A 72,089-nucleotide genomic window follows, 5' to 3' on the forward strand; every position below is an offset into this window, starting at 1 on the left:
AAATTTAAGAACAAAATGTACCTATTAATCTACGATTCAAAGATTATTAACATGAATTAAAATAAATGGTTATATGGAATAGGCGATTAAGTTAAATGTATGTAAGCTGTAACATTTTTTCCATTAAGATTGTGGGTGATAATCGACAAAGGCTTATTATTTTTTAATATAATAATAGAACTTAAAAAAATTGGGAGGGGCTTAGTCATATTGATAGCTGATGTAAGCTTCAACTTATTCATGGATTTATTAACTATATATATTATAACAAAACTTTGAAAGGGATTAAGGGGGGCAAAGTATCTGGCAGCCCCCTATTGGCTCCGCCCTGCCTCTGTAGACACCAAGTTTAGATTACATATCGGGTCATGATTTTAGTGAATTAAATTCTTGGCCAATAACTTTTCACTTCACATACAGACATAGAGTTTTGTTGAGTTGTCAAAATCTTCATATTTCAAGGCTACATGACATGTTTAATGTGACACTATTTACGAATAAGAACTTCTGGTATAGATTGAGAGAGACTCTTCGATGGGATACAGTTACAGGTTTGTCTGGGTGCCATTTTGAGCTTTTCATATGTATTTTAATTTATTGTGCCTTGAAAATATTTTGTAATCGGTTTGGTTGAGCACCTGACGCGATGTTTGTTGTCTACATAAATGACACATGTGATCTGTCAACTGTAGGTATAATTATTGTATGATATAATTGTTAGAATTGTTATAATGTTTGATATTAGTTTACAATATTAGTTCATAAATGACTAGAATATTGATATCGATGCTTTAAAGTTTAAGGGACATGTTGTTCGTTTATGGAAGCGACATATGTATTTGATTTCGTATGAATGGAATAATATTGATATGATATTAATGGACGAGAATGTATGACTTTATCATGGATAAGTTGTCTCTATTTAAAGCGACATGTGTATTTGAATTTGTATGAATGGAATAATATTGATACTTGTTTTTTTTATGTGATAATTTAAGGGGAAGCGTATATCAACTACCATCAAGAAGGATTTAGTTTGCAAGTTTGAAGGATTGTTGAAGGAGGGGACTATGTTTTCTTTTTTTTTTTTTTTTTTTTTTTTTTTTTTTTTTTAAATTTTACGTTGCTAATAATCTTGTGCATTTGAAAATAATAGACCATAGATTTAAATTAAAATTAAAAAAAAACATGTTTCCTAAGGCAATTACATATGGCTTTTCCCATATTGTCATGATTTTTTGTTTTGCCAAGTTTTGAGGCATTATTTCAAGCAAGTTGGGGAGGAATGTGCAATTGATAAGGAGTCTTTTGTATCAAACATAAAGTTGGTCTTATACTTGTGTTGTATGTCTTAGCATTTCTGAATTACTTGGTGTTTTGTTTTGTAGATGTCATTGGTTTATTGACAGGATATACTGACTTGATGCCAAGCGTAAAGGATGGTTTGTCTACTAAGACGGTGTTGTTTCATTTACAAGATTTAGAGTAAGAAACAATTATGTAAATTTACTTAGATAGAACTTTACAGGTGTGAGAATACGAATTGGTTTTTGTTGCCCAGTTTGGACCGTATTTATTGTACTATGTGGGCTGAACATATAGATGATTTTGTATTTGTATTGGTAATGTTGCTTTTGGTGAATTTGTAGTGGTCATCATTCAACATGGTAGGATTTGAAAATTGCAAGGTAAGTACTTTATATGTAATGCTCATTGGTTTTGTTTAAATAATGAAGTCTGGAGTTATTTTGTTATATAACTTACTCATTATATGCGTGATCATGGTCCTTACAGGTCGCCTTGTGGTTACTAACTTCTTTTTTTGGGACAAGGTTAATTGTGAAGTCAATATTTAACGATGTTGTGGACTTCAAAAAGATGGTATATAACATGTTTAATTATAGGAATAATTTACGTCATTAATCACCCCAAGGTATTTGCAGTGATTGAAGGAATGGTTGTTAAACTGGTGAAATTTTAGATATCGAAGGTGTAGAGGCGGATCTCACACTAAATGGATTTGCTCCTTGTTGCCACAAAATTTTAGCCATTACTCTCTGGGACTTGGGGGAGGTATTAAATTTGTAATGTATGACATTACTTATTTATGATTTCTAGTATTCTATTGTTTTTGCTATTCCTAGGATACTTAGCTGGTGTTGGTTGGGAACATCATGGCTATTCGGAAAGAGGAACATTCGTTGTATGTTGCATGTAGGAATGTCATTGTAGTATGGCCTCAGATGTTGTTGATAGTTTCAATGTTGATGAGAACAAGCGTTGAGAGTGTCCAAAGTGCAACACGTCCAGAGTTGGATATGAGTACATGTTACACTTGTCTCATAATTTCTCCAATACGAATGATTTTGTAATAACAAACTAAGGTGAAATCTGTCTTGATTTCTGTGGATATAACATTCAGGTACGGTTTAAAGATAAAAAGGGTGCCGTGTATGTAGTGCACTTTGACCGAGATATAACACGCCTGTTAGCAAAAATTACAAATGACATGGTGAAGGGTTTAGCAGAAGATAGGGATGAATATGCATTTCTTGATGAGTTGAATGTACTTTTCGATTAGCGGTATGTAGTGCATATTGAAATTTGCTATTTTAACTTACGTAACAACTACTATATTGTCACACCCCAAAACCTGAACGACGGAAACGTTCCGGGGCGGAGGACGTCATGTGCAGTATCACAACAAAACACAATAGCAAACAAGCAACAACATCATCCACTGCATTAATAATATAATTTAATACAAGTGTGTTATGTATAGTTTATAAGACACCAAAATATGAATCAAAATAAGAGACAAGTCTTGAAAGCTCCGTCTTCTCAAAACCTGGCATCGGTACTTGTGTACCGATGACCTAAGAATACAAGTTATTTTGAAAGAGTTGATCAGCTTTAAAGCTGGTGAGTTCATAAGCATTTTAGTGTCATTGTTTGTATGAAAATGTTTGTAAGTGTTTGATGTATAAGTTGGTAAATGTTAGTAGTAAATATTTGTATCTCCTAGAGAATCCTATATTTTCTACTAAAAAGTAGCCTTCTACCAAGGCATCAAATGTTCTGTATGTTTGTTTCTTGTAAAAGTGTGTATTTTTCCCAAGTGTGACTATCATTAACAAAATGTAGTTTTTACATTACCGTTTATGTGAGAAGATCACAATATGAATGCAATGGGAAATAATAAAGTACTATAGTGTTGTATATAGTAACTACTGTTGTACTAACTACCTTAAACCGGTTGTTAATTAAGGTATAATGTGATATGATTGTAACAATACTTGATCGACTAGTAAAACACGACGCTCGAAGACATCGTAATGGTATGACATTCGTCACCCGTAGACCTGCAGGTCCCACTGTAGCTAGCAGCAAGGTGTAGGACGGTCAGTCCTGTATAGATCTATACACAAATTCACGCTCTCCCTCCAGGAGACTCTGGTTACAAAACGAGCCACAACAGTGATGTCGTGCCCTGATATAGTGACTCACATTTATGTTATAGTATTCTTGTATATGTATTGTATGTACTAGTGTAGTGTATGTTCTCTCTGTCTAGTATGTAGTATGTTCTCTTTGTTTCTCATCATAGTATGTTCTCTTGTATAGTGTATAGTAAGTATTGTTTCTTGTTATAGTATTCTCCATCTGTTTCTCTTTATAGTGAGTATTGTTTCTCGTTATAGTATGTATTGACTCATGTATGAACTGACTCTTTGTATGTTTCATTGTACTAGAAATAGTGAGTAGTGACTTCCAAAACTGTACCTATTATAGTTTACTAGTAGAGTTCTTCGTATAAATGAACATGTTTGTACACCTTTGCTACCCAAAGGTATTGAACTGAGATAGAAGCTTTTATGTCAATACATATGTACATAATATATAACTAAGGATCAAATGGCACTCGGACAAACAACAGGGTACTCTAAGTCCACAAGCAAACAAGGAACAAGAAATAAAGTGAGTTATCAGTCCTAAGTCCTTCCAACCTTACTTATATAACTATAAATGCATTAGACATGGTTTTGACAATATATAAGTTTAAAAGAGTTAAAAGAAAAGGTTTGGAATATAAGAACAAGTTTGATAAAGAGTTTAGTATGTAAAAGAGTTTGATGAACATTTTTAAGTATTTGAAATCCATATGTTTGATAACAGTTTGAAAGTAATAGAAAATTCTATCTGTTTGTTCTAGTTATTAATCACATGTGATTGATATAATAACAAGAATGTTTCAACTTGTATTCCCCCCGTAAAAGCATTTAAAATCATTTTAAAAGGTAGATTAAGGGGTATCAACTCACCTGTAGTGAGTAACTCGAATGAAAGATCGATATAGGATTGTTGGGTGTCAATTGGAGTCTTAAGCACAAGCAAATCCTATTTAGCATATAATTACACATATATGAATAAATTTAGTGTATATAACCATTAATAGTGATAGGGACACTCCTTAGGGACATAAAAACACTTAGAATTAAGTGTTACTAATGCATATGGTTGGATATAAGGAGTGTATGGCCCTATATTGGAGTGTAAGGCCACAAAAGCATGGGTTTTATGTGTGTGCGGCCAAGTGGGTGTGTGGCCACACACTTACTATGAAGTGTGCCAAAAACGTGTTTCCAAGCCTTAGGAAAGTTCTAGGTTAGGTGTTTTGACCATTTGTTAGCTTAAATCGGAGTTTAAAACCATTTTGGAGCCTAAAAAGAGTGTTTGCGGCCACACATGGTGTTTGCGGCCGTACACACTTGAAGATCATATGAAATGGCGTTTTTCATGCATAAATTCAAGGCTCCTTAGTTTATATCAAGCAATTGCAAGTGTACACCAGATTTAGAGGCTTAAAAGTGTAGTTAAAGTCCAAAAAGTAGTGTGTGTTTGTTGGTGTTTTTGAAGATCTAACACCAAATAGGTGTTTTTAAGGATCAAATCAAGGGGAAAGTCTAGTTAAAGGCTTGTATTCACAATTCAAGGAAGTAACACTTACTTGATTTGATGATTTGAAGAGAAAAGATGGTTGATACTTGAGAGAAAACGAGTTCTAGGCTTGAAGAAGTGGAAAAAGTGTTTAAGAATGACCAAGGACCATATATATATATATATATATATATATATATATATATATATATATATATATATATATATATATATATATATATATATATATATATATATATATATGTGGGAGTGTGCGGTTTCCTTGAGTGTGCGGCTGGGATGGGTGTGTGGCTGCACACTCGGGTGTGCGGCCGCACACACCTTGTGTTGGTGTGTTTGGCTCATTTGCAAGGTGTTACATTCACAAATACTCATCCCAAAACCCATACCTAGATTATACTAGGCCTAGAACACTCAAACAGACCATAAACCACGCTAAAAGATAGCAAAATGAGTCTAACTTTGATAGATTTGAATGTTTGTACAAGCTAGGAATTTCGGATTGTCACATATATTTACACAGTGTCAATATTTAGTAATGATTCCTAGTTTCTAGCTACATTACCAGAGAATGTTGAAGAATATGAGGTTTTAGAGGTAAAAGAACAGAATATTCTCTTAAATGGACATGGTTAGTTATCTTGACCTAATGATCTTGACATTGTTGCCATACATAGTGCTATTAATGTTGAAGCTACTGGTGGTGGGGACGAAGGTAAGACAACATTGAATTTGTTTCATAAAATGTGTATTCATGGCTTAATATTTTGTTGATTTATAATATTGTTGTATGTTATTTATAAAAATGTTCCATGGTTTGTCTTTCCAGGCTAGCTTAGGCAAACAACAAAATAGTGTTGTTTCATTAGAGGAACTAGATTGTCAAGTTCGCTAAAGAAGTTGGCGAATCCAAAGAAGGAGAAGTATTAGGTTGGTTCAAGATGTCACTAATGCATACTTTGGTTGTATCATTTTAAAATATTTGACAATGTATTATTATAAATTTCAATATAAATGATTATTCATTTATTTAAAACTACACCTTGTAATGAACATATGTTTGTTATCAACTTTTATAATGGTACTCTTACTTGACTAGAACAATAAAATGTTTGAAGTCTCTTAAAAATTTATTTTGAGCATTGTTAATAATATTGTTGGTTTGTTATAATCCATATAACATATCTATCTTGAGAGAATTGGTAATAGTATTTCTGACAACTAGTAAATTTGGGTCAAGAAAAGTCTAAATTGTAACCATGTACAAGTAAATTAATAATCCCACCCCGCTACAATTTATTCTTGTAAATCAAAAAGGACATTATTTATATGAGTACACATTTAAGCATATATTGAGAATCATGTTCGTAATAAACGTTTAAAAGTCAAGATAGGTCAAATAATTAAAGCATGAATCAAAAGTGGGACATTGCTTTAAGGATTTCGGCCAAGAAAACCTCATGACCGAAAAACCATTTGATGGAAAACCCCGAAAACCAAAACCTCCATGAATGAATATAGTAGGACTGAAATCAAGCCTAGAAACATCCCTAGGCCGAAATCATGTATGATTTCGGTCATACTAGGAGTACAATATGGGTATTCAATGGATATGAAAGAGAAACTGTAGGTGTTGACCTGGGTGATAAGATAATTCAGCTTTACGTCTAATTACCCAACACATACCCTTGCAACACCTCCCTTTATCCTTCAAATACCCATGAAATCACTTATCTACTTCTCCCATGAAAACCACGTCTAGAGAGCATTTCTTCATCACTTTCCTTCACTATGTCTACTTCCCTTCGTCTTCATATTCCATAAGATTTCTCTCAAGAACAAGAGCTAAAACTCTTCAAGATCCTTCAAGGGGTTGACTTTGCTTCAAGAGGTCTTTAGAAGTTGGTAAGTATTTTCGTAATACTTTGGTGTTTTTAAGCATTATTATCTTAGTTTCATAATGTTTACACACATTATCGTGTGTGAAACATTTAGAAAAATCACATTTCCAGAGAAGATTATCAACTTCACTTAAGAAGCTAGGCTTGAAACCTCATATCCTTCCTTCAAACCATCCACAAAATCAACTCAAGGTGAGTTTATACCCCACCTTTTTCGAGATTTTCATGTTTACATGTGTACATCTATATGTTGTGTATAAGGTTTTATGTGCATGCTAAGTGATTTTACTAGTCATTTCAAGATTTCATGCACCATATGGCTAAGTTATAGTATATAACTAATTAAAAACAAGTTTAAAATATATTACCTGAACAAATGGGAATATTATTACCTTTATGATAAAGGAATTTTTCTATCAAGGTTGAGTCTTCATAACTATTCTAAGACAATATTGTCTTGGGTTTTAACCAAATTATGGATATTATAAACCTATTATTTTGTATAAATGGTTTTACATTTAACTAACTTTACAACTTTTTCCGTTAAACTATAATGGGTATAGTTTGAGATTCATTGAAACTAGTTATTAGTTTTCGGGCCTATCATAAATAATTATTTCAAACTATAATTATGTCAATCTATAAAAATACTATGGAAGGGAAATGCTACTACATACAAAAAGGATTTTCACTACATTACAAGTAAACCATTAGTACAGTTTGTGAGACACACTCTCTTCATTTACTTTTCCTAAAGTACACCATAAGTCCTGCATTATAACTAGAGTCTACTAGAGGGAGAGCGAGACAATTATGTATAGATCTATATGAGATTGATAACCTCGCACCTAAGCTGTTTGCTACAGTTAGACCAGAAGTATGGGGTGACAAATGTGTGCCAGCTCCTATGCTTGAAGAACATCGTACATGCCACTATTCGTATTAAGGATGATTATAATAACTCACATAGGGTATTAACAATCATTTTGGTTTACGGGGCTAATGCATCTTCATTAGGTTTTATAAAATACATAAGGAAATATGATATTACTTTACAATATAATACTACTTACATTTTTGGTCTTAGGGTTTTAAGACTACATCTTACATTTAACAAAATATTGGATTTTCTGGAAAAACTTTACGCTATCATGTACTTGGAAACATTACAGATTTTATTCATACAAAAACGCTTATGAACTCACCAACTTTAATGTTGATGCTTTTCAATATTGCTTGTATTCTCAGGAAACCAGTGAGCAGGTATTACGAAAATATTTTTTAGGACAGGTGTCACTACATCATAATTTCTACTTTTAAATTTCTTGTACTTCACTTTTGAGCAAACTAAGTATGTAAATAATGTAAACTTTTATTCTCAATGTATGAATGTTTGTGATGCTATGATTCATTTATATCGAACTGTTATGATATTATTATACATGAAGTTACTCCATCCGCCCCCATACGTTTCCGACGTACTGGTTTGGGGGTGTCACAGATTGCTATCCGAGCATTATTTGTAGTGAACTAGTATATCAAACCATACAAGATATACAACTATAAATAAAATGGGACTAAAACACTCTGAATAAAAGTATATTTTAAAAATATAAGTAATTTATAAAAGTGTATATACATGCATGCATATTAGAAATAATGTTATAATAAGAAGTATTTAAAAGAGTTAGACATCGCGATTAAATTTAGACAATTATGTAATCATATCTAAGGTAAATATAGCCTAATAAACAATATTTATTCAAGATATGACCAACATGTGTTTAGGAGTGGTCGTGGTGGACATTAAATCTAAAACTTACGAACCCTAAACATATACCAAGAAGCTATACGATCAAACATATGTAATGAAAATACTATAGGACTATTTTAGAATACATACAGTTAGACTTTTTATGCATTTCTCACCATCTTGTACAGACATCATGGAAGGATTCCATGCACCAGGAGACCCCTATTTCCCTAACCAGAGAAATGGAGGTTGGATAGAAGAGGATCCTGAGGAGATCATGGAAGAGGAGCCCGATGAAGAAGAGTTGGAGGAAGAGGCAGAGGAAGAGGAAGATGAAGAGGGAGAGGAGGAATCAGATGTGGAGTCCGACGTCATAAACCTTCCTTACATCGCACGAGTCCCTGCACACCGTTTAGGCTACAATGGACCTACGCCCCGCTGGGTGGAAGACCTGGAGAAATGGAGCCAACACCAACACCTCCGCTCTACTTTCATCATGGAGCGAGGTTTTTATAACCTCAACCACAGGGGACCGGCCGCCAGATCCCTCCCAGTCATGATCCAGGGTATTACGGACCTTGGTGACCAGACTAGGGCAACGGTGAATCGTGCACTTGAGTTGGGAGCCGCTACAGAGATTACAGACGCGTAAAATCAAGATTTGGAGAGAGACTACTATCCTATGGATAGACTCATTGAGGACCTTACCACCACTTGAGCGGAGGTAAGGGAATATCAAGAGAGCCATACGGCTCTCGAGGAGAGAGTGATCGTAGTCGAGCTTCGATTGGATGAGCTACAGGTCGCCTCTACTTCATCCCAGGGAGCGCAGATGACTACCCGTCATGAGTAGGATCCATTTTACTCACAATATGTAGGAACGAACCTATTTCTAAGTGATTAACTATTCGGAGGGTCATTATGCTGCCAAAATTTTATCTTTTGATGTACTATAGACCTCCTTAGAGGTCAATTTTCCCCAAAACTTATGTACTAATACTTTGCCTTCAATGAAACGGATATATATTTCATTTTATTAGATGTTGTTATCTGCTATGTCTTTTCTTTTCATTTTTATTTGGCATAGTAAAATTTCAATTATAAAGTACAAGCAACTCTCAATAACAACTAGATTCGATACAAACAAGGTGTTCCATTAAAGTAGTGTCTGAACCATAACTCATATTAAAAACTAATCGTCATTCCACCTTGTGGCAGAAAATGCCGCCCCAAAGATACAACAGGCGCAAGAGCAATTCATCGACGCCACTACCACGGCCACCTTTCCCAGAAATGGATAATGTAGTGTTCCAAGGTGCAGTGACCGCTGTTGTATCCCAAATCAGCAGTAGTAGCAACAGATGTGGAAATGGAACAAACAGTTCCAATCAAAGTGAAAACCAAGGGCACCTAAGGGAATGTACCTATAAAGACTTTGTGAACTACAAGCCCAAGCCCTTAAATGGAATTGGTGGCGTCATTGCTCTGATGCGATGGTTCGAAAAGACGAAATCAATATTTGAAATTTGTTCCTACGCAGAAGAGAGCAAAGTAAAGTTTGCAGCCTGCACTTTTTCTGATAGGACCCTTTCATGGTGGAATTGCCATATCAAATCCTAACACTCTTGGTAGCAAACTCGATGGCCTGGGAGGATCTCAAAATCCTGATGCTCGAAGACTACTACCCAAGGGGTGAGGTATAGAAGCTAAAACAGGAGCTTTAAAATCTCACTATGAGCGGCTCTGACATCGAAGCCTACACCACCAGATTTAGCAACCTGGCAATCCTATACCCTGGAATGATCACTTTGGAGAGCAAGAAAGTAGAACGCTTCATTTGGGGACTATCCCCCCATATTAATGGGAATGTAATTGCTGCAAACCCAACAACATTCGACAACGCCAAGCACCTTGCTCAAAAGCTCATTGACCATGGAGTTCGACAAGGCAAAATGATACCCATACCCGAATAGAAGAAGGAGAGTGGCTATAAGAGGAAGTTTGGGAACAAGAAGAATAGCCAAATGACTCAGGAAACTTCCAAGAAGCAACAAATTGTGGCAGTTCAAGCCGCTACCGACCCTGTCGCACCAGCAGTTACCAAGAAATACGTCTGTAATCTTCTAAAGTGCGACAAGTGCCCTTTTCACCACCATGGAGCCTGAAGAGAGTTGCACTGCACAACTTGCAACAAGAAGGGGCAGACTACCCGATACAGCAAAACATCAACATAACAGGCCACCCATCCCACCAATACCGGGGTTAGCCATGCGTGCTATGGTTATGGGGAAACATGCCACTACAAGAGGAACTACCCAAAGGCCAACAGCCGAAATACTGGGGGAACGGGAAAATTCCTAGAAATCAGACATGAGGAGGTGATGAAAGATCCTGCAGTGGTCACCTGTAAGTTTCTCCTCAATAAAATTTATGCATGCATACTATTTGATAGTGGTGCGGCGAGAAGCTTTGTGAGTCATAAGTTTAAGCATCTCCTGAAACAAAACCCTCAAACACTAAACGAAACATTCACTATGGAAATGGGCAATGAAAAAACTGAAACAACAAATAATGTGTACATAGGATGGACGCTAACCTTGAACAGCCACTCCTTCCAAATCAACTTAATGTCACTTACCATAAGGAGTTTTGATGTTATCATTAGCATGGACTGGCTAAGTCCTCATTGTGCCCATATTATGTGTTACGAGAATGCCGTTCGCCTTCATCTACCAAGTAACGAAAACTTGGTCATCTATGGTGACAAACCTGGCACAAACCTCCGCATCATCTCATGTATCAAGGCACATAAGCGTTTACACAAAAAGAACCACACCTTTTTAGCCTACGTCGTCAACAAGAAGAAAGGAGATAAGAACATTAAGCACATCCCGGAGGTATGTAACTTCCCCGACGTATTTCCCCAAGACCCCCTGTGAGTGCCCCCCAAACGACAAGTTTAATTTAGAATCAACTTGATAGCCGGCGCCACTCCAATCTCCAATTTGCCATACATACTAGATTTGGCAGAGATGCAAGAACTATCCAGTCAACTGAGCGAATTACTGGACAAGGGGTTCATAAGGCCAAGCTTCTCGCCCCGGGGAGCTCCAGTCTTATTCTTAAAGAAGAAGGAAGGATCGTTTCGCATGTGCATCGAATACCGAGATCTAAACAACCTCACCGTAAAAGACCGATACCCCCTTCCCCGTATCGATGAGTGATTTGACCAGCTACAAGGATCAAGTTACTTTTCCAAGATAGATCTAAGATGTAGATACCACCAACTACGGGTCCGGGAGGAAGATGTTCCCAAAACCGCATTCTGAACTCGCTACGGTCACTATTAACTCGTAGTTATGCCCTTCGGTCTAACAAATGCGCCTACGGTGTTTATGGACTTAATGAATCGGGTATGCCGACTTTACCTTGAGAATTTTGTGATAGTATTCATCGATGATAAAGTATTCTATTCATGAAGTAAATATGAACACAGTCAACACCTACGGCAAGCTTTGGAAACATTAAGGGCGAAGAAGTTGTATGCGAAGTTCTCCAAATGCGAGTTATGGATCTGAAGGGTGGATTTCTTAGCTCATGTGGTCAGCGAAGAAGGAATATATGTGGACCCTTCCAAAATCAAAGCAATCGAAGGTTAGGCGGCACCAAGAACCCCAATCGAGATTAGGAAATTCTTGGGCCTCGCTGGTTACCACAAGAGGTTCATACATAATTTCTCCAAGATTGCTAAGTCGCTCACCGTCCTAACTCAGAAGGGTGTAACCTTCATCTGGGAGAGGAAACAAGAGGGTGCTTTCTAAGCCTTGAAACGAGCTCTATGCAGCTCCCTAGTCTTGTCTCTCCCAGAAGGGACGGAAGACTTCGTGGTCTATTGTGATGCATCCAATCAAGGATTAGGCTGCGTACTCATGCTACAAGGAAAGGTCATAGCCTACACGTCGTGACATCTAAACACCCACGAGGTGAACTACATCACACATGACCTTGAGTTTGGAGCAACAATGTTTGCTCTAAAGAATTGGAGGCACTACCTTTATGGTACAGAGTGCACCATTTTCACAGATTACTAGAGCCTCTAACATATTCTAAACCAGAAGGAGCTCTGTCACACCGTGAATTTCAAAATAATTTTTCACCTACAATAAAATCATTTTCATTTAATTTTTCTAAAAACATCAATGTTTTAAGACTCCAATCTATATCATACAAATATCCCAAGATCACATATCATAAAAATCCCATGCGCGTGTATAGATCAAGTCGGCGCCTGCCCACGGTCATCACTAGTACCTGAAACGAACAACACTCACACTGTAAGCACAAAGCTTAGTGAGTTCCCCAAAATACCACACATAACACATATTAGCCACTTGAGGCTATAACTCTGTGGGTCCGTAGACCCTACTCTGTGAACCCACTGGTTCTAACTCTGGGAACCTTCCGGTTCTAACTCTATAAACATGCACAGTATAAATCACATAGAAATAATGTAGTACAACACATAACATATATATAGCATACAAATACTCTATCACATGACTCTGATTACCTACTCAAGGTAAAGTATAGTGAGAAGACTCACCTCGCGTATCTCGATAACTCGCAAATCCCGGAAGTCACTCGCACTCGATCCTCCGAGCTATAATCCTCCTATAACACAATATATCTCTAATTAACACTTTCACAACTAAGGTTGACTACCCTTATCAAGTCAACACTGGTCAACTCTGGCCAACGGTCAACGGTCAACTTTGACCGGACTCGGCGAGTGCATTAGGGCGACTCGGCGAGTCTATACGTGTTCACTGACTCTCTAGGATCCTCTCCTGACACGTCGAGTACACCCCAAACTCGACGAGTCCCACCTGGCATGAATCGCCGAGTCTCAAGAACAACTCGGCGAGTTCCAGCTCGACTCAGTCCACCTGTCAATCCTCTCTAACTCTCCCCGACTCACTGAGTCAACCCTTAACTCGGCAAGACCACTCGCTGAGTGGTCAAGGACAATCTTCATGCTACTCGTTGAGTATGTTCTTCGGACTCGGCGAGTCCATGCCATGCATCAACTCAAACGCGCTTCTGAGGTCAGACCCGCTCCATCAACTCATAGATCTGGCCCTCCTAAGCACATTCATCACGTAAAGTCACAGTCTTGGCTACCATGCAACGCCTACAAGGCTTCTTTTGAAGAAATGACCTCTAAAACGGCAACCTAAGTCTTCAACCAAAAAGGAAGGACATAAAGCATGGCATTTGGGACTCTCTGGACCTACTAAGGTCCAGATCTAGGCACCATATCCCCATGGGACCTCTCACACTTCAAATACAAAGCAAACAAGGCATGAAGAAACCCTAGATTTGACCATATCAACAAAAACACGAGAATAAGCTCTGAATGATACCTCAAGAAGCTTCCTCTGACGAAATGGAAGTAGATCCCAGTTCCCCAACTCTTCTAGCTTGACTTTCCCCTTCCTTTCTTGCAAACACACACAAAATTGGTGAATAATGGCCTCTTATCTCACTCACAAGAACCCTCAGCTGATTTGGTGCTCTCAAGGTCAAGGTAGCCGCAATGAAGGGCCATAAGGTCCTTTAAATAGGGCTTAGGACCAAGAAATTAGGGTTTCATTAAACAGCGCGGACTCGCCAAGTCCATGCACGAACCCGCGTCCAGAACCGCGATCCTACTCAGTGAGTTTGAGCTCCAACTCGCCGAGTCCCCTCACAAAACACCAAACATATATGCATAAAAGATACATGGAAATCCGGGCTGTTACAATTCTCCCCCACCAACTTGTAACACCGTGAATTTCAAAATAATTTTTCGCATACAATAAAATCATTTTCATTTAATTTTCATAAAAACATCAATGTTTTAAGACTGCAATCTATATCATACAAAAATCCCAAGATCACATATCATAAAAATCCCATGCGCGTGTATAGATCAAGCCGACGCTTTCCCACGGTCATCACTAGTACCTGAAACAAACAACACTAACACTGTAAGCACAAAGCTTAGTGAGTTCTCCAAAATACCACACATAACACATATTAGCCACTCGAGGCTATAACTCTGTGGGTCTGTAGACCCTACTCTGTGAACCCACTGGTTCTAACTCTGGGAACCTTCCGGTTCCAACTCTATAAACATGCACAGCATAAATCACATAGAAATAATGCAGTACAACACATAACATGTATATAGCATACAAATACTCTGTTACATGACTCTAATTACCTACTCAAGGTAAAGTAAAGTGAGAAGACTCACCTCGCGTATCTCGATAACTCACAAATCCCGGAAATCACTCGCACTCGATCCTCCGAGCTATAATCCTCCTAAAACACAATATATCTCTAATTAACACTTTCACAACTAAGGTTGACTACCCCTATCAAGTCAACACTGGTCAACTCTGGCCAACGGTCAACGGTCAACTTTGACCGGACTCGGCGAGTGCATTAGGGCGACTCGGCGAGTCTATACGTGTTCACTGACTCTCTAGGATCCTCTCCTGACACGTCGAGTACACCCCCAACTCGACAAGTCCCACCTGGCATGAATCGCGGGGCCACCACGACTCAACTCGCCGAGTCTCAAGAACAACTCGGCGTGTTCCAGCTCGACGCAGTCCACCTGTCAATCCTCTCTAACTCGCCCCGACTCACTGAGTCAACCCTTAACTCGGCAAGACCACTCGCTGAGTGGTCAAGGACAATCTTCATGCTACTCGCCGAGTCTGTTCTTCGTACTCGGCGAGTCCATGCCATGCATCAACTCAAACGCGCTTCTGAGGTCAGGTCCGCTCCATCAACTCATAGATCTGGCCCTCCTAAGCACATTCATCACGTAAAGTCACAGTCTTGGCTACCATGAAACGCCTACAAGGCTTCTTTTGAAGAAATGACCTCTAAAATGGCAACCTAAGTCTTCAACCCAAAAGGAAGGACATAAAGCATGGCATTTGGGACTCTTTGGACCTACTAAGGTCCAGATCTAGGCACCATATCCCCATGGGACCTCTCACACTTCAAATACAAAGCAAACAAGGCATGAAGAAACCCTAGATTTGACCATATCAACAAAAACACGAGAATAAGCTCTGAATGATACCTCAAGAAGCTTCCTCTGACGAAATGGAAGTAGATCCAAGCTCCCCAACTCTTCTAGCTTGACTTTTCCCTTCCTTTCTTGCAAACACACAAAAAATTAGTGAATAATGGCCTTTTATCTCACTCACAAGAACCCTCAGCTGATTTGGTGCTCTCAAGTTCAAGGTAGCCACAATGAAGGGCCATAAGGTCCTTTAAATAGGGCTTAGGACCGGGAAATTAGGGTTTCATTAAACAGCGCGGACTCGCCAAGTCCAGGCGCGAACCCGCGTCCAGAACCGCGATCCTACTCGGCGAGTTTGAGCTCCAACTCGCCGAGTCCCCTCACAAAACGCCAAACATATATGCATAAAAGATACCTGGAAATCCGGGCTGTTACAATTCTCCCCCACCAACTTGTAACACCGTGAATTTCAAAATAATTTTTCGCATACAATAAAATCATTTTCATTTAATTTTCATAAAAACATCAATGTTTTAAGACTCCAATCTATATCATACAAAAATCCCAAGATCACATATCATAAAAATCCCATGCGCGTCTATAGATCAAGCCGGCGCCTTCCCACGGTCATCACTAGTACCTGAAACAAACAACACTAACACTGTAAGCACAAAGCTTAGTGAGTTCCCCAAAATACCACACATAACACATATTAGCCACTCGAGGCTATAACTCTGTGGGTCTGTAGACCCTACTCTGTGAACCCACTGGTTCTAACTCTGGGAACCTTCCGGTTCCAACTCTATAAACATGCACAACATAAATCACATAGAAATAATGCAGTACAACACATAACATATATATATATATATATATATATATATATATATATATATATATATCATACAAATACTCTGTTACATGACTCTGATTACCTACTCAAGGTAAAGTATAGTGAGAAAACTCACCTCGCGTATCTCGATAACTCGCAAATCCCGGAAATCACTCGCACTCGATCCTCCGAACTATAATCCTCCAATAACACAATATATCTCTAATTAACACTTTCACAACTAAGGTTGACTACCCCTATCAAGTCAACACTGGTCAACTCTGACCAACGGTCAACAGTCAACTTTGACCGGACTCGGCGAGTGCACTAGGGCGACTCGGCAAGTCTATACGTGTTCACTGACTCTCTAGGATCCTCTCCTGACACGTCGAGTACACCCCCAACTCGACGAGTCCCACCTGGCATGAATCGCGGGGCCACCACGACTCAACTCGCTGAGTCTCAAGAACAACTCGGCGAGTTCCAGCTCGACTCAGTCCACCTGTCAATCCTCTCTAACTCTCCCCGACTCACTGAGTCAACCCTTAACTCGGCAAGACCACTCGCTGAGTGGTCAAGGACAATCTTCATGCTACTCGCCGAGTCTGTTCTTCGGACTCGGCGAGTCCATGCCATGCATCAACTCAAACGCGCTTCTGAGGTCAGACCCGCTCCATCAACTCATAGATCTGGCCCTCCTAAGCACATTCATCACGTAAAGTCACAGTCTTGGCTACCATGCAATGCCTACAAGGCTTCTTTTGAAGAAATGACCTCTAAAATGGCAACCTAAGTCTTCAACCCAAAAGGAAGGACATAAAGCATGGCATTTGGGACTCTCTGGACCTACTAAGGTCCAGATCTAGGCACCATATCCCCATGGGACCTCTCACACTTCAAATACAAAGCAAACGAGGCATCAAGAAACCCTAGATTTGACCATATCCAAAAACACGACAATATAATCTGAATGATACCTCAAGAAGCTTCCTCTGACGAAATGGAAGTAGATCCAAGCTCCCCAACTCTTCTAGCTTGACTTTCCCCTTCCTTTCTTACAAACACACACAAAATTGGTGAATAATGGCCTCTTATCTCACTCACAAGAACCCTCAGCTGATTTGGTGCTCTCAAGGTCAAGGTAGCCGCAATGAAGGGCCATAAGGTCCTTTAAATAGGGCTTAGGACCGGGAAATTAGGGTTTCATTAAACAGCACGGACTCGCCGAGTCCAGGCGCGAAACTGTGTCCAGAACCGCGATCCTACTCGGCGAGTTTGAGCTCCAATTCGCCGAGTCCCCTCACAAAACACCAAACATATATGCATAAAAGATACCTGGAAATCCGGGCTGTTACAATTCTCCCCCACCAACTTGTAACACCGTGAATTTTAAAATAATTTTTCGCATACAATAAAATCATTTTCATTTAATTTTCATAATAACATCAATCTTTTAAGACTCCAATCTATATCACACAAGAATCCCAAGATCACATATCATAAAAATCCCATGCGCGTGTATAGATCAAGCCGGCGCCTTCCCACGGTCATCACTAGTACCTGAAACAAACAACACTAACACTGTAAGCACAAAGCTTAGTGAGTTCCCCAAAATACCACACATAACACATATTAGCCACTCGAGGCTATAACTCTGTGGGTCTGTAGACCCTACTCTGTGAACCCACTGGTTCTAACTCTGGGAACCTTCCGGTTCCAACTCTATAAACATGCACAACATAAATCACATAGAAATAATGCAGTACAACACATAACATATATATATATATATATATATATATATATATATATATATATATATATATATCATACAAATACTCTGTTACATGAATCTGATTACCTACTCAAGGTAAAGTATAGTGAGAAGACTCACCTCGCGTATCTCGATAACTCGCAAATCCCGAAAATCACTCGCACTCGATCCTCCGAGCTATAATCCTCCAATAACACAATATATCTCTAATTAACACTTTCACAACTAAGGTTGACTACCCCTATCAAGTCAACACTGGTCAACTCTGGCCAACGGTCAACAGTCAACTTTGACCGGACTCGGCGAGTGCACTAGGGCGACTCGGCGAGTCTATACGTGTTCACTGACTCTCTAGGATCCTCTCCTGACACGTCGAGTACACCCCCAACTCGACGAGTCCCACCTGGCATGAATCGCGGGGCCACCACGACTCAACTCGCTGAGTCTCAAGAACAACTCGGTGAGTTCCAGCTCGACTCAGTCCACCTGTCAATCCTCTCTAACTATCCCCGACTCACTGAGTCAACCCTTAACTCGGCAAGACCACTCGCTGAGTGGTCAAGGACAATCTTCATGCTACTCGCCGAGTCTATTCTTCGGACTCGGCGAGTCCATTCCATGCATCAACTCAAACTCGCTTCTGAGGTCAGATCCGCTCCATCAACTCATAGATCTGGCCCTCCTAAGCACATTCATCACGTAAAGTCACAGTCTTGGCTACCATGCAATGCCTACAAGGCTTCTTTTGAAGAAATGACCTCTAAAATGGCAACCTAAGTCTTCAACCCAAAAGGAAGGACATAAAGCATGGCATTTGGGACTCTCTGGACCTACTAAGGTCCAGATCTAGGCACCATATCCCTATGGGACCTCTCACACTTCAAATACAAAGCAAACAAGGCATGAAGAAACCCTAGATTTGACTATATCAACAAAAACACGAGAATAAGCTCTGAATGATACCTCAAGAAGCTTCCTCTGACGAAATGGAAGTAGATCCAAGCTCCCCAACTCTTCTAGCTTGACTTTCCCCTTCCTTTCTTGCAAACACACACAAAATTGGTGAATAATGGCCTCTTATCTCACTCACATGAAGCCTCAGCTGATTTGGTGCTCTCAAGGTCAAGGTAGCCGCAATGAAGGGCGATAAGGTCCTTTAAATAGGGCTTAGGACCGGGAAATTAAGGTTTTATAAACAGCATGGAATCGCCGAGTCTATTCCTTAGACTCGCTGAGTCCAGGCGCGAACCTACGTCCAGAACCGCGATCCTACTCGGCGAGTTTGAGCTCCAACTCACCGAGTCCCCTCATAAAACACCAAAAATATATGCATAAAAGATACCTGGAAATCCGGTTTGTTACAAGCTCAACATGAGGCATTGACGATGGGTAGAGCTACTGAACGACTACAAGTGCGAGATTTGATATCAACCGGGCATGGCCAACGTGGTAGCAGATGCCCTGAGTTGGAAAGAATACTCGGGTCACCGAGTAAAGACACTAACCATGACCATACATTCTCACCTATCTTCACAGATCAAGGAGGCCATGCTGGAAGCCTTATAACCTGAAAATATCATGAGTGAAGCCTTGTACAAAATAGAGAAGAATTTTACGGTTAAGGATGATGGAGCTTACTATCTCATGGATCGGATATGGACACCGAAGTTTGGTGAGTACAAATATGTTGTCATGAACAAGGCTCATAAGACAAATTACTCCGTTCATCCTGGTTCTAACAAGATGTATCAGGACCCGAAGAAACTTTATTGGTGGCTGAACATGAAAGAAAATGTAGCTACCTATGTGGGAAAATGTTTGACTTGCGCTAAAGTCAAGGTAGAATATTAAAAGCCCTCGGGTTTACTCCAGCAACCAGACATACCCGAGTGAAAGTGGGAGTGGATAACCATGGACTTCATAACCAAGATACCCAAGACAGCGGGTGGGCTTGACATTATATGGGTGATTGGTGATAGGTTAACAAAATCCTCACACTTCCTACCAATAAAGGAGACCTATAAGATGAAGAAGCTGACCAGGACATATATTAAGGAAATAGTGTGATTGCATGGTGTGCAAATATCTATCATCTCCGACAGAGATAGCAGATTCACGTCACGGTTCTAGCAGTACCTACAGATGTCCTTGGGAAGCCAACTAAATATGAGTACCGTCTATCATCCTCATACTGTCACAACTAGAAATTTTGGTGCCTTGTAACTGCAACACTTATATCAACTATGGATCAATAACATGAAAGCATGCATGATGCTTATTCTATAACAACAAAACTTCATCAAATACTTCATTCTAGCCTTACAAATGGTCAACAAAGAATTGGAAACCTTTGAAATCCCAATTTGAGTTCACTTTAGACTAGGATTTCCTTAATGGGCCTAATGGACTAATAAACTTCCAAATTATCCATCTTGAATCTAGAACTCTCTAATGGGCCCTAAATGGACCCATATACATGAAACATAATATTTTGGGCATTAATGGGTCACAACCAACTAATTTAGCCCTATTAGGTCATAAAAATTACACTTTGATTTATTTGGGCCCAAACATCATCTAAAGTGAGTCATAATATGGGCTAAGCACTCAAGACCCAATTCTTTCTCTTTTTTCCTCTCCATTGTCGGCCCAATCCCACAAAGAGGAAGAGTTGACTTTGTGTGTGTGCCACCTCATTTTTACATAATGGTTTTCCATGCATACTCTCATACTTCCATGCAACCATCCTTTCATTCTTCTCTCTTCTCTCCTCTCTTCTTCTCTCGGCCGAACACAACACACACACACCCACAAAAATTCATTCCATTCTCTCAAACTCCCTCAAGGAAACTCTCTCCATTCCTCTCCAAATTTTCGAGATTTAGGAAGCTTTCAAGGAGATTTTTCCCACAAAAACATCATCTAAGGTAAGCTGATGTTAAATCCATGATCTATCTACTTCATTTTATCAAAAATCTCTTCTAAATCTATTCCAACTTGTGATCTTGCACCTTAGAAGTCACTAAACTCGAGATCTATGAAGAGGACTTGCTAGGCTCGAAATTTTCTACTTTTCTCTCTTCAAAACCGAAACTACAACTCAAGGTGAGCTTCATACCCCTCTTTTTTCGGTTTTCATATGTTTTGTGGGGGAGAATACAAGAAAATGTGTAGATCTATGTGTACGTGTATGCTATGTGTGATTTTATGCATGTATGCGTGTGATTTTATGTGTTTTTGTGATAAATATGCAACCAAAAGGGGTATTAACTCGAGATCTATGACATGAGAAAGGAAACAAACATAATCTAAGCTATTTTACACTAATCAACTCAAGAAAAATAGCTTATAAGGTTATGAGGAACATATTCTAACATAAAACCCATTTTAGGGCTTAAATTATCAAAAATACAAAACTTGGGTTAAAAACTGTCAAGTCACGGTTTCTTGAGGGTTAAAAGAGTCAAAACAGTTTCTATAATCATTTTTTTGAATATTAGAATTTTCAAAGAACTTGAAATGCAAATTTTTAGCTTAATGGGCTAAATTTGGGCTTTTCGGCCCAATAAGCCCAAAATTGCAAAATTTGAAGTTTTAAGGGGCTGAATTGTAACATTTTGCAAAACAGGGGTTAAGAAGTAAAATAAAACTATTTCAAAGGTCAAAAATGCTTTTCAAATTCAATAAAAATAAAAAATGTAAACTTTTTATATTTTGGGCCAAAACTGTAAAATTTGCGAAATAAGGGGTTCTAACCGAGAAACTCCATTTTGGACGGGCTAAAGCTATTTAAAAAATAAATTTTGGGTTCAAAATGTCTTTTCAACAAGTTTATGATACAAAAGTGTCAAGAAAAATGTTTTAAGGACTAAAAATGAAATTCTTTTATATAAAGGACTAAAAGTGTTATTTTTATAGAAGAAAGGTAGTGAAAAGGTAAAAATCAAACTTTTAAACAAGTTAAATCAGTAAGACAAAATAAAAGATACCCGATTAGCGACAAAACGGAAAACGAATACACCTTCAATATCAAATATCGTTATAAACGAATTGATTCGGTCTTGAATCAATACAAAATTCCAATCATCAAATTAAAAAGAATTCAATAGATACGTGATGACTACAATGAGTAAATCTACAAACTTTGGGCTTATAAGTTTCAAATCATGCTTGTTGGGCCTTGCAAGCCCACCAACATGATCTTTGGGCCCAAATGGATAACGCTTATATGTTATTGGGCCTTCAATGACCCAATATTTTATAAACGGATTTTTCAATAGCTTTTATGTGCTAGTGGGCCAAAGTGTCCCGTTAGAAAAGCTAGTAAGGTCACAGTAATCAAATGCTAGTTGGCCCATTGTGTCTTTCGCATCTGCGACAGCCTAAGGTACTTACGATAGTAGTGGGACATAATACTCCCGTTCTCTTCGTTCGTTAAGGCTTATGAGAAATCAAAGTAGAAAAAATTAGGACGATATACAATGTGGATTAATCAATATTCATTCGTTAAGAGAATACAAAAATCAGTAATCACGAATACATTTCAATATCGGAAAACGTCGGTTTTTCTACGGAATTGAATACTACTCGTTCGAAATTTTATAACTATAATACAAAATACCCTTCATATATATATATATATATATATATATATATATATATATATATATATATATATATATATATATATATATATATGTTTTTAAAATTGTTCATGCATCAACTTATGGATCTCACACTTTGATAAACAAAAGTCTTTTCAGAAAATATCGGATTTCCTGGGTTTTACAAAGTACACAAACTATTTTATCACAACATTGTTTATGAACTCACCAACATTTCATATGCTGACGTTTTTCCAAAATAACTGGTGTTCTCAGGTAATAGGTAAGAGGAAGAGTAATATGAAGTAATGTTAGATGTTATGTTGTTAAAAGCACTCAAACTATTTAGGTTATGAATGTGTAATATTAAAACAATGTACATGATGTGAACAATTCCAGTTGTAATATATTGATGCATGGTGACGTTTATGTTATGATTCATGTATATTCATTGTGACGATATTCGATTAAAGTCACGCGAGCCCTCAGACGTTTCCGCCGTCTAGTTCGGGGGTGTGACAGGTTGGTATCAGAGCATTGTTTATAGTGAACTAGCATATCTAACCACACATTGATATGCAACATTAAACCAAAAAGGGACTAACCCAACTCTGAACAAAAAAAAAACAAATAAAAACACAACTATAAAACATCTTTGCCTGTGCGAATTAGGAAACATAATATAATACCAAACCAAACAAGATAATGCTATCATCTCGGGTAAGCTGAGGCTGTACATGGTTGTATCAAGGAGAGGATGTAGCCTGATCAACTACATTTCCTCCAAGGTGCAACTATCATGTAACATCCCAAAAATACGAGCCAAAAATTTCATTTTTAAAAACATATACTTAGCAAAACATTCAAAATAAAACGTTCCCCGATCATAACATTCCATAAAGATATCGCATGTCTGGAAAAACATTTTCATAAAACATAATAATGTCAGAGTACAAATCCCCAGGAAGATCTCATAGTGCGGAATACAGGGCATGTGTGTGATGGGCCGCTACCGTGCCAGCTCTTTCCCCTTCGAAGAAGAGGTACCTGAAACCAAAACTGAAAACTGTAAGCATGAAGCTTAGTGAGTTCCCCTAACATACCACATACAATACAATCACATAACATACATATATTGTCAGACATATCTGGGTGCCCGACCTACCCCTTCAGTCCTCTCAACCGGATACTGTCTAGTATATCTGGGAGCTGGCCTCCCCTTCGGTCCTCTCGACCGGATACTGACCAGTATATTTGGGAGCTTGCCTCCCCTTCGGTCCTCTCGACCGGATACTGACTAGCATATCTGGGTGCTGGTCTCCCCTTCAGTCCTCTCGACCGGATACTGGGGACTATTTCACCGCCTACTACTACCACATAACACATATATCTCATAATCTATCTAGCATGGCTGGGCATGACTGCCCCTTCGGCCCTATCGACCGGTATACTGGGGACTGTGTCCCCCTACTGTCACTAGCACATAGCATCATATCATACTAGCACAATAACATGTCACATCCCCAAACCTGAACGGCGGAAACGTTCGGGGGCGGATGACTTCATGTGGTAGCGTAACAAATGAATACATAGTAAAGAAAGCAATAAAACCATCATATATATAATTGAAAGTTTACATTTGTCAAAAGTTACATGTTCAAAACCAATTACAATATGATGTCAAAATACGAGATTAAACTGGCGCCGCAGCATCCCTTCATCAAAAGCATAATGATACCTGAAATTACTGATTCCCTGGGACATACAAGTAATTTTGAAAGAGTAGATCAGCATTTAAGCTGGTGAGTTTCATAAGTATTTAAGTGACAATGTTTTTATGAAATGAAATGTTTTGTCTTTGTTTGTTTGTGTTTAGAAAATATTATATTTTCTACTAGTATAAAAGTAGCCTTCACTCAAGACCAATGTTTGTTTCTAAAATGTATGTAAGTGTAAAATAACTAATGTGTTTGAAAACCTTGTAGATCAATGCATTTTTAATACCCCATGTGAGTTTTATAACCATACTATTGACTCGGAATGCCTATACACAACGTTCTTCAAGCGTTGGAATATTATGACGTTTGTCACCCCAATCGGTGGACTACAGCTAACAGTCAGGGCGCGGGTTGTCAAGCCCGTATAGATCTATACACAAACACCATGCTCCCCCTCCAAGGGATTCTGGTATATAATACAGGACTTGAAATGTGTACTCGAACGTACATGAAGTTAGTGTCTCACAAAACCGTGGTATAAAAACAGATCTACTTGTTAAAATGTTATGTTTGTTCTTGTATACGAAAGTGACTTCTTGAAATTCATGTTTCTAGTACATAAGTGTTAGAAATTTGTTCGTAAAACTATACCTATTATAGTTTTGTAAAAGTGTGTCTCGTTTGTTTAGAAATACCTAGAAAAGGAATCATTTGTTATGAAAGCATAGATTTTTGTGTAGAGTCTAAGATAGGCAAGTATACATATAATCTAAGAAAATGATTAGTTTATACATGCATTAACAACAATTTGTATTTCAAAAGATGGAATATAACATATTTTATATTTATATGAAAGTTTCCTATATAGTTTATAAATCGCATGTGATTTGGATATATATAAAAGCATATAACATAGTTCTTTATGTAACACACGATAATACTCGTGTGTTTTACTTGTAATCCCCCACTTGAAAGCATATAAAAGAATTTATAGAACATTTAAAAGGTAAATTAAGGGGTATGAACTCACTTGAAAGTTTGAAGATAGCGAGATGGAAAACCGGGCAGAGTTTCGTCTCGGGAAACGGATTTTTCTCGGGATTCTCGGGAATCTCGGGAGTAAAATCGACCCTCGGGACTTGAGCAAAAAGACCAAAGCTTCGGGTTTGAACGGGCACGGAAAACGAGGCAATATCGTGAGAGAAAGGAGAGAAATGAGCATTTTTCTCGGAAGCCTTCGCATGCTATTTATAGGGGGGTCTGAGAAGCCTCGTACGCGGGGCGTACGCTCGTACGCAGCACGTACGCGTACATCATGCATGACCGAAGCCTCGACTACCTCGGCTTGGGATGGGACGGATCAGACGGGCGGGTCGGATGGGACGGCGGGTCGGACGGGTCGGTCGGACAGGTGGGTCGGGCGGGTCGGCAGCCTCGCATAGGGCGATGTGGACGATCAGAGGCCAAGGCCCTCGGGTACGCAGCGCGTACCTCGGATGAGGACGCTGACTCCACTTCGGATAAGGCTTGATTTTTGAATTAAATAAATATATAATTTATTTAATAAACTTCAAAAATTCATATCTTTTTCATACGAACTCCGTTTTCGATGGTGTTTATATCCACGCGTAGGTGAGACTACACTCTACAACTTTCGTTTAGACTCTGTTGGCAAATTCCGAAATTATTTTTATTATTTATTTTATAACTCATCGTGTTTAAGGAATTTCTTAAAAAATTCATAACTTCTTTATCTGACGTCGGTTTTTGCCAGACTTTTTACCGCTGAAATACCATTGTCGAGACCTTCGATTCTCGTTTAGGTCATTCCGGCCAAAAGTCGCTCGATCTCCGATTCGAGTTTTTAGCTGTCTGTTGCTAAGCTGAACTTGGAAAAATCATAACTTCAATATATGAAGTCGGATTTGGGCGTTCTTTTTACGTACGATCATGGTTTAAAGACATTTAAACATAGAAGGAATTTAAATAGAACTATTTGGACATTTTATTATGAAAGTTAATTTTATTAACTCAATAGTGGTTACAATACTTGACCTTTTAGGTCTTTACAAAGAGTTGAAATATCGGGTTGTCACATCATCCCTCCGTTAGAGAGAATTTCGTCCCGAAATTTAAAGTAGTAAAGATACTAGTGAACATGAAAGAGATGAGGGTACTTTTGTTTCATGTGATCTTCGCGTTCCCATGTGAATTCAGGTCCCCGCTTGGCGTTCCAGCGAACCTTCACGATGGGTATGCGACTTTGTTTTGTTTGTTTGACCTCTCAGTCCATGATTTCTACTGGTTCTTCCACAAAGTTGAGGCTCTCGTTGATCTCGATCTCGTCGAGTGGAATAACAAGAGTGTCGTCGGACAGATACTTTTTCAAGTTTGAGACGTGGAAGGTTGGATGGATGTTACTAAGTTCGTGCGGTAGGTTAAGCTTGTAAGCCACAGGGCCGACTCTGGCAAGAATCTCGAAAGGCCCTATGTATCTTGGATTTAGTTTCCCATGCTTTCCAAAACGTATTAAACCCTTCCACGGTGAGACCTTTAATAAGACGTGGTCTCCTACCTGGAATTCCAAAGGTTTCCTCCTTTGGTCAGCGTAGCTTTTCTGTCGGTCTCTAGAGGCTTTCAATCGTTCACGAATCTGAACGATCTTCTCTGTCGTTTCTCGTATGATTTCCGGACCGGTGAGAGTGCTCTCAGGAACTCTTCCTCTAGCTAGTTGGGTATCGCCAACTTCAGTCTAGCACAGAGGGGATCTGCACTTTCGACCATAGAGGGCTTCAAACGGAGCACCCTTTATGCTTGTATGATAACTATTTTTGTATGAAAATTCGACAAGGGGTAAATGGATATCCCACGCCTTTCCAAAGTCAATCACACATGCTCTCAGCATATCTTCTAAAGTTTGTATTGTTATCTCACTTTGTCCGTCTTTTTGTGGGTGGTAGGCTGTACTCATGTCTAGCCTAGTCCCCAGGGAACTTTGTAGTGACTGCCAAATTCTTGAAGTGAATCTACTATCTCGATCGGAGATAATGGATATCGGAACACCATGCAGTCGTACTACTTCCCTTAAGTAAGTTCTTGTAAGCTTCTCTATTTTGTCAGTCTCCTTGATGGGTAGGAAATGCGCGGATTTGGTCAATCTGTCGACAATGACCCATATGGTATCGAGTCCACTTGTCGTCTTGGGTAACTTGGTTATGAAGTCCATAGTAATCCGCTCCCATTTCCATTCTGGTATCTCTGGTTGTTGTAGTAATCCTGACGGTTTCTGATACTCGACCTTAACCTTAGCGCAAGTAAGACATTTACTCACGAAGGTAGCAATTTCTGCTTTCATGTTAGGCCACCAGTACAGTTTCTTAAGATCCAGATACATTTTATCTGAACCCGGGTGAACGGAATATCTTGAGTTGTGAGCTTCGGTCATGACTACGTTTCTGAAACCACCATGTTTCGGGGTCCAGATTCGGTCCATGAGATAGTAGGCTCCGCCACCCTTGACTTCTAGATTCTTTTCCATTCCTCACAGGGATTCACCCGTCACATTTTCAGGTTGCAAAGCTTCCATTTGTGCCTGCTTAATTTGTGTGGATAAGTGGGAATGGACAGTCATAGTCAGAGATTTGACCCTCCGACCAGTGTATTCCTTTCGACTGAGGGCGTCAGCTACTACGTTGGCCTTGCCAGGATGATAACGAATTTCGCATTCATAGTCATTTAGTAAGTCAAACCATCGTCGTTGTCGCATGTTGAGTTCCTTCTGATCGAAAATGTGTTGAAGGCTCTTGTGATCGGTGAAAATAGTACTCTTTGTTCCGTATAAGTAGTGCCTCCAGATCTTCAGGGCAAATACCACTGCTCCTAACTCGAGATCGTGTGTTGTATAGTTCACTTCGTGTATCTTAAGATGTCGGGAGGCATAAGCAATAACCTTCCCTCTCTGCATAAGAACACAACCAAGTCCTTGATTTGACGCATCGCAATACACTACGAAGTCTTCTATCCCTTCGGGGAGGGATAGTATCGGTGCGATGCACAAGGCCTGTTTTAGTGTCTGGAATGCCTTTTCTTGTTTCGCTTCCCAGTCAAAGGCCACGCCTTTCTGGGTTAATGTAGTAAGAGGTTTCGCAATACTAGAGAAGTTCTTTATGAATCTGCGATAGTAGCCAGCGAGACCTAAAAATTGTCGAATTTCTGTAGGTGTCTTTGGTGCCGGCCAGTTCTCAATGGCCTTAATTTTGGAGGGGTCCACGTGTATACCTTTCTCGCTAACAACGTGGCCTAAAAATTTGACTCTTCGAATCCAAAATTCGCATTTAGAGAACTTCGCATAGAGTTTCTCCGTTCGCAGTGTTTCTAGGACTTTTCGTAGGTGCTGACTATGCTCTTCCTCACTTCGGGAGTAGACAAGTATATCATCGATAAAGACGATGACGAATTGATCCAAGTAAGGACGGCATAGCCTATTCATTAGGTCCATAAATACTGCTGGTGCATTGGTTAATCCGAACGGCATCACTACAAATTCGTAGTGTCCATAACGAGTTCGGAAAGCTGTCTTTGGAATATCCCCCTCCAAAACTCGTAATTGGTGATATCCGGATCGTAGATCTATCTTTGAGAAGTAGTTTGCTCCTAGAAATTGATCGAATAAGTCGTCAATACGGGGTAGAGGATAACGGTTCTTCACAGTAAGTTTGTTCAGCTCTCTGTAGTCGATGCACATACGGAACGATCCGTATTTCTTCTTTACAAACAAGACCGGTGCTCCCCAAGGTGAGAAACTTGGTCTTATGAATCCTTTTTGAAGGAGTTCATTAAGTTGATTGGAAAGTTCCTGCATCTCTGCTAGTGCGAGACGGTAAGGCGACTTCGCTACTGGGGTAGCTCCTGGAACTAAGTCGATTCTGAACTCGACTTGGCGTTGCGGTGGTAATCCTGGTAGTTCTTCTGGAAAGATATCGGGAAAGTCGTGTACTACCGAGATGCTCTTGATGTCCTTCAGTTCTTGACTTGTATCAATGATGTGCGCAAGGAATTCTCGACAATCCTTCCGCAAGCACTTTTGAGCTTGGATGCACGAAATGATGCGAAGGTTTGTACTAGATTTGTCGCCATAGATAACTAATGTTTCGTTGTTAGGGAGATTAAGACGGACTTCTTTCTCAAAGCACATGATGTCGGCGCAAAGAAGACTCAACCAATCCATGCCGACTATGACGTCGAAACTTTTAATTTGGACCGGCATGAGATTGATTGCAAAAGAATGGCTGTCTAAAGTTAACGTACAGCCCAAGTATATGCAGTTAGTGTTTTCGGTTTTTCCATTGGCCATCTCTACAGTGAATGATTTTTCTAACTTGCTAGGTTTAGGTTTAAGTAAATGAATAAAATTTTGACTCACCAAGCTTCTCTCCGCTCCACTATCGAATAATATGCATGCATATGAATTATCGAGAAGGAACGTACCAGCAACTATAGTTGGGTCAGCTACCGCTTCGTCGTGGCCTATAGCCAAAACTCGTCCCACATCGCCGGTGCCTGCTACCTTAGGACAGTTCCTCTTGTAGTGGCCCACTTCGCCACAACCGTAGCAAGTCTGCCCTACACCCGCACTGGGAACTTGAGAGATCGGCTTTGCGGGGTCTTTGCAGAAACGGGCTGTGTGACCCATTCTGTTGCAGTTGGCGCACTGCATTTCCCGACAAGGTCCATGGTGGTGGTAAGTGCATTTGGTGCACTTTGGGAGGTTACCTACATAAGGCTTTGTTGGGTAGGTATTTGTAGGAGCTGTAGTAGGTACAGTGGCAGCATTCACTGAAACCAGTTGTTTCTTTGCGGATTCTTGGGAAGACCCACCCTTCCCTTTATTCCACACTCTCTTCCTACTATTGTTGTTGTTGTTGTTGTAGTTGTTGTTGTTGTTGTTGTTTCCTTTCTGTGGTTCTGGTGCAGAAGTGGTTGAGTTCTGATCACCTCCGTAGTCAATCAGAGATTGTGCCAGTTCCTTAGCACTTTCAAAGGTGTCAGGTTTGGAAGCTAACACGCTTGATCGAATTTGGGGTGTCAGTCCCCTAATGTACCTTTCTAGTTTCTTGCTCTCTGGAGCAATCATATCAGGACAAAGGATTGCCAGCTCGCATAATCTGTTGGTATAAGTAGCGATGTCGGTACCAACCATTCCGAGAGTCCATAGTTCGTGTTCGAGCTTTTGAATCTCTCCCCGTGGGCAGTATTCTCTCATCATCATGGCTTTCAGGCTCTCCCAGCTTATGGAGTTTGCCACGATTAGGGTAAGTACTTTAACGTGGCCATTCCACCAAGTTAAAGCTTTATCAATAAGGGTGAAAGTTGCAAATTTGACTTTGTTGTGCTCGGGACAGGAGCAGATTTCAAAGACTGCCTCCGTCCTTTCAATCCACTGCCTCAGGGCCATCACACCACCAGTTCCATAAAACATCCGGGGCTTGGCATTAGTGAAGTCCTTATAGGTGCATTCTCGAGGAGGCATCCTTCAACTATAGGTTGAAAAGACAAGGATAAGAATTTCATAGAATAGAAAATGTATGTGTCTCATGAACTAAATCGTTATAGTTCAACAACAGATGATAGTATGAGTCTTAAAATAGAAGAATGAAAGTTATTTGTAAGACTGAAGGTATGAAACAAGTATTTGGTTTCTCAAAGACCTTTCATGGTTTGAACGAAATACTTAACATAGTAATAATAGTGTCACTTATATTAATATAAAAGTTGTTACAACGATCATGAAAATTTGACCCCTAAAAGGGTCTCCGATTACAAAGTTTGAGAAATTTAAAGACTTTTAGCCGATGTCCTAAGCTATAACAAAATTTGAGTCTTTGACAAGCACTACTTACGACGTAGGTTGCGCTTGGAGCTTGACTCCGCATCTGATTGCATCGACTCCATTAGACGCCTATCAAAAGCGGCTTGTTGTTCCCTCAGTTCAGCGAGGGCTGCAATCATTTGCGCTTGAAATGCTTCGGTTTGAAGTTGAGCATTGTCTTGTATCTTGTCCAGCCTACGGATGTCAGAAGTGTGAACCTACAGTTCCACGCTGACATCCCGGAGTCGACTAGCTTGAACTCCAGACTGATAGGATTGATTGGCTAACTTACCCACCATTACCGGGAGTGCTCGATCAGCCGAACCTCCGCCGCGGACATCATAGAAGTCCCGGAACATGCCATAGGGAGGGCGTAGGTTTTGCTGTTGGCTCCAAAGGTGGAGGTGACTTCCCCAGATGGGAGTCGGTCCTTGAAAGTTCCTTACGAAGACGGGAGGTTGAATGGGTGGTGGATCGATAACTTCCGGCTCTGAGTCGGTACCGGACTCATCACCCACTTCTATGGGTTCCTCGTCCTCTTCGGGATCATCTTCGATCCATCCTCCGTTGCCTTGGTTGGGAAAGTAGGGGTCACCAGGGTGGTGAAATCCAGCCATTTGACTGTACGAGAAATAGGGTTATAAGAATGGAATAAAGTTGAAACATGCAAAACATGTAAGTTAAACTAGTTTAGATAGCAAATACTCCTAAAGTATTTAAATTCTCGTGTTTGATTCTAGTAATGGTTTGGTAAGTTTTGACTTGTTGCTTACTATGATCATTCCTCGATATACGTTGGTCCAATCTCGGGCAACTATAGTTGATCACGCTATATTTGTCCAAAATCTGATTACATATATCGAGTCTCAATCGTAGTGTCAACTTGTCTAAATACTTGTATAGTTGGATAACATGAAAATAATTTGTGGTATGCATGTAATTGTACTTAAATGAACTATCAATTTAAGTTAAACGCAATGCTGCTTAAGCGTAAAAAGAAAATTTGTTTTGTCAGAGAGTATTAGTCCCTTAAGCATTTATAGTTTATATATCTTATGTGGTTCGATATACTTAGTTCACTATAAACATTGCTCTGATACCAATCTGTCACACCCCCAAACCTGAACGGCGGAAACGTTCGGGGGCGGATGACTTCATGTGGTAGCGTAACAAATGAATACATAGTAAAGAAAGCAATACAACCATCATATATATAATTGAAAGTTTACATTTGTCAAAAGTTACATGTTCAAAACCAATTACAATATGATGTCAAAATACGAGATTAAACTGGCGCCGCAGCATCCCTTCATCAAAAGCATAATGATACCTGAAATTACTGATTCCCTGGGACATACAAGTAATTTTGAAAGAGTAGATCAGCATTTAAGCTGGTGAGTTTTATAAGTATTTAAGTGACAATGTTTTTATGAAATGAAATGTTTTGTCTTTGTTTGTTTGTGTTTAGAAAAGATTATATTTTCTACTAGTATAAAAGTAGCCTTCACTCAAGACCAATGTTTGTTTCTAAAATGTATGTAAGTGTAAAATAACTAATGTGTTTGAAAACCTTGTAAATCAATGCATTTTTAATACCCCATGTGAGTTTTATAACCATACTATTGACTCAGAATGCCTATACACAACGTTCTTCAGGCGTTGGAATGTTATGACGTTTGTCACCCCAAACGGTGGACTGCAGCTAACAGTCAGGGCGCGGGTTGTCAAGCCCGTATAGATCTATACACAAACACCATGCTCCCCCTCCAAGGGATTCTGGTATACAATACAGGACTTGAAATGTGTACTCGAACGTACATGAAGTTAGTGTCTCACAAAACCGTGGTATAAAAACAGATCTACTTGTTAAAATGTTAGTGTTCTTGTATACGAAAGTGACTTCTTGAAATTCATGTTTCTAGTACATAAGTGTTAGAAATTTGTTCGTAAAACTATACCTATTATAGTTTTCTAAAAGTGTGTCTCGTTTGTTTAGAATACCTAGAAAAGGAATCATTTGTTATGAAAGCATAGATTTTTGTGTAGAGTCTAAGATAGGCAAGTATACATATAATCTAAGAAAATAATTAGTTTATACATGCATTAACAACAATTTGTATTTCAAAAGATGGAATATAACATATTTTATATTTATATGAAAGTTTCCTATATAGTTTATAAATCGCATGTGATTTGGATATATATAAAAGCATATAAAATAGTTCTTTATGTAACACACGATAATACTCGTGTGTTTTACTTGTAATCCCCCCCTTGAAAGCATATAAAAGAATTTATAGAACATTTAAAAGGTAAATTAAGGGGTATGAACTCACTTGAAAGTTTGAAGATAGCGAGATGGAAAACCGGGCAGAGTTTCGTCTCGGGAAACGGATTTTTCTCGGGATTCTCGGGAATCTCGGGAGTAAAATCGACCCTCGGGACTTGAGCAAAAAGACCAAAGCTTCGGGTTTGAACGGGCACAGAAAACGAGGCAATATCGTGAGAGAAAGGAGAGAAATGAGCATTTTTCTCGGAAGCCTTCGCATGCTATTTATAGGGGGGTCTGAGAAGCCTCGTACGCGGGGCGTACGCTCGTACGTATCGCGTACGCGTACGTCATGCATGACCGAAGTCTCGACTGCCTCGGCTTCGGATGAGACGGATCAGACGGGCGGGTCGGATGGGACAGCGGGTCGGACGGGTCGGTCGAACAGGCGGCTCGGACGGGTCGGCAGCCTCGCATAGGGCGACGTGGACGATCAGAGGCCAAGGCCCTCGGGTATGCAGGGCGTACAGGAGTACGCAGCGTGTACCTCAGATGAGGACGCTGACTCCACTTCGGATAAGGCTTGATTTTTGAATTAAATAAATATATAATTTATTTAATAAACTTCAAAAATTCATATCTTTTTCATACGAACTCCGTTTTCGATGGTCTTTATATCCATGCGTAGGTGAGACTGCGCTCTACAACTTTCGTTTAGACTCCGTTGGCAAATTCCGAAATTATTTTTATTATTTATTTTATAACTCATCGTGTTTAAGGAATTTCTTAAAAAATTAATAACTTCTTTATCTGACGTCGGTTTTTGCCAGACTTTTTACCGCTGAAATACCATTGTCGAGACCTTTGATTCTCGTTTAGGTCATTCCGGCCAAAAGTCGCTCGATCTCCGATTCGAGTTTTTAGCTGTCTGTTGCTAAGCTGAACTTGGAAAAATCATAACTTCAATATATGAAGTCGGATTTGGGCGTTCTTTTTACGTACGATCATGGTTTAAAGACATTTAAACATAGAAGGAATTTAAATAGAACTATTTGGACATTTTATTATGAAAGTTCATTTTATTAAATCAATAGTGGTTACAATACTTGACCTTTTAGGTCTTTACAAAGAGTTGAAATATCGGGTTGTCACATAACATATCACAGGTAGTAGCAACCATAGATGTATATCACAGAGACAAACATCTATCATACAATCCTACTAGTTGGCCGGCATTGTGGCCGTAGACCCACCGCTACTGGAAGGTAACTCACCTCAAAGTAGCTGCTGATCTGCGTGGGAACTGACTGTCTCCTGCTGCTACTGCCCCGGAAATCCTCCGGCTATAATCCCCACAAACACTCAGTCAAACACTGCTAACCGACCTTAGGGTAAAATGACCATTTACCCCTAACCAAACCAAGAGTCAAAGTCAAAGTCAACTGCCAGTTGGCCCGACTCGCCGAGTTGACTTGCCAACTCGCCGAGTCCCTATCCCTTTGTCCGACCATAAACCCGTCTCTACTCGTTGAGTTAAGCATTGAATCGACGGGTTCTTCTTCTAAACTAAAGGCCAATAGTCCTTCATCCTACTCGCCGAGTTGTATGAACAACTCGCCGAGTTCATCTTCATCCGAAGAACACTCTATGCTGAGACTCGTCGAGCTGTATGAACAACTCGCCGAATCTGTTCTTGAGGAAAGCAGATTTCCTTGAACTCGCCGAGTCATGGAATTGACTCGCCGAGTTACTTCATGAGTGAGTCTGGCTTCCGACCCACTGGGTCACACCCCATGAATCACTACTCCAACCTACAACACGAAAAGGGGGAAAAACTCGGGGACTCGCGACTCGACTCGCTGAGTCAGATGAACGACTCGCCGAGTCTGCCACATGCAAATTCTATATACGCGATTCCGCTTGAATCCAGCTCATACGATACATAGATCTGGGTTTCTAGGGCCTGGTTAACACGTAAATTTTCCAACTTTACTTGTAAATAATCACCAATGATGGTTTTAGGGCTCAAAATGCACTAAAAGAGTAGATCTAGGGCTTTCATGCAATATGGCTCCATAAAGGCAGTAGATCCAAGCTCCTGGAGCTCAATCATGCCTAGATCTAGAGGCTAAACAACTTATTACAAACCCTAATACACAAACAAGCTTAGGGAAAGGCTCAAGAAGGACTTTCATGGAGCTATAAGGGACAATAAGCATGAAAATAGAGGGAAACTGAGTTATACCTCAAGGAAATCACTGAGATAACACAAGGATGCCTGGCCTCCTTCTTCTCCTCTTGATCTACTCTCCTTCCCTCTCCAAATCTTCAAGAAAACACACCAAAATGCTTCAAACTCACAAGGAAAAAGGCTTGAACGAAGTAGAGAGCTCTGAGGGTGAAGGGGACGAGCTTGGGGAGGATAAGAGGGGTAAAATAGGGTGTAAACCCTTGGAATTTAGGGTTTCATCAGACAGCTGGGACTCGCCGAGTCTAGAATGTGGACTCGCCGAGTCGCCAACTTAAACGTGCTCCCAAACCCGTCTCGACTCGGCGAGTGAGTCCAAGGCAAAAAATATAAAATACTTAGATAAATTTTACATACCACGAACCAGGTGCTACATATCATGTGTCCTGAGGAAATCGCGATGGTAGAAAAACCTAAAAGCATACCCCTTTATCACCAAAAAGAGAACAGCAACCCAATCTATACGTCTTAGGAATGATATTAGCATGTTTATACACCCTCGCAGACAGCATGGCTGGTTTCCATCACTCCGGAGATCCTTATTTCCCTATTCAGGGGAATAACGGATGGCTGGAAGAATCCGAGGATGAACCTGAAGAGGACCCCGAGGAGGAGTCTGAAGAGGAACCCGAGGAAGACCCCGGGGAGGAATCCGAAGGGGAACCTGAGGTGGAAGTCGGAGACGGACCTGCAGAGCCAGTGGTGGACCAAGAGGAGGAGGAAGTTGAAGGAGGTCTCGAGGAGGAACCCAGCGAAGACGAAGATGGTGATTCGGACGCAGAGGCCGAAGTTATCAGCCCCCCTTATCCGATTAGGGTACCCGCTTATCGAGTAGGCCCCACTGGTCCTACACCCCTCTAAGGTATCGACCTTTGGAGGTAGAGCAGACAGCAGGGACAACGACCCCCGTTTGGCATGTCACGTGAGTTTTATGACCTAAGGGATGGAGGACCAGCCGATCGTGCTCTAGCAGTCATGTTGAGACGATTGCGGAACACTGGCGACCTAGCTCAGAGCACCGCTGATCAGATGCACCAGATGCGGACTAGGGTCGAGCGTGCAGAGCAGGAAATTCGAGAGGTTATCCGAGAGTTCCACATGAGAAAGGTGAGGTGGGAGGATCGACTCCGAGATGCGGAACGACAGGTGGCTCGTCTTCAGGGAGCGTCCACTTCCTCAGCACCACTCCCTGGAACATCCCACCATGACTAGGACAAGTTATACCCGTCTTTAGTACTATGTCACTAGGATCTATGCTATGTACCCCGAATCTATGTTTAAGTGATTACACTACTCATAGAGCCGTTATGCTACCGAAATTACACCACTTATGTATGCTCTCTTGAGCAAAATTTTCATGTATCAAAAATGCGGATAATATTAATAAAAAGTTTTATGTGTTCCACTGTGATGTTGTAATCTGCTATGTGTTATATATATATATATATATATATATATATATATATATATATATATATATACATACATATATACATATATATATATATATATATATATATATATATATATATATATATATATATATCCATGATTATATGCTAAATTGTGAAATTGCTTAAGTTCGTGCCACACACCTAGTTTATAGGATCACAATCTCACAAAACCCTAGGCAATCAACATCTTTCCATTCCATGACAGAAAGATGCCTCAACGACCAACTCGTAGTAACCCTGGACCAACCCCTCCGGAGGTTGACTCAGCTGCATTCCAAGCAGCTTTGTCTGCTGCGATCACCGCAGCAATGGCATAGATTCACCAAGGGAACAATGGAGGAGTCAACGGACAAGGGGCAGGAAGTTCGAACAACGGGATCAATCAAGGATCGACCAAAACATGCTCCTACAAGGATTTCACCAATACCAAGCCGCGAAACTTTAATGGCACGGGTGGTGTGATAGCCCTGAAAAGGTGGATTGAGAAGGTGGAATTAGTGTTCGAGATATGTGAATGCCCCGAGGAATTGAAAGTGAAGTTTGCCGCGTGCACCTTTGTCGACCAGGTTCTCACTTGTTGGAATGGACATATTGAGGCCATGACTCTCCCTGTGCCAACTCGATGCCATGGATGGAGCTGAAGGAAATGCTGATGGCTGAGTACTATCCTCGTGGCGAAATCCAGAAGAGGGAGCAAGAGCTGTGGGATCTCACTGTCCGAAACTCTAATATAGATGCATACATATCAAAGTTTAGCGAGCTGTCATTATTGTGCCCTGGCATGATTACGTCTGAAGGAAAGAAAATCGAACGATTCATCTGCGGATTGACCTCCCCGATCCAAGGAAATGTGATCGCTATTAAACCTTGTTACACCGTAAAAATTTAAACAATTTTTCGCATTTTAAAACCATATAATTTCATTCACATCCACATTTTAAAACATTTTATCATCATTATCTCAATACAAAACCCCCAAGATCAAAACATATGAACTCCAGTGTGCGTGTGTACGAGTCATGCTAACGCCTTCCCACGATCATCACTGGTACCTAAAACACCACACATAACACTGTAAGCATAAATGCTTAATGAGTTCCCCAAAATACCACATATACCCATATCAGCCACTCAAGACTATAACTCTATTGACCCTCTGGTCGAATACCTCTGTGGGACCCTCTTGGTACCATAACTCTATGGACCCACTGGTCCTTACTTTGTAAACTCTAAATCATGCATATCTCATAACACAATAAATCACAACACATAATAACATACAAATGCACTGGCATATAGCTCTAAAATACTCTGTCACATAACTCTGTTACTACACTAGGTAAAGTATAGTGAGAAGACTCACCTCAGATGTCTCGGTATATCTCTGACTCATTAGAAATATGATCTAGCCTCCGCCTAATCACACAAAGTAAATATTCTCATAAATATAACTCTCGGGACTATACTCAACCCTCTCTAGGCGAAAGACCATTTTACCTCACTATCAGCTCAAAGGCCACATTGTTGACCAAACCCTAAAATTCAACAAAAGTAAACGGTTAAACTTTGACCCGACTCATCGAGTGCACTTGGGCGACTCGGCGAGTCTACGCGTATCTGCTAACCCTTTTAGTCCCGCTTGGCACGTCGATTTCCTCCCCTTACTCGATGAGTCACACCTGGCATGAATCGCGGGGCCACCCCGACTTAACTCGCCGAGTCTTAAGAACAACTCGGCGAGTTCCGCCTTGAACTCCAGTCCCCTAACTCTCTCTGACCCACTGAGTTATCTCCCAACTCGGCAAGTCTACACACTGAGTGATTTACGGGAAACCCTAACCCTACTCGCCGAGTCTGATCTTTGGACTCGGCGAGTTCATGCCATGCACAAACTCCATAGACCTCTTGACGTCAGATCTGTTCCTTTAATCCATAGATCTGACCTTACCAAGCATGATAATCACATAAAGTTCAGACCTTGACACTCATATAACATCTAGATGGTCTAACTTGGTGATTTAGCCCCAAAAATAACATCCTAAGTTCATGGCTCCCAAAACAACTCATAAAGCTCCAAGGGTTAAGGTCTCTGGACCTCTTTGGGTCCAGATCAAAAGCATAAACTCGAGAAGGGACCAATTGCTCCACATATCCATCCTCTAAAGGGGTTAGAAAACCCTAACTATATGAATCAACACCAAATCTGAAGAAGGTCCGAAAAATACCCCAATATGAAGTCTATGAACTCTAAAGTCACCAGAATCGGACCTCCTTCGTCCTCCTCTTGCCTTGGCCACCTCTTTCTTGCAAATCCACCAACAAAATGATCAAGAATGGCCTATCCTTCCTCACAAATGCTCTAGATCTCTTATGGTTTCTCTCTGGGGTCTGGTACCTGCAAATGACGACCCTAAGGGCCTTTAAATAGGTCCCAAACCCAGGAAATTAGGGTTTCATTAAACAGCGTGGACTTGCCGAGTCCACTAATGAACTCGTCTCGTCTAGCTGTGAACCCGAATACGAATCCGCAATCATACTCGGCGAGTCTAAACACCAACTCGCCGAGTCCCCTCTCAACCTCCAAAAATAAAGGAATAATTAATATACCTGGGAATCCAGATGTTACAATTCTCCCCCACTAGAATTAGACTTCACCCTCGAAGTCTCACTCTGCAAACAACTCTGGATGCTGCTCCCGCATCTCACGCTCCGGCTCCCAAGTCAACTCTGACCCTTTCCGATGCTGCCACTAGATCTGCACCAGAGGCACCTCTTTGTTCTTCAAAACCTTGATCTTCTGATCCCTAATCGCCACCGGTCTCTCAGTATAGTTTAGGCTCGCATCCACCTGAATATCTTCTAATGGCACCACTGCCGACTCATCGGCTATAGACTTTCTCAGCTGCGACACGTGAAAAGTGTCATGGATCTAACCCAACTCTGCAAGTAACTCCAAACGGTAGGCTACCCTGCCTACCCTCGCGATCACCCTGAAAGGAACAATATATCGGGGCCCCAACTTGCCCCTCTTCCTGAGTCGAATCACTCCTGTCCAAGGAGAGACCTTCAGGAGCACGAAGTCGCCGTCCTGAAACTCGAGCTCGGACCGGCGCCTGTCCGCATAACTCTTCTGACGACTCTGAGCGGTTAACAACCTCTGTCTGACCTGCTGATTCTGCTCTATCGTCTGAAGCACGGTCTCAGTACTACCCATCACACGTTGCCCTACCTCTCCCCAGCAAATGGGAGTCCGACACCTCCTCCCATACAACAGCTCAAAGGGTGGCATACCAATGCTCGAATGATGGATGTTGTTGTAGGAAAACTCTGCAAAGGGCAAGTACGTGTCCCAACTCCCTCCGAAATCCAACACACATGCCCGGAGCATGTCCTCGAGCATCGGAATTGTCCGCTCACTCTGCCCATCAGTCTGTGGGTGGTATGTGGTACTAAAATGGAGTCTCGTACCCAATTCCTTATGAAACTTCTTCCAGAATATGGAAGTGAAACGTACATCTCGATCTGAGACAATCGAGATCGGCACTCCATGCCGTGATACCACCTCTCTTACGTACATCTCTGCCAACCTCTTAGCGGAAGAGCTCTCACTGATAGCAAGGAAATGAGCGCTCTTTGTCAACCTGTCCACAATCACCCAAATTGCATCGACACCTCTCGCAATCCTTGGCAATTTGGTGATGAAATCCATGGTAATCTGCTCCCATTTCCACTCGGGAATCTCTAACGACTGCAACTTACCATGTGGACACTGGTGCTCGGCCTTAACCCTACGATAGGTCAAGCACCTCTCCACAAACAATGCTACATACCTCTTCATACTGGGCCACCAATACTCCCTCTTTAGGTCTAAATACATCTTAGTGGCCGCGGGATGGATCGAGAACTTCGATCTATGAACCTCTTCCTTCAAAATGGTATGCGTCCCACCCACAAACGGTACCCATATCTGTGAGAACCCGAAGTTTGCTCCATCGCCGTAACCCGTTTCCGTCCATAAAATTCATCTTTTTCGAATTGTTTCTGTTTAAGTTTGTAAATTAAATCATTATTTTTGAGTCTTCCATTATGAATTAGTTGGTATCCAAACATGTTAGAAACCCATGAAAACATCCCAAATTATTACTTAAATTTTTTTTAGTTTCGACCATATCGGGTTACGACAACTTAATCGGGTGCGACCAAAAGCCTCGTTTAACATCAGTATCGGGTAGAATTCCACCGTGTCCTAAACTCAAACCATATATAAAGTGGGATGAGCCTCATTTTAATCCTTTTCCACTCTCTCTCTACTCTCTCTCCTCAATCCATGTTCTAGGTCCCCAAATCATCAAATTCAAGCTCCAAATCGTCAAGGTAACTATCCTAGCTCATAGTATAACCTTTTTGGCTTTCAAATTCATGGTTAATCTATGAAATAGTACCATAATCATGTGTTTACGGCTCTAGAACAGCCGTAGGTCGTAAACACACATAAAATGGGTTTTGGAGCCCAAAAACACTCCCAAATCACTCTTGGAGCTTGGATATGGCTTAAGGACTTATTTGAATGGACTAGGAACACCTTAAATGCAACATTTAGGGAGTAAATAAGAGTTTATGGCCCAAGAGCATGCTTGGACCGTAAACACCATTTCTTGGGCATTAAACACATCTTAAGGTGTTAAGATGCCCGTTAAACACCTCCTAAGCCTGGAATTGAAGTCTAGAAGAAACCACAAACGAGTTAGGGGCCTTAAACTTGATAAAAACCATTCCCATAGGAGCTTACGACCATAAACCCCCCAAGGATAGGTTCCTGGACTGTGAACTCCTATATCTTAGTCAAATGATGCCCTGAATTCATCCTAAGGCTTGTATAATGACTTAGAATCATATGTGATTGATCTAGGACCACCAAATCATATAAAGAAAGGACACTTAAGAGCTTACGGCCGTAAACTCCTAGTTTACTACCGTAAACTCCATTAAATGGTCCCTTTGGTGGTTTAATTCCTTCCTATGCCCTAGATTTAATCCTAGCCAAATTTCCCAAGTGATGTAAGACCATTTAGCACCCAAGAACACCCCTACCATGAGTTTACGGCCGTAAACTCATGGGGAGTTGGTCATTTGGGCCGAAAACTCCATAAGGAGTTTACTCTTGAAGAGGAAACTCCATATCCAAGTCATACACACCCTTAGATACCACCCGGGTTATTCCAAACACTTGAATTGAAGTGTTTTCGCGTCTAGAAGTGTTTATTCTTATTTATGTAATAGATCAAGGTCTAATTAGATACAATTTATGTATCTCTTCATATTACATATGAACCTCGCATGCTTTCAATCCCCGAACTGACAATTAGCATCCAACCGACACACTTCTCGACTGGTGAGTTCATACCCCTACGCCTTTTCCGTGTTTTTCAATGTTTTTAAGGGGGGGGGGAATACAATAAAAATTATAAATGTTTTCTAAAATTAAAACTGATGAAATTTTATAAATATCTGGCAAACTTTTAGATATCGTTACCCCTTTTGTATCATGCGAAGCATAAGGGATGTTTTACTGAATATAACTAAGTAAATTTCAATCACAGTGTAAGAAACAATCAAAACAATCAAATTATTATGGGAATAATTTGGGATCTTCAGTTCTTGTTTTACGAGCACAAATTTATGTAAATTTAATAGATAAACTATGTCTGATTAAGTTTATCTCTATTTAATTTAGAGTATTATGCCAGAGAATTTCATTGTATTAAACTGTTTTTACTGTATTATGTTTCAAAACGATTAGTATGTTTGATAACGACCGAGAACACTGTGAATAATTTAATACTAGCTTGTGAGATTATCTTCATTAAACCCTTCGGGTCATCAGTAAATCCTCCCCGGAAGTGTAACTAGAGTCTCTTGGAGGGAGAACGTGGAATTTGTGAATAGATCTATTCGGGACTGACAATCCCACACCTTAACTGCTAGCTACAGTTAGGCGGGCACGCCTGGGGTGAAAAATTCTGGATATCGTCTGACGCCTGAAGAATGCCAAGGAGATCTCGTTGTCATATTAGCATGGTTATCCGACTCACAATACGTATTAATATAAAAATATAAGTTTATTCACAGAATCTATATCTTCTTTTAATCTATCTTTTTACTGGATGGTATTCTCAGTGGTTTTAAATCTATAGTTTTATATATTTAAACTACCTACTATTGTCCTGGATGGTATTCCCAGGGATTTTCAATATATAGTATTACGTATTAAACTAATTATTGTTGTATCGTATGGATATTCAGAACTTTAACTAAACTGTCTTTATATGAAAATATGGGATTTTCTTGGATAATAACTTTTCAGAGAAGACGGAGCAGATAGAAGTCACGTCTAACTTTTATGAACTCACCAGCTTTATGCTGATTTTTAAACTGTTTGTATTCTCAGGTTCTCCTTAGACAGGTATTCGCGTCCTTTTGCAGAAGACGGAGCAGATAGAAGTCACGTCTAACTTTTGTTAAAACTTATGTATCTATAAACATGTATTACTTTGTTTTTCTACTTTCAAACAAATGTAATGATTCTACGTAATGTAATGTTTTGTGTTTTCTATGCTTACTATCTACATTGGTTGTGATACTCTACATGACGTCCTCCGCCCCGGAACGTTTCCGCCATCGGTTTCGGGGTGTGACAGATTGGTATCAGAGCCCTTGTTTATAGTGAACTAGTATACCAAACCTTACATGGTATAAGACTATAAACACTAAGGGGCCTAAGTGCTCTGAACTAAAAGTATACTAAAAAATATAAGTATTTTCAAAAGTATACAAGTATACTTAACCGCCGGAATCCGTAACCTCGAGTAGAACAAAACATAAGTAAATGGGTGTTGCATGTTGCAGTTAAACCTGGGCAGTTATATAGTCGTGTCTAGGGTCAATATGGCCTGATCAACTATATTCATTCGAGACACGGCCAACATGTGCTTGGGAGTGACTGTGGTATGCAACATGCCTAAAACTTACCCAATACCCAAAACAACGAGCCGTCGTCGCAGCGAAACATAAACTACTATGGGAGTATTTTAGCCAAAGCCGAGTACGTTGTAGAAATTCATTCCGAGTATTGCTACTCGTTCCTTCTTTAGCGATAGTTTATCTGCTTTAATAACTCTTTCCTGCTTATCGCTTATGGAATCTTATATTTGTTGTAAAGAGATATCGCCTGCTTCATATCTCTTGATTCAATTCAGAGGACTTACCATCCTCTTTTTCCTAATCATTTTAGATCATCATGCCTCCAAAGAAAGGACCCAACTCTAGGAACAACAACTCTCCGCCACCATATTCTCCTCCGTTCGACCCTGTCTTATTTCAGGCAGCTGTTACTGCTGTAGTGATGACGGCAATGACGCTGTTGAACCCTAGCAGGTCCAGTGGACCAGGAAGTAACACCCATCCTCAAAACCATGAAGATGATCAGGAGCACCCGAATGAGTGTGATAAGAGTAAGAAGGTTATCTGGAAAAAGCGAAAGGGTCAGAGTTCAGAAGGACCCTCCTAGAGCCATGAATCTGTGGCAGTTCAAGCTGCCACTACTCATGTTGCTGCGTCTACAGCTCAAGCACCTACCACTAGGTATGCGGGTAACCTCCCTTGGTGCAACAAGTGCAAATATCACCATTATACCCCTGGCCCGTGCCTCTAAATGATCTACTAGAACTGTGGCAAAAAGGGGCACACTGCTCGAAACTGCAAAATACCGTCCCAACCAACCAATCAAGCTTCCAGATCGAGTACCGATCAGGTCTGCTACGGCTGTGGAGAAGTCGGGCATTTCAAGAGGAACTGCCCCAAAGCAAGAACAACTAGCAACGTCGGGATAGTTCTAGCTATAAAACAAGAGGAGGTAGTCGCCGATCCCTCCGTCGTCGCGGGTATGTTTCTTCTCGACAATTCTTATACTGGTATCCTTTTCAAATCTAGTGTTAAAGAAGTTCTTAGTAGCCATTCATTCGAACATCTTCTTAAACATAGTTCTCGTCTAGTAACCGAGACATTTACCATCGAGATAAATAACAGTGAGAAAGGGAAACGCTAACGACATATTCATAAACTGTACCCTTACCTTGAACAATCATTCATTTTTCCATTGACCTAATACCAATTACCATCAAGAGCTTTGATGTTCTTTTTGGCATGGATTGGTTGAGTCCCAATCATGCAGATATCCTTTGTCACAACCATCTGTCTCAATCTCCCCTCTGGCTAGACTCTCATGACCCACAACGATAGACTTAATTCCAATCTTAGTATCCTATTATGCATCAAAGCTCAAAGGCTTCTATGAAAGGAGTGTCGCACATTCCTATCTCATGTAATCAACGAGAAAACAAATAGTTAAAGACCTCGAGAGCATCCCCGAAGTCTGCAACTTTCCTGATGTTTTTCCCAAGGAGCTTCCGGGAATTCCTCCTGAACGTCAAGTCGAGTTTCGCATCGACCTAATTCCTGGAACTAATCATGTAGCCAAGTCTCCGTATTGCTTAGCTCCAGTAGAAATGCAGAAGTTATCCAGTCAGCCTAATGAACTGCTCAACAAAGAGTATCCTCAGCTTCAAGTTCACGAAAATGATGTTTCCAAGACGGCTTTCAGGACTCGATATGATCACTAGAAGTTCGTAGTGATGCCCTTCGGTCAAATCACTTTCCTTGGTCACGTAGTAAGCAAGAGAGACACACACACTGACCCTTCTAAAAGCAAGGTGATAAATAATTATTCGGCACTGAAGACACCCCCAGAAATCCATCAATTCTTGGGTTTCGCCGACTATTATCGCAGGTTCATCCAGAAATTTTCTAGAATTGGCCAAGCCCTGACCACTCTGACACAGAAAGGTGTACCCTTTTGTTGGAGTGAAAAGCAAGATACAATATTCCAAACATTGAGGCAAGCGTTGTACATCACACCTATTCTGTCTCTGCTCGAAGGAATAGAAGATTTCATTGTCATCGGCGATGCGTCTAATCAGAGTCTAGACTGTGTACGTAAACAGAGAGGAAAAGTTATCACTTGTGCCTCGAAAGCTAGAGACACGCAAAGTTAAATACACGATTTACGACCTAAAGTTAGGAGCTGTGGTCTTCACACCGAAGGTTTGGAGACATTATCTCTACGGAACTAAGTGCATGATCCTCACTAACCATGAAAGCCGAGATCACAACCTTCGTGGGAAAGTGTCTGACTTGTGCCAAGGTAAAAATCGAGTATCAGGAACCCTCAAGTCTGCTCCAGTAGCCCGATATACCTGAGTGGAAATGGGAGGTGAATACCAAGGATTTCATCACCAAGTTACCTAGGTCTCCAAGTGGGTACGATACCATTCAAGTAATGGTCGATCGTTTGAAAAATTTGCTCACTTCCTTCCGATTAAAGAATCATCCAAGAAATAGTCCGACTGCACGGTGTACCTGTGTCCATTATCTCCGATCGAGATAATAGGTTTACTTTAAGATTTGACAGTCACTTCACAGCTTACCATCCTCAGACAGAAGGACAAAGTAAGAGAACTATCCAGACCCTGGAAGACATGCTGAAAGCATGAGTCATCGATTTAGGGAAGTCATAGGACACCCATTTACCCTTGACTGAATCATCATAGACCTGCATTAAGACTACCTCGTTCGAAGCCCTCTACGGTTGCAAGTGCAAGATCCTTTCTGTGCTAGACCAAGATAGAGGACACACAGTTAGCCAAAAGACCATTCCCATGACAGTGCCCTCTCTGATACTCAAATCATCCACGGAACCGTCAAGAAAATCATCTAGATCCAAGAACGACTGAAAGCTTCATGAGACAGACAGAAGTGTATACCGATAAATTATGAAAACCCTTAGAATTCCAGGTTGGAAATCATGTCCTGTTGAAGGTCTCGCCCTGGAAAGACATGGTACGCTTTGGAAGCACGGAAAAACTTAACCCGAGATACATAGAACCTTTCGAGATCCTCGCTAGGATCGGTACTGTAGCCTATAAAACTCCGACTTCCTTTAGGACTTAGTTGCATCCATCCTGTATTCTACGTCTCCAATCTTAGGAAGCACCTAACTGATGAGACCCTAGTAACCCCTCTTTATGAGATCGAGATCAACTGAAGTTTGAACTTCATGGAAGAACCAACCGAAGTCATAGATCGAGAGATTAGATGTACGAAACAAAGCCGTATCCCAATAGTGAAGGATCCGAGTTCACTTGGGAGCATGAAGATCCAATAAAACAGAAGTATCCGTATCTCTTTCCAAATCCTTGAGTCATATTTAAATTTTGAATTTCAGGACGAAATTCCCTCTACGGGGGGATAATGTGACAACCCGAAGTTTGTTCCATCGCCGTAACCCGTTTCCGTCCATAAAATTCATCTTTTTCGAATTGTTTTCGTTTAAGTTTTTAAATTAAATCACTATTTTTGAGACTTCCATTATGACTTAATTGGTATCCAAACACTTTAGAAACCCATGAAAACATACCAAATTATTACTTAGAAAATTTTTAGTTTCGACCATATCGGGTTACAACAACTTAATCGGGTGCGACCAAAATTCTCGTTTAACATCAATCGGGTAGAATTCCATCGTGTCCCAAACTCAAACAATATATAAACTGGAATGAGCCTCATTTGATGCCTTTTCCACTCTCTCTCTACTCTCTCTCCTCAATCCAAGTTCTAGGTCCCAAAATCATCAAATTCATGCTCCAAATCGTCAAGGTAACTATCCTAGCTCATAGTATAACCTCTTTGGCTTTCAAATTCGTTCTTAATCTATGAAATACGACCATAATCATGTGTTTACGTCCCTAGAATAGTCCTAGGCCGTAAACACACATAAAATGGGTTTTGGAGCCCAAAAACCCTCCCAAATCACTCTTGGAGCTTGGATATGGCTTAAGGACTTATTTGAATGGACTAGGAACACCTTAAACGCAACATTTAGGGAGTAAATAAGAGTTTACGGCGCAAGAGCATGCTTGGACCGTAAACACAATTTCTTGGGCATTAAACACATCTTAAGGTGTTAAGATGCCCCTTAAACACCTCCTAAGCCTGGAATTGAAGTCTAGAAGCAACCACAAACGAGTTAGGGGACTTAAACTTGATAAAACCCACCCTCATAGGAGCTTATGGCCATAAAACCCCCAAGGATAGGTTCCTGGGCCGTAAACTCATATATCATAGTCAAATGATGCCCTAAATTCATCCCAAGGCTTGTATAATGACTTAGAATCATATGTGATTGATCTAGGACCACCAAATCATATAAGGAAAGGATACATAGGAGCTCACGACCATAAACTCCTAGTTTACTGCCATAAACTCCATTAAATGGTCCGTTTGGTGGTTTAATTCCTTCCTATGCCCTAGATTTAATCCTAGCAAAATTTCCCAAGTGATGTAAGACTATTTAGCACCCAAGAACACCCCCACCATGAGTTTACGGCCGTAAACTCATGGGGAGTTGGTCATTTGGGCCGAAAACTCCATAACGAATTTACTCTTGAAGAGAAAACTCCATATCCAAGTCATACACACCCTTAGATGTCACCCGGGTCACTCCAAACACTTGAGTTGAAGTGTTTTCGCTTCTAGAAGTGTTTATTCATATTTAAGTAATAGATCAAGGTCTAATTAGATACAATTTATGTATCTCTTCATATTACATAGGAACCTCGCGTGTTTTCAATCCCCGAACTGAGAATTAGCAACCAACCGGCACACTTCTCGACTGGTGAGTTCATACCCCTACGCCTTTTTTTGTTTTTCAATGTTTTCAGGGAGGGGGGGGGGAATACAAGCAAAATTATAAATGTTTTCTAAACTTAAAACTGATGAAATTCTATAAATATCTGGCAAACTTTTAGATATCGTTACCCCTTTTGTATCATGTGGAGCATAAGGGATGTTTTATTGAATATAACTAAGTAAATTTCAATCACAGTGTAAGAAACAATCAAAACAATCAAATTATTATGGGAATAATTTGGGATCTTCAGTTCTTGTTTTACGAGCACAGATTTATGTAAAGTTAGTAAATAAACTATGTCTGATTTAGTTTATCTCTGTTTAATTTAGAGTATTATGCCAGATAATTTCATTGTATTAAACTGTTTTTACTGTATTATGTTTCAAAACGATTAGTATGTTTGATAACGACCGAGAACACCGTGAATAATTTAATACTAGCTTGTGAGATTATCTTCATTAAACCTTTCGGGTCATCAGTAAATCCTCCCCGGAAGTGTAACCAGAGTCTCCTAGAGGGAGAGCGTGGAATTTGTGAATAGATCTATTCGGGACTGACAATCTCACACCTTAACTGCTAGCTACAGTTAGGCGGGCACGCCTGGGGTGATAAATTCTGGATATCGTCCGACGCCTGAAGAACGTCAAGGAGGTCTCTTTGTCATATTAGCATGGTTATCCGACTCACAATACGTATTAATATAAAAATATAAGTTTATTCACGGAATCTATATCTTCTTTTAATCTATATTTTTACTGGATGGTATTCTCAGTGGTTTTAAATATATAGTTTTATATATTAAAACTACCTACTGTTGTCCTGGATGGTATTCCCAGGGATTTTCAATATATAGTCTTACGTATTAAACTAACTACTGTTGTATCGAACGGAAATTTAGAACTTTAACTAAACTGTCTTTATAAGAAAATATGGGATTTTCTTGGATAACAACTTTTCAGAAAACCAAAGGAAACATGATCTTTTTACATAAACGAACAGCTTATGAACTCACCAGCTTTATGTTGATTTTTAAACTGCTTGTATTCTCAGGTTCTCATTAGACAGGTATCCGCGTCCTTTTGCAGAAGACGGAGCAGATAGAAGTCACGTCTAACTTTTGTTAAAACTTATGTATCTATAAACATGTATTACTTTGCTTTTCTACTTTCAAACAAATGTAATGATTCTACGTAAGTGTAACATTTTGTGTTAGCTATGCTTACTATGTACATTGGTTGTGATGCTCTACATGACGTCCTCCGCCCCGGAACGTTTCCGCCATCGGTTTCCAGGTGTGACAATATCCGACCCTGAAATGTCATAAGCCCCGTCTATCGGTAACAAACTCCGATACTAGCCCGACAACTCGCGCTCTCTTCTGGCTTTCTGGCCTCAGCCTGGGCCCCAGGAATAGTGTCCAACACCGAAGTCATCACTGTCAATCTCAAACAAACATCTCGCATCGGGGTGCCCTCCGCCCTACGGCTCAGTGCATCGGCTACAACATTAGCCTTGCCCGGGTGGTACAGGATCTCACAATCGTAATCCATCACCACATCCAACCATCTCCTCTAACGCATATTCAAGTTGGGCTGATCCATTAGATACTTCTCTTGTGGTCCGTGTATATGGTACACCGAACCCCAGACAGTTAGTGACGCCAGATCTTGAGGGCGAACACCACCACTCCCAACTCCAGATCGTGGGTGGGATACCTTGTCTCATGAGGCTTCAGCTGCCTCGACGCGTATGCTATCACATGACCCCTCTGCATAAGCACCGCTCCCATCCTAGATATCGACGTGTCACAATACACTATGAAGTCCTCCATCCCCTTCGGAAGGGCTAACACCGGAGCTTCGCATAATCTTTGGCGAAGTGTCACAAAGGAGGCCTGCTGCTATGGACCCCATGAAAAAGCAACACCCTTCCGGGTCAACTTGGTGAGTGGCATGGCGATTTTAGAGAAATCCCTGATAAATCTCCGATAATAACTGTCACACCCCCAAACCTGAACGGCGGAAACGTTCGGGGGCGGATGACTTCATGTGGTAACGTAACAAATGAATACATAGTAAAGAAAGCAATACAACCATCATATATATAATTGAAGGTGTACATTTGTCTAAAGTTACATGTTCAAAACCAATTACAATATGATGACAAAAATACGAGATTTAACTGGCGCCGCAGCATCCCTTCAGCAAAAGCGTAATGAATACCTGAAATTACTGATTTCCTGGGACATACAAGTAATTTTGAAAGAGTAGATCAGCATTTAAGCTGGTGAGTTTCATAAGTATTTAAGTGACAATGTTTGTATGAAATGAAATTTTTTTTCTTTGTTTGTTTGTGTTTAGAAAATCCTATATTTTCTACTAGTATAAAAGTAGCCTTCACTCAAGACCAATGTTTGTTTCTAAAATGTATGTAAGTGTAAAATAACCAATGTGTTTGAAAAACCTAGTAAATCAATGCATTTTTAATACCCCATGTGAGTTTTATAACCATACTATTGACTCGGAATGCCTATACACAACGTTCTTCAGGTGTTGGAATGTTATGACGTTTGTCACCCCAAACGGTGGACTGCAGCCAACAGTCAGGGTGCGGGTTGTCAAGCCCGTATAGATCTATACACAAACACCATGCTCCCCCTCCAAGGAATTCTGGTATATAATACAGGACTTGAAATGTGTACTCGAACGTACATGAAGTTAGTGTCTCACAAAACAGTGGTATAAAAACAGATCTACTTGTTAAAATGTTACGTTTGTTCTTGTACACAAAAGTGACTTCTTGAAATTCATGTTTCTAGTACATAAGAGTTAGAAATTTGTTCGTAAAACTATACCTATTATAGTTTTCTAAAAGTATGTCTCGTTTGTTTAGAAATACCTAGAAAAGAAATCATTTGCTATGAAAGCATAGATTTTTGGTGTAGAGTCTAAGATAGAAAAGTATACAAATAATCTAAGAAAAGTTTAGTTTTACATGCATTACAACAAATTTATATTTCAAAAGATAGAATGCTATTTTAACATATGTTATATATATGAAAGTTCCTTAAAAGTTTGTAAATCGCATGTGATTTGAATATATGAAAGCATATATAAGAGTTCTTTATGTAACACACGATAATACTCGTGTGTTTTACTCGTAATCCCCCCCTTGAAAGCATATAAAAGAATTTATAGAATATTTAAAAGGTAAATTAAGGGGTATGAACTCACTTGAAAGTTTGGAGATAGCGAGATGGAAAATCGGGCAGGGTTTCGTCTCGGGAAACGGATTTTTCTCGGGATTCTCGGGAGTAAAATCGACCCTCGGGACTTGAGCAAAAAGACCAGAGCTTCGGGTTTGAACGGGCACGGAAAACGAGGCAAGATTGTGAGAGAAAGGAGAGAAATGAGCATTTTTCTTGGAAGCCCTCGCTTTCTATTTATAGGAGGGTCTGAGAAGCCTCGTATGCGGGGCGTACGCTCGTACGCAGCGCGTATGCGTACGTCATGCATGACCGAAGCCTCGACTGCCTCGGCTTCGGATGGGACGGATCAGTCTGTCGGGTCGGATGGGACGGCGGGTCGGTCGGACGGGCGGGTCGGTAGCCTCGCATAGGGCGACGTGGACGATTCGAGGCCAAGTCTCTCGGGTACGCAGGGCGTACAAGGTACGCAGCGGGTACCTCGGATGAGGACGGTGACTCCTCTTCGGATAATGCTTGAATTTTGAATTAAATAAATATATAATTTATTTAATAAACTTCAAAAATTCATATCTTCTTCATACGAACTCCGTTTTCGATGGTCTTTATATCCACGCGTAGGTGAGACTACGCTCCACAACTTTCGTTTAGACTCCGTTGGCAAATTCCGAAATTATTTTTATTATTTATTTTATAACTCATCGTGTTTAAGGAATTTCTTCAAAAATTCATAACTTCTTTGACGTCGGTTTTTGCCAGACTTTTTACCGCTGAAATACCATTGTCGAGACCTTCGATTCTCGTTTAGGTCATTCCGGCCAAAAGTCGCTCGATCTCCGATTCGAGTTTTTAGCTGTCTGTTGCTAAGCTGAACTTGGAAAAATCATAACTTCAATATATGAAGTCGGATTTGGGTGTTCTTTTTACGTACGATCATGGTTTAAAGACATTTAAACATAGAAGGAATTTAAATAGAACTATTTGTACATTTTATTATGAAAGTAAATTTTATTACTCAAAAGTGGTTACAATACTTGACCCTTTTAGGTCATTACAAAGAGTTGAAATATCGGGTTGTCACATCATCCCCCTGTTAGAGAGAATTTCGTCCCGAAATTTAAAGTAGTAAAGATACTAGTGAACATGAAAGAGATGAGGGTACTTTTGTTTCATCTGATCTTCGCCTTCCCATGTGAATTCAGGTCCCCGCTTGGCGTTCCAGCGAACCTTCACGATGGGTATGCGACTTTGTTTTGTTTGTTTGACCTCTTGGTCCATGATTTCTACTGGTTCTTCCACAAAGTTGAGGCTCTCGTTGATCTCGATCTCGTCGAGTGGAATAACAAGAGTCTCGTCGGACAGACACTTTTTCAAGCTTGAGACGTGGAAGGTTGGATGGATGTTACTAAGTTCGCGCGGTAGGTTAAGCTTGTAAGCCACAGGGCCGATTCTGGCAAGAATCTCGAAAGGCCCTATGTATCTTGGATTTAGTTTCCCACGCTTTCCAAAGCGTATTAAACCCTTCCACGGTGAGACCTTTAATAAGACGTGGTCTCCTACCTGGAATTCCAAAGGTTTCCTCCTTTGGTCAGCGTAGCTTTTCTATCGGTCTCTAGAGGCTTTCAATCGTTCACAAATCTGAACGATCTTCTCTGTCGTTTCTCGTATGATTTCCGGACCGGTGAGAGTGCTTTCAGGAACTCTTCCTCTAGCTAACTGGGTATCGCCAACTTCAGTCCAGCACAGAGGGGATCTGCACTTTCGACCATAGAGGGCTTCAAACAGAGCAGCCTTTATGCTTGTATGATAACTATTGTTGTATGAAAATTCGACAAGGGGTAAATGGATATCCCATGCCTTTCCAAAGTCAATCACACAGGCTCTCAGCATATCTTCTAAAGTTTGTATTGTTCTCTCACTTTGTCCGTCTGTTTGTGGGTGGTAGGCTGTACTCATGTCTAGCCTAGTTCCCAGGGAACTTTGTGGTGACTGCCAAAATCTTGAAGTGAATCTACTATCTCTATCGGAGATAATGGATATCGGAACACCATGCAGTCGCACTACTTCCCTTAAGTAAGTTCTTGTAAGCTTCTCCATTTTGTCAGTCTCCTTGATGGGTAGGAAATGCATGGATTTGGTCAATCTGTCGACAATGACCCATATGGTATCGAGTCCACTTGTCGTCTTGGGTAACTTGGTTATGAAATCCATAGTAATCCACTCCCACTTCCATTCTGGTATCTCTGGTTGTTGTAGTAATCCTGACGGTTTCTGATACTCGACCTTAACCTTAGCGCAAGTAAAACATTTACTCACGAAGGTAGCAATTTCTGCTTTCATGTTAGGCCACCAGTACAGTTTCTTAAGATCCATATACATTTTATCTGAACCCAGGTTAACGGAATATCTTGAGTTGTGAGCTTCGGTCATGACTATGTTTTTGAAACCACCATGTTTCGGGGTCCAGATTCGGTCCATGAGATAGTAGGCTCCGCCACCCTTGACTTCAAGATTCTTTTCCATTCCTCGCAGGGATTCACCCGCCACATTTTCAGGTTCCAAAGCTCCCATTTGTGCCTCCTTAATTTGTGTGGATAAGTGGGAATGGATAGTCATAGTCAGAGATTTGACCCTCCGACAGTGTATTCTTTTCGACTGAGGGCGTCAGCTACTACGTTGGCCTTGCCAGGATGATAACGAATTTCGCATTCGTAGTCATTTAGTAACTCAACCCATCGTCGTTGTCGCATGTTGAGTTCCTTTTGATCGAAAATGTGTTGAAGGCTCTTGTGATCGGTGAAAATAGTACTCTTTGTTCCGTATAAGTAGTGCCTCCAGATCTTCAGAGCAAATACCACTGCTCCTAACTCGAGATCGTGTGTCGTATAGTTCACTTCGTGTGTCTTAAGTTGTCGGGAGGCATAAGCGATAACCTTCCCTCTCTGCATAAGAACACAACCAAATCCTTGATTTGATGCATCGCAATACACTACGAAGTCTTCTATCCCTTCGGGGAGGGATAGTATCGGTGCGGTGCACAAGGCCTGCTTTAGTGTCTGGAATGCCTTCTCTTGTTTCGCTTCCCAGTCAAAGGCCACGCCTTTCTGGGTTAATGAAGTAAGAGGTTTCGCAATGCTCGAAAAGTTCTTTATGAATCTGCGATAGTAGCCAGCTAGACCTAGAAATTGACTAATTTCTGTAGGTGTCTTTGGTGCCGACCAGTTCTCAATGGCCTTAATTTTGGAGGGGTCCACGTGTATACCTTTCTCGCTAACAACGTGACCTAAAAATTCGACTCTTCGAATCCAAAATTCGCATTTAGAGAACTTCGCATAGAGTTTCTCCGTTCGCAGTGTTTCTAGGACTTTTCGTAGGTGCTGACTATGCTCTTCCTCACTTCGAGAGTAGATAAGTATATCATCGATAAAGACGATGACGAACTGATCCAAGTAAGGGCAGCATACCCTATTCATTAGGTCCATAAATACTGCTGGTGCATTGGTTAATCCGAACGGCATCACTACAAATTCGTAGTGTCCATAACGAGTTCGGAAAGCTGTCTTTGGAATGTCCCCCTCTAGAACTCGTAATTGGTGATTTCCGGATCGTAGGTCTATTTTTGAGAAGTAGTTCGCCCCTTGAAGTTGATCGAATAGGTCGTCGATACGGGGTAGAGGATAGCGGTTCTTGACAGTAAGTTTGTTCAATTCTCTGTAGTCGATGCACATACGGAACGATCCGTCTTTCTTCTTTACAAACAAGACCGGTGCTCCCCAAGGAGAGAAACTTGGTCTTACGAATCCTTTTTGAAGGAGTTTATTAAGTTGACTGGAAAGTTCCTGCATCTCTGCTGGTGCAAGACGATAAGGCGACTTCGCTACTGGGGTAGCTCCTGGAACTAAGTCGATTCTGAACTCGACTTGGCGTTGCACCCCCAAACCTGAACGGCGGAAACGTTCGGGGGCGGATGACTTCATGTGGTAACGTAACAAATGAATACATAATAAAGAAAGCAATACAACCATCATATATATAATTGAAAGTTTACATTTGTCTAAAGTTACATGTTCAAAACCAATTACAATATGATGTAAAAAATACGAGATTTAACTGGCGCCGCAGCATCCCTTCATCAAAAGCGTAATGAATACCTGAAATTACTGATTTCCTGGGACATACAAGTAATTTTGAAAGAGTAGATCAGCATTTAAGCTGGTGAGTTTCATAAGTATTTAAGTGACAATGGTTGTATGAAATGAAATGTTTTGTCTTTGTTTGTTTGTGTTTCGAAAATCCTATATTTTCTACTAGTATAAAAGTAGCCTTCACTCAAGACCAATGTTTGTTTCTAAAATGTATGTAAGTGTAAAATAACCAATGTGTTTGAAAAACCTAGTAAATCAATGCATTTTTAATACCCCATGTGAGTTTTATAACCATACTATTGACTCGGAATGCCTATACACAACGTTCTTCAGGCGTTGGAATGTTATGATGTTTGTCACCCCAAACGGTGGACTGCAGTTAACAGTTAGGGTGCGGGTTGTCAAGCCCGTATAGATCTATACACAAACACCATGCTCCCCCTCCAAGGAATTCTGGTATATAATACAGGACTTGAAATGTGTACTCGAACGTACATGAAGTTAGTGTCTCACAAAACCGTGGTATAAAAACAGATCTACTTGTTAAAATGTTACGTTTGTTCTTGTACACAAAAGTGACTTCTTGAAATTCATGTTTCTAGTACATAAGAGTTAGAAATTTGTTCGTAAAACTATACCTATTATAGTTTTCTAAAAGTATGTCTCGTTTGTTTAGAAATACCTAGAAAAGAAATCATTTGCTATGAAAGCATAGATTTTTGGTGTAGAGTCTAAGATAGAAAAGTATACAAATAATCTAAGAAAAGTTTAGTTTATACATGCATTACAACAATATTTCAAAAGATAGAATGCTATTTTAACATATGTTATATATATGAAAGTTCCTTAAAAGTTTGTAAATCGCATGTGATTTGAATATATGAAAGCATATAAAAGAGTTCTTTATGTAACACACGATAATACTCGTGTGTTTTACTCGTAATCCCCCCCTTGAAAGCATTTAAAAGAATTTATAGAATATTTAAAAGGTAAATTAAGGGGTATGAACTCACTTGAAAGTTTGGAGATAGCGGGATGGAAAACCGGGCAGAGTTTCGTCTCGGGAAACGGATTTTTCTCGGGATTCTCGGGAATCTCGGGAGTAAAATCGACCCTCGGGACTTGAGCAAAAAGACCAGAGCTTCGGGTTTGAACGGGCACGGAAAACGAGGCAAGATTGTGAGAGAAAGGAGAGAAATGAGCATTTTTCTCGGAAGCCCTCGCATTCTATTTATAGGAGGGTTTGAGAAGCCTTGTACGTGGTGCATACGCTCGTAAGCAGCGCGTACGCGTACGTCATGCATGACCGAAGCCTCGACTGCCTCGGCTTCGAATGGGACGGATCAGTCTGTCGGGTCGGATGGGACGGCGGGTCGGACGGGTCGGTCGGACGGGCGGGTCGGACGGGTCGGTAGCCTCGCATAGGGCGACGTGGACGATCCGAGGCCAAGTCTCTCGGGTACGCAGGGCGTACAAGGGTACGCAGCGCGTACCTCGGATGAGGACGGTGACTCCTCTTCGGATAATGCTTGAATTTTGAATTAAATAAATATATAATTTATTTAATAAACTTCAAAAATTCATATCTTCTTCATACGAACTCCATTTTCGATGGTCTTTATATCCACGCGTAGGTGAGACTACGCTCTACAACTTTCGTTTAGACTCCGTTGGCAAATTCCGAAATTATTTTTATTATTTATTTTATAACTCATCGTGTTTAAGGATTTTCTTCAAAAATTCATAACTTCTTTATCTGACGTCGGTTTTTGCCAGACTTTTTACTGCTGAAATACCATTGTCGAGACCTTCGATTCTCGTTTAGGTCATTCCGGCCAAAAGTCGCTCGATCTCCGATTCGAGTTTTTAGCTGTCTGTTGCTAAGCTGAACTTGGAAAAATCATAACTTCAATATATGAAGTCGGATTTGGGCGTTCTTTTTACGTACGATCATGGTTTAAAGACATTTAAACATAGAAGGAATTTAAATAGAACTATTTATAAATTTTATTATGAAAGTAAATTTTATTACTCAAAAGTGGTTACAATACTTGACCCTTTTAGGTCATTACAAAGAGTTGAAATATCGGGTTGTCACAATAACCAACCAACCCTAGGAAACTCCTGAACTCGGTAGGTGACCTCGGCACCTCCCAACTCATCACTGCCTCTATCTTGGCCGGGTCGACCAATATCCCTTTCTTGTTCACGAGGTGCCCTAGGAAGTAGACCTCTCGCAACCAAAAATCACACTTGGAGAATTTGGCATAAAGCCTCTCCGATCTCAGGACTCCGAGTATCTCCCTCAAATGCTCCTCATGCTGCTCTCTGGATCTCAAATACACCAATATGTCGTCGATGAACACGATCACCGAGCGATGAAAAATCGGTCTGCACACTCTGTTCATGAGATCCATGAACACCGCCGGTGCGTTGGTGAGTCCGAAAGGCATCACCACGAACTCGTAATGCCCATAACGAGTCCTGAATGTTGTCTTCTGGATGTCCTCATCTCGCACCCTCACCTGATGATAAGCAGACCTCAAATCGATCTTGGAGAACCAAGATGCTCCCTGCAACTGATCGAACAAATCGTCGATCCTCGGCAACGGGTAACGGTTCTTGACCGTTAGCTTGTTCAACTCCCGGTAGTCAATGCACATCCGGTGTGAACCATCCTTCTTCATGACAAAAAGGATAGGCGCTCCCCATGGCGAACTGCTCGGCCAAATAAATCCCTTCCCCAGCAGCTCCTGGAGCTGCGAGGATAGCTCCTGCATCTCTGGAGGCGCAAGGTAATAAGGCACCTTGGCGATAGGCGCAGCCCCCGGAACCAAATCGATACTGAACTCTACCTGCCTCTCCAGAGGCACACCCGACAAATCCTCTGGAAATACATCCGGAAACTCACACACTATCGGGACCTCATCAGCTGACCTTGGTCTCTCTGAATCAACCCTCGCATCCATCACATATGCTATAAATCCCATATAGCCCTACTGTAGACTCTATCTCGCTCTGGCGGCCGAACAAAATGCTAACCCAACACGTGTACCCTCGCCGTACACTGTGAGAACTCCCCCACTGGGGTCTCGTATGGTCACCAGCTGTCTCTCATAGTCGATAACCGCTCCCACTCTGCTCAACCAGTCCATGCCCACGATGACACAGACATCCCCAATCACAATAGGAACCAAATCAATCGGAAACTCGACGCCGAAAATGTCGAGTACACATCATCGGATTACCTCGGCGGCATACACCGTCCTATCGTTAGCTATGGAAACTCTCAGAGGTCGACTCAACGCCTCTCGACTAATACTGATGTGCTGAATAAATGACAAAGATACAAAAGACCCACTCGCACCCGAGTGAAATAACACCAAGGCAGGTACAGAATTCAAAAGAAAAGTACCTACGCATAACATAAAATAAACACTATATCCCAACATCAAAATAAATACAAGAAAGGATACATACTAGCCACAACGTCGGGCGCAGCGCAGACCTCCTCTGCAGTCAACTGAAAGGCTCTCCCTCGTGCCTTTGATACCTCGGCCTTCACTAGCCGGCTCTCAGCATCTCTGATGGCAGCAGGGGCAGATCCCTAAGGTGCTCCCTAAGCTGTCCCTCGTAACTATGGACACTATGCCTTGCGGTGTCCGGTCTGGTTGCAGTGGAAACACACTGCAAACCCCTTGGGGCAATCCTTGGCCATATGCCCCTTTTTGCCACATTTGTAGCAAGATCCTGCTCTGCACACCCCATCGTGGCTCTTGTCGCACTTACCACAAGTGCGGCCCTTCTGACTCACAGATCTCGAATCAGCGGGCTTGGCCCACTTGGCTGCCGGTTGAGACTGCGCCGGTCACCGATCCCTCCCCTGAGACTCAGCCTCCTCCCTAGCCTGAGTCTCTAGCTCTATCTCCCTCTTATGGGCATTTTCCTGAAGCTCAGCAAACGTCCGGTACGTCGAGTTCACCATGAACTCCCGTATATCCCTCCTCAAAATGCTTAGATATCGGCTCATACGTGCCTGCTCGGAGGACACGTGCTCTGGGCAGAACATCACCCGCTCACGGAACATCCTCGTAATCACTGTGACAGACTCAGTACCCTGCTTGAGGGTCAAAAACTCTTGGGCGAAATGCTCCCTCTCCACCTGGGGAATGTACTCGTCTCGAAACATAGCATGAACCTCTCCCAAGTCATAGCAGCAAGCTCAGCAGGCGTATAATGTGCCGTCACAAACTTCCACCAGTCCTTCGTTCCCAAGCGAAGCTAGTTCAGCGCGAACCGGACTCTCAAATGCTCACGAGATGAGCACGTAAAGAAACACCCCTCAATGTCTGAAATCCACCTCATCGCTGCAATCAGGTACTGGGTCCCACCAAACTCCGGTGGTTTTGTGTTGATGAGTTCCCGGAACAGCAACGCATCACCACCCTGTGGTCTAGCCGCAGCTACAGCTGCAGTGGCCGCAGCAACAACAACATCAGAAAGAGCAGCGTATCTCTTGTCAAATGTCTCTATCAGGGTGGTCTTGATAGACCCGAACATCTCTGGAATCTCAGCGCGGATGGCAGCAGCCACCTCATCATGAATCATCTGGTGGAGCTCCTCATCGCTCACACCCCCTCCACTAGTCACTGGTCTGTGGCGCGTTCCCACCATGATACCTCTCTGAAATACAACACAATATATCAAAGACTCACTCGAGCGTGCACACACTCAATACCCCCAATCCTACTTGGTTCCTGGTACCCTAAGGATTCCTACTTGGGTTGCGCACTGACCCGGTGCCTTCGGTAGTACGGGCCCAATACTACCGACCACACTGACTCCGCATTCATTCCAAGTCCTCCTCCCAGAGTCCCAAATTTCTAAGCACTCTACTGTCTTAATCATGTGCTACTCACAAGCAGATATCTCATGAGCACCTCGCTGCTATCTAAATACCCTCAAACATATCTAGAAGCAAAAGCCCCTAGACTAAGGCATCATATATCAGGCCACTCTAGTCCTAATAAGAATACCTTGTCTACTCTAGCATGCATATCATAATTTGCCATATAACATAACATAACATATCTGATAACACTCATTGTAAGGGTATTTTGGGAAACCACTGTTCGGGTGCTGGCTGATCATACACACGGCTCTGCTCTGTTTGTCTCAAAACTCTTTTTACTCTTTTCAAAAATTTTACTTTATTATCAAATTTTTCCTTAAATCCTCAGTTTAAGTTCAGATACACCCGAAGATGCATCCGAATCCCTCAAACAAGGCTCCGATACCAACTTGTTACACCGTAAAGTTTTAAACAATTTTTCCCATTTTAAAACCATATAATTTCATTCACATCCACATTTTAAAACATTGTATCATCATTATCTCAATACAAAACCCCCAAGATCAAAACCTATGAACTCCAGTGTGCGTGTGTACGAGTCATGCCAGCGCCTTCCCGCGATCATCACTGATACCTGAAACAACACACATAACACTGTAAGCATAAATGCTTAGTGAGTTCCCCAAAATACCACATATACCCATATCGGGCACTCTAGACTGTAACTCTATTGACCCTCTGGTTGAATACCTCTGTGGGACCCTCTTGGTACCATAACTCTGTGGACCCACTAATCCTAACTTTGTAAACTCTGAATCATGCATATCTCATAACACAATAAACCATAACACATAATAACATACAAATGCACTGGCATATAGCTCTAAAATACTCGGTCACATAACTCTTTTACCACACTAGGTAAAGTATAGTGAGAAGACTCACCTCAAATGTCTCTGTATATCTCTGACTTCGTAGAAATATGATCTAGCCTCCGCCTAATCACACAAAGTAAATATTCTCATAAGTATAACTCTCGGGACTAGACTCACCCTCTCTAGGAGAAAGACCATTTTTCCCCTCTATCAGCTCAAAGGCCACATTGTTGACCAAACCCTAAAAGTCAACAAAAGTCAACGGTTAAACTTTGAACCGACTCGTCGAGTGCACTTGGGTGACTCGGCGAGTCTACGCGTATCTACTAACCCTTTTAGTCCCGCTTGGCATGTCGAGTTCCTCCCCTTATTCGACGAGTGACACCTGGCATGAATCGCAGGGCCACCCCGACTCAACTAGCCGAGTGTCAAGAACAACTGGGCGAGTTCCGCCTTGAACTCCAATCCCCTAACTCTCTTTGACTCACTGAGTTATCTCCTAATTCAGCAAGTCTACTCACTAAGTGATTTACGGGAAACCGTCACCCTACTTGTCGAATCTGATGTTTGGACTCGGCGAGTTCATGCCACGCACAAACTCCATAGACCTCCTGAGGTCAGATCTGTTCCTTTAATCCATAGATCTGACCTTCCCAAGCATGATAATCACGTAAAGTTCAGACCTTGACACTCATATAACATGTAGATGGTCTAACTTGGTCATTTAGCCCCAAAAATAACATCCTAAGTTCATGGCTCCCAAAATAACTCATAAAGCTCCAAGGGTTAAGGTCTCTGGACCTCTTTGGGTCCAGATCCAAAGTATAAACTCGAGAAGGGACCAATTGCTCCACATATCCATCCTCTAAAGGGGTTAGAAAACCCTAACTATAAGAATCAACACCAAATCTGAAGAAGGTCCAAAAAATACCTCAATATGAAGTCTATGAACTCTAAAGTCACCAGAATCGCACCTCCTTCAGCCTCCTCTTGCCTTGGCCACCTCTTTCTTGCAAATACACCAACAAAATGATCAAGAATGGCCTATCCTTCCTCACAAACGCTCTATATCTCTTAGGGTTTCTCTCTGGGGTTTGGTATCCTCAAATGACGGCCCTAAGGGCCTTTAAATAAGTCCCAAACCCAGGAAATTAGGGTTTCATTAAACAGAATGGACTCGCCGAGTCCACTCATGAACTCGTCGAGTCCAGCTGTGAACCCGAATACGAATCTGCGACCATACTCGGTGAGTCTAAACACCAACTCATCGAGTCCCCTCTCAACCTCCAAAAATAAAGGAATAATTAATATACCAGGGAATCCGGGTGTTACAAACCTGTAGCGTTCGACAGTGCCAAGAGATTGGCCAAGAAGCTGGACGACCACAACAACAAAAAGGGCGAGAAGCCAGCGGAAATTGAGGGCAAGAAAGAGAATGACAACAAGAAAGGAAAGAACAACAAGAGAAAAGGGCGACAAGGCTCTGAATCAACAAAGAAGCAACAAACGGTGACAGTCAATGCTGCAACCACTCAAGTGCCTTTCACACCACATGCTCTAGCCTCAGCTAATCCAAGTGCTCCTAGGCAGTATTCTGGGAATCTCCCAAAGTGCAACAAGTGCAACTACCACAATAATAGCGAATGCAGGGAAATGCATTGCACCAGTTGCAATCGGAAGGGTCACACTGCAAAGTATTGCAGGACCTATCCTCCCCAGAATCAACCACAAGGAAACAACAACAACAACAACAACATCAACTGCAACAACAACAACACCAACAGCACCAACAACAGTAGTAATAACACGGGATCAGGCCCCACTTGCTACGGATGTGGAAGGACAGGGCATATCTGTAGGAATTGCCCCAACACCAACAACCCTGGGAACCCAGGAACAGGAAGGGTGCCAGCTATGGGTTAGGGAGAAGCGGTTCAGGATCCCACTGTTGTTACTGGTACGTTTCTCTTAAACCACACTTATACATGCATCCTATTTGACACTGAAGCAGAATAGAGTTTTGTGAGCAATAAGTTCAAACACTTGTTAAATCAACAACCCCAGAAGCTTCATGAAACCTTCACGGTGGAAATGGCTAATGGGAAGACAAAATCCACTGGGGAAATCTATATCGGATGTACCCTAGTCTTAAATCACCACGTCTTTCAAATAAACTTAATTCTTGTTTCCATTAGGAGTGTTGATGTGATTATTGGCATGGATTGGTTAAGCCCCCACCATGCTGAAATTATGTGTCACGAGAAGGTCGTTCGCCTTCATCTCCTAAAATCACGAAACCCTAGTTGTTTACGGGGACAAACCCAACACGAACCTTCGTCTTATCTCGTGCATTAAAGCACAAAAGTACCTACAAAAGAAGGAATTGATGTTCCCGGCTCACATAGTAGACAAATCCAAGAAAGAGGTCAACATTCAAGACATTCCAGTAGCTTGTGAATTCCCAGATGTTTTTCCCAATGATCTTCCGGGGATACCACCAGAAATACAAGTCGAGTTTCGAATTGACCTTATACCAGGAGCTACCCCCATCGCCAAATCGCCCTACAGATTGGCTCCTGCGGAGATTCAAGAGTTGTCCAGTCAACTCGTGAGCTTTTGGATAAAGGATTCATCCGACCCAATTTCTCACCTTAGGGAGCTCTAGTTCTCTTTGTCAAGAAGAAAAATGGTACATTCAAGATGTGTATCGACTACAGATATCTTAACAAGCTTACTGTTAAAAACCGATATCCACTTCCACGAATCGACGACCTATTTGACCAGCTCCAAGGAGCTAGTCACTTCTCAAAGATAGATCTGCGATCTGGATACCACCAACTCAAGCTTCGGGAGGAGGATATTCCAAAAACCGGCTTCCGAACTCGTTACGGACATTATGAATTTCACATAATGCCCTTCGATCTAACGAATGCTCCTACCGCATTCGTGGACCTAATGAATCGAATCTGCCGACCTTTTTTTTAGATAATTTTGTAATTGTTTTCATCGATGATATCCTAGTATATTCCCGAAGCAAAGAAGAACACGGCCAACACCTCCGACAAATCCTGGAAACCCTGCGAACCAAAAAGTTGTACGCAAAACTCTCTAAGTGCGATTTTTGGCTCCGGAGCGTGAACTTTTTGGGATATGTTGTTAGCCAGGAAGGAATTCATGCGGATCCTTCTAAAATCCAAGCTATCGAAGGATAGGCAATCCCAACAACACCCACAGAAATTCGCCAGTTTCTGGGTCTCGCAGGATATTACAGGAGATTCATCCAGAACTTCTGTAGGACGGCCAAACCGCTTACATGCTTACACAAAAGGGCGTACCCTTCGTATGGACGGATAAGCAGGAAGCTGCATTTCGATCTCTGAAGCAAGCACTCTGCAGTGTGTTGATGCTATCGCTACCCGAAGGAACGGATGACTTTATAGTCTACTGCGATGCGTCAGATCAGGGTTTAGGCTGTGTACTCATGCAACGTGGAAAGGTGATAGGTTACGTGTCCCGATAGCTAAAGACGCACGAAGTGAATTATACGACCCACGATCTGGAGCTGGGAGCAGTGGTCTTCTCCCTGAAAATTTGGAGACACTACCTTTACGGTACCAAGTGCACTATCTTCATTGACCACAAGAGTCTTCAGCACATATTGAATCAAAAGGAGCTAAACATGAGGCAACGAATATAGGTCGAACTGCTAAACGACTATGAGTGCGAAATCAAGTACCATCCAGGCAAGGCTAACGTGGTAGCCGATGCCTTGAGTCGGAAAGAATACTCAAGTCGTCATGTGAAAACACTCTCGATAACCATCCAATCCCACCTGATCTCGCAAATCAGAATGGCCCAGTCAGATGCCATGAAGGTGGAAGACAAAACAAGTAAAGCGCTATGTGGAATGGAGAAGAACTTGGAGGTGAAGGAAGATGGAGCATACTACTTCATGAACCCCATATGGGTCCCTAAACTTGGGGGATTCAAAGAGGTAGTCATGAACGAAGCTCACAAGACACGATACTCCATCCATCCGGGTTCAGACAAAATGCACTTGGATGTTAAGCAACATTATTGGTGGCCAAATATGAAGGTAGAGATTGCCACTTACGTGAGCAAGAGCTTCACTTGTGCTAAAGTAAAGGTGAAATATCAGAAGCCCTCTAGATTACTACAGTAGCCAGTAATTCCCGAGTGGAAATGGGAAAGGATCACCATGGATTTTGTGACCAAACTACCCAAGTCGACGGACGGTTTGGACACAATCTGGGTAATAGTTGGTAGACTAACGAAATCCGCCCATTTCATGCCAATAAAAGAATCCTACAAGATGGAGCTCCTGACAAGAATCTACATCAAAGAAATTGTGAGACTCCACGGAGTACCGGTATCTATCATCTCAGATAGAGATAGTAGATTTACTTCATGCTTTTGGCAATCGCTTCAGAAAGCTATGGGAACACAACTCGACAAGAGCACTGCCTACCACCCACAGACGGATGGCTAAAGCGAGCAAACCATCCAAACGCTAGAAGATATGCTTCACACGTGCGTAATAGACTTTCGAAGATCATAAGATACCCACTTTCCTTTGATCAAGTTCTTGTATAATAATAGTTATCACTCGAGTATCAAAGTTGCTCATTTCGAAGCATTATACGCGCGTAAATGTAGATCACCGTTGTGCTGGGCTGAGGTAGGAGACACCCAGCTAGCGGGAGGGTAGACTCCAAATAACGCTTTAACGGGACCGGAAATCATACGCGAGACGACCGAGAAGATAATTCAGATCAGAGCACGACTGCAATCGTCTCGAGACAGACAAAAAAGCTACACCGATAAACGACAAAAGCCCTTGGAATTCGAAGTCGGAGATAGGGTTTTACTAAAAGTATCTCTTTGGAAAGGAGTGATTCATTTTGGGAAGCGGGGCAAACTGAACCCTCGATACATTGGACCCTTCGAGATTCTTTCCCGAATCGGTCCAGTGGCTTATAGATTGCAACTACCCGCCGAGCTCAACAGTGTACGCCCTATGTTCCACGTCTCCAACTTGAAGAAGTGCTTATCCGACGAGACCCTTGTCATTCCATTAGAGGAAATAGAAATCAATAAGAACCTTCTGTTCATCGAGGAGCCAGTTGAAATCATGGACCGAGAGGTAAAGCGTACCAAGCAAAGCCGCATTCTAATCGTGAAAGTTCGATGGAACGCGAGACGCGGACCAGAATTCACATGGGAACGCGAAGATTGAATGAAGCAGAAGTACCCCCATCTATTCTCGCATTCTCAAATCTAGCTTTCAAAAGAATTTCAGGACGAAATACCCTCTAACGGGGGGATGATATCACAACTAGAAATTTTGGTGCCTTGTAACTACAACACTTATATCAACTATGGACCAATAACATGAAAGCATGCATGATGCTTATTCTATAACAACAAAACTTCATCAAATACTTCATTCTAGCCCTACAAATGGTCAACAAAGAATTGGAAACCTTTGAAATCCCAATTTGAGTTCACTTTAGACTAGGATTTCCTTATTGGGCCTAATGGACTAATAAACTTCCAAATTATCCATCTTGAATCTAGAACTCTCTAATGGGCCCTAAATGGACACATATACATGAAACATAATATTGTGGGCCTTAATGGCTCACAACCAACTAATTTAGCCCTATTAGGTCATAAAAATTACACTTTCATTTATTTGGGCCCATACATCATCTAAAGTGAGTCATAATATGGGCTAAGCACTCAATACCCAATTCTTTCTCTTTTTACCTCTCCATTCTCGGCCCAAGCCCACAAAGAGGAAGAGTTGACTTTGTGTGTGTGCCACCTCATTTTTACATAATGGTTTTCCATGCATACTCTCATACTTCCATGCAACCATCCTTTCACTCTTCTCTCTTCTCTCCTCTCTTCTTCTCTCGGCCGAACACAACACACACACCCACAAAAATTCATTCCATTCTCTCAAACTCCCTCAAGGAAACTCTCTCCATTCCTCTCCAAATTTTCGAGATTTAGGAAGCTTTCAAGGAGATCTTTCCCACAAAAACATCATCTAAGGTAAGTTGATATTAAATCCATGATCTAGCTACTTCATTTTATCAAAAATCTCTTCTAAATCTATTCCAACTTGCGATCTTGCACCTTAGAAGTCACTAAACTTGAGATCTACCAAGAGGACTTGCTAGGCTCGAAAGTTTCTACTTTTCTCTCTTCAAAACCGAAACTAAAACTCAAGGTGAGCTTCATACCCCTCTTTTTTCGGTTTTCATATGTTTTATGGGGGAGAATACAAGAAAATGTGTAGATCTATGTGTATGTGTATGCTATGTGTGATTTTATGCATGTATGTGTGTGATTTTATGTGTTTTTGAGATAAATATGTAACCAAAAGGGGTATTAACTCGAGATCTATGACATGAGAAAGGAAACATACATAATCTAAGTTATTTTACACTAATCAAGTCAAGAAAAATAGCTTATAAGGTCATGAGGAACATATTCTAACATAAAACCCATTTTAGGGCTTAAATTGTCAAAAATACAAAACTTGGGTTAAAACTGTCAAGTCATGGTTTCTTGTGGGTAAAAAGAGTCAAAACAGTTTCTATAATCCTTTTTCTGAATATTAGAATTTTCAAAGGACTTGAAATGCAAATTTTTAGCTTAATGGGCTAAATTTGGGTTTTTCGGCCCAATAAGCTCAAAATTGCAAAATTTGAAGTTTTAAGGGGCTGAATTGTAACATTCTGCAAAACAGGGGATAAGAAGTAAAATAAAACTATTTCAAAGGTCAAAAATGCTTTTCAAATTCAAAAAGGATCAAAAATGTAAACTTTTTATATTTTGGGCAAAAACTGTAAAAGTTGTGAAATAAGAGGTTCTAACCGAGAAATTCCATTTTGGAAGGGCTAAAGCTGTTTACAAAATAAATTTTGGGTTCAAAATGTCTTTTCAACAAGTTTATGATACAAAAGTGTCAAGAAAAATGTTTTAAGGACTAAAAATGAAATTCTTTTATATAAAGGACTAAAAGTGTTATTTTTATAAAAGAAAGGTTGTGAAAAGGTAAAAATCATACTTTTGAACAAGTTAATTCATTAAGACAAATTAAAAGATACCCGATTAGCGACAAAACGGAAAACGAATACACCTTCAATACCAAATATCGTTATAAACGAATTGATTCGGTCTTGAATCAATACAAAATTCCAATCATCAAATTAAAAACAATTCAATAGATACGTGATGACTACAATGAGTAAATCTACAAACTTTGGGCTTATGAGTTTCAAATCATGCTTGTTGGGCCATGCAAGCCCACCAACATGATCTTTGGGCCCAAAGGGATAACACTTATATGTTATTGGGCCTCCAATGACCCAATATTTTATAAAAGGACATTAAATAGCTTTTATGTGCTAGTGGGCCAAAGTGTCCCGTTAGAAAAGCTAGTAAGGTCATAGTAATCAAATGCGAGTTGGACCATTGTGTCTTTCGCATCCGCGACTGCCTAAGGTACTTATGATAGTAGTGGGACATAATACTCCCGTTCTCTTCGTTCGTTAAGGCTTACGAGAAATCAAAGTAGACAAAAATTAGCACGATATACAATGTGGATTAATCAATATTCATTCGTTAAGACAATACAAAAATCAGTAATCACGAATACATTTCAACATCGGAAAACGTCGGGTTTGCGGGGAATTCAATACTACTCGTTCGAAATTTTATGACTATAATACAAAATACCCTTCATATGTGTGTGTGTGTGTATATATATATATATATATATATATATATATATATATATATATATATATATATATATATATATATATATATATATATATATATGTTTTTAAAATCATTCATGCATCAACTTATGGATCTCACACTTTGATAAACAAAAGTCTTTTCAGAAAATATCGGATTTCCCGGGTTTTACAAACTACACAAACTATTCACAGCATTGCTTATGAACTCACCAAAATTTCATATGTTGACGTTTTTCCAAAATAACTTGTATTCTCAGGTAACAGGTAAGTGGAAGAGTAATATGAAGTAATGTTAGATGTTATGTTGTTAAAAGCACTCAAACTATTTAGGTTATGAATGTGTAATATTAAAACAATGTACTTGATGTGAACAATTCCAGGTGGAATATATTGATGCATGGTGACATTTATGTTATGATTCATGTATATTCATTGTGATGATATTCAGTTAAAGTCACGCGAGCCCTCGGACGTTTCCGCCGTCTGGTTCGGGGGTGTGACACATACTGACGGGCAGAGCGAGAGGACCATACAGACACTTGAAGATAGGCTGATAGCTTGTGTGATAGACTTTGGTAAAGACTAGGATGCCCACTTTTCCGCTTGTCGAATTTTCCTACAATAACAGCTAATCACACTAGCATTAAGGTTGCTCCATTCGAAGCTCTTTACGGATGCAAGTGAAGATCACCTTTGTATTGGGCCGAGGTGGGTGATACACAACTGACAAAGGGACGAGTACCTGATAGCACCCTCACGAGCTTGGAAATCATACGGGAAACCATATAGAAAATCGTTCAAATCCGTGAGCGCTTAAAAGCATCCCGGGATCGACAAAAGAGCTACACAGATAAGCGACACAAACCTTTGGAGTTCTAGGTCGGTGACCATGTACTATTAACGGTCTTGCCCTAAAAGGGAATGATATGCTTTGGTAAGAATGGAAAGCTAAATCCACGGTATATTGGGCCATTCAAGGTCCTTTCTAGGATCGACCCAGTGGCTTACAAGCTTTGACTACCACGGGAGCTCAACAATGTGCATCCTGTCTTCCATGTGTCCAATCTGCAAAAATGCCTATCCAACGAAACTCTCTTCGTACCACTGGATGAGATAGAAGTAAACGAGAATCTTCATTTCATTGAGGAACACGTAGAAATAATGGACAAGGAAGTGAAACGGATGAAACAAAGTCGCATCTCCATTGTGAAGGTCCGATGGAACGCCAAGCGAGGACCCGAATCTACTTTAGAGCACGAAGATCAAATGAAGTAGAAGTACCCACATCTGTTCCCTGACTCTTAAGTGTCTACTTTAGAGCTAATTTCAGGATGAAATTCACTCTAACGGGGTGATGATGTGACAACTAGTAAATTTGGGTCAAGAAATGTCTAAATTGTAACCACGTACAAGTAAATTCATAATACCACCCTGCTAGAATTTATTCTTGTAAATCAGAAAGGACATTATTTATATGAGTACACATTTAAGCATATATTGAGATTAACGTTCATAATAAATGTTTAAATCTCAAGATAGGTCAAATAATTAAAGCATGAATTAAAAGTGGGACATTGCTTTATGGACTTCAGCCAAGAAAACCTCATGACCGTAAACCCTTTTGATTGAAAACCCCAGAAACCGAAAACCCCAAGAATGAATAAAGTACGACCAAAATCAAGCAAAGAAACCTCGCTAGGCCGAAACCATATATGATTTCGGTGATACTAGGTGTTCTATACGGGTATTCAGTAGATATTAAAGAGAAACTGTAGGTGTTCACCTTAGTGATCAGATAATTAAACTTTACTTCTAATTACCCAATACATACACATGAAACACCTCCCTTCATCCTTCAAATACCCATGAAATCACTTATCTACTTCTCCCATAAAAATCACGTCCAGAGAGCATTTCTTCATCACTTTCCTTCACTATCTCTACCT

General features: G+C 40.9%; 1 protein-coding gene across 1 annotated transcript; it reads left to right on the plus strand.

Annotated features, from left to right (window-relative positions):
• Positions 1–9,834: 9,834 nt before the first annotated feature.
• LOC111891507 (uncharacterized) lies at positions 9,835–36,871 on the plus strand. The gene is made up of 2 exons (XM_023887565.1): positions 9,835–10,164; positions 36,566–36,871. Exons 1-2 carry the CDS (start codon positions 9,835–9,837, stop codon positions 36,869–36,871), a joined length of 636 nt encoding a protein of 211 aa, XP_023743333.1.
• The last annotated feature ends 35,218 nt before the right edge of the window (positions 36,872–72,089 follow it).

The sequence above is a fragment of the Lactuca sativa genome, chromosome 4, assembly GCF_002870075.4.
Source record: "Lactuca sativa cultivar Salinas chromosome 4, Lsat_Salinas_v11, whole genome shotgun sequence".
Classification (NCBI taxonomy): Eukaryota; Viridiplantae; Streptophyta; class Magnoliopsida; order Asterales; family Asteraceae; genus Lactuca; species Lactuca sativa.

Coding starts and splice junctions, on each gene's coding strand:
- LOC111891507 (XM_023887565.1), top strand. CDS start 9,835: ATGCCGCCCCAAAGATACAACAGGCGCAAGAGCAATTCATCGACGCCA. Junction 10,165..36,565: donor CCTACGCAGAAGAGAGCAAA/GTAAAGTTTGCA, acceptor TTCCCTATTCAG/GGGAATAACGGATGGCTGGA.